The following is a 54,407-nucleotide window of genomic DNA, read 5'->3' on the forward strand; positions in this document are numbered from 1 at the left end:
TTAGATTCCAGAAATTGAACAAGTAAACAAGTAGGAATTTTTTTTTTTTCTCTTTGAATTTGATTGTGGATTTTTCATGCGGTGAATTTGAATTTGGTGAAGACCATAGAGTATTGACCATTGACTCTTGTCTTTGGTACTCAGAGGTGTTAGAGTGATTTGCACAAGAAACATGGCTCTATTGTGAAGTTGTGGCTGGGACCGACGCAGCTTTAGTGCCGATAAAGGATCCAACTCTTATCAAAGAGATGCTACTAAAGGCTGCAGATAAGTGGAGGGTATTCCATTTGGCCATTGGAAGGTCAAGTCTCTTTGCTTCTTCTTTGGACGAGGTATCAGCTCCTTTTCTCACGTCCTCTGCTACTTGGCTATTTCTATTGCTTTGCTTTTGTTAAAGAAAGAAATGAGATTATTAAATTTTGTAAAATATATTGTATTCCCACCGGGAATGAAGATATCATTTTTGCCCCAAGTCAAGGGAAATGAGATATACATATGTCTTACGCTATAAATCATATAGCTCGTGTTCAAAACCCTAGCAGAGCGCCGCTCTGAGCACCTAAACAGCGGCGAAGCAACGGCGGGCAGAGAAGGCATGGCTTTCAGGATTTTGGCATGGAATTGTCGGGGCATTGTTGGTAGCTACAGACGTAGGGCATTGATTGACATTATTAGACAGGAAAAACCTCGGATCCTATTCTTATCGGAGACCCTCTGTGATGCTAAGCAGATGGAGACTTTGCGAGTTAAAGTCGGTTTTGATAACTGTCTCTGCTCAAAGGAGGATGATTCACGTGGAGTCGCCATGTTATGGATGAATGATGTTCCTTTGCATGTCCGTAACTATTCGACGAGGCATGTGGATGTATCGATTGGTGCTAGGGGGTCGGCGGAGGAGTGGAGGCTGACGGGCATCTATGGATATGCACAGACTGGGGATCGAAGAGAGACATGGGCATTGATGAGACGACTGGCCAGTCAGTCATCCCTACCATGGCTGATCTGCGGGGATTTTAATGAGATCCTTGAACGATCGGAGAAAACTGGAGGAGGAGAACGAAGACCGCTCCAGATGCAAGCTTTTAGGGAGTGTGTGATGGACTGCTCTCTGATCGATATGGGCTATAGAGGTAGTCCGTATACGTGGTCCGATTATCAGACCAAGGAGAGGCTCGATCGTAGCTTTTGGACGGATGAACTACGACGTATGTTCAGTCACTCTACCACTACGCATTTGCATCCCAGTTCTTCAGATCATAGTCCGTTATTAGTTGAGGTGTGTGTCTCTCCTAACCTGCAAGCTGGCCGGAAGAAACGTTTCTTCCGGTTTGAACAGTTCTGGGCACAACATGCGGCATGTGAGGAGATCGTGAAGACTGGTTGGCAGGGAGATATAGTGGGCGATCCTATGCACAGGGTTTGTCAAAAAATACGAAATACCAGTACGACGTTGTATAATTGGCAACGTGATACTTTTCAGTTTCGCCAGACGGAGATGAGGGCAGTTAGGGCACGTTTGAATGAATTGTTGGAGGCACCATTTGACTCGGCCCTGAATCAAGAAAAACATGATCTGAATGTTCGCCTACAGGAGTTATTGACTCAAGAAGAAACTTATTGGAGTCAACGCTCCAAAGAGATGTGGTTGAAGTCGGGTGACAGCAACACCGCATACTTCCACCGTAGGGCCTCAAATCGAAGGCAGCGTAACTTGATTAAAGGTTTATTCGATGATGATGGAAGGTGGGTAACAGAGGCTGATCAAATTGAGCAGGTTGTTTGTAGTTTCTATCGTAACATGTTCTCAACAGAAGGTGTCAATGAAGTAGCTATGAATTTGATATTAGATACGGTGAGGCCAAAAGTAACACCGGAAATGAACATGGAATTGTTAGCTGAGTACACTGATGAGGAGATCCGAGCAGCGGCTTTCCATATGCATCCATCGAAGTCGCCTGGCCCTGATGGTATGTCACCATTCTTTTTTCAAAAGTATTGGAGCACTGTGGGCACTGACGTCTGTCATGCGGTACGATCTTTCTTCACCTCTGGCAATCTTACACGTGAGGTGAATTTCACCCACATAACTTTGATTCCAAAGGTACAGGAGCCGAAACTTATGACAGATTTCCGTCCCATAGCATTGTGCAATGTTCTGTATAGGATTTGCTCGAAAGTTATGGCAAACAGATTAAAAGGTATGTTGGGAAAGGTGATTTCTCCATTACAAAGTGCCTTTGTGCCAGGACGATTGATTTCAGATAATACTTTAGTGGCAACGGAAGTGACTCACTTTCTCCATACTGAACGAAGGGGGGCAACAAAGGAGCACTTCTCTTTGAAGCTGGACATTAGTAAGGCTTATGACAGGCTTGAGTGGAGTTTTCTTAGAGGTATCCTTTTAAAGCTGGGATTTGTTGAGGCATGGGTGGTGAGCTGGTAAAGTGGTGAGCTGGAGAGCTAAGTTACTAAATGGTGCAGGAAAGGAAATCTTAATAAAGGCGGTGGGGCAATCAGTCCCGATGTATGTGATGAATTGTTATAAGTTGCCTTTAGGTCTGTGCGACGATCTACATCAGTTATGTGCCGGTTTCTGGTGGGGCGATTTGGAAGAAAAGAACAAAATCCATTGGAGGTCATGGGACCGTCTGTGTATGTCTAAACAAGATGGTGGTATGGGGTTTAAAAACCTTCACTGGTTTAACATGGCTATGCTTGCGAAACAAAGTTGGAGATTACTCCAACATCCAGACTCTCTGATAGCGCAGCTGTACAAGGCTATCTATTTTTATAATTGTGATTTGGAGCAAGCTGAGGTAGGGAGCTCACCTTCCTTTTCTTGGCGTAGTATATGGGAAGCAAGGCAAGTCCTATTTCGAGGACTTCGGTGGCAGATCGGGGATGGAACTAAAGTGGAGATTTGGAAGCATAATTGGATTCCTGATGTGTATCCTCGCTGCCCTTCATCTCCACCTTCACATGATGCGCCCAGATTTGTAGCAGAGCTTATTGATCCTATTACTCGGATGTGGGATATAGACATGTTGCAGCGACATTTTAGTCCAGCGGATGTGGAGTTAATACTCACCATACCACTCAGCCAGGTTCCAAGAGATGATACACAGGTCTGGCATTTTAATAAGAAAGGTTTTTTTTACAACTAACAGTGCTTATTATGTTGCGAAAGATTTAGCTTTGGGTTTGGTTCTTGCACCTAAACCCCCTATAGATCCTTTGAGGGTAGTTTGGAAGACAATTTGGAGTGCAAACGTGCCTGGTAAAGTGGCTCTACATGCCTGGAGATTGTTCAGCAATATTCTGCCTACTCGGGTGAGTCTTAGCGCAAAAGGATATACAGGTCCATTGGACTGCAGCTTATGTGTGCATAATTACGAGGACAGTAGACATTTATTTATGGACTGCCCTCATGCTACTGAGATCTGGACTCAGGCTGGTGTGCGTTGGTCGGGCGGGAATGTTGATTCTATCCAAGCGTGGGTTATGGCTTTAATACCTACTCTTTCCAAAGAAGAATTGAATAAGGTGCTGATGTTGTTGTGGGGTATATGGAAGAATAGAAATGCTCAAGTTTGGGAACAGAAAGGTAAGCATGCTTCTGACACATTGTTGTTGACGTTGGGATGGTATGAAGAGTACAAGAAGTATCATGTGGTTTCAAGAAGACAGAGGCCCCCACCTTCACATTGGATTGTTCCAGCTCCAGGCCAGTACAAAATGAATTGTGATGGAGCTTATCAAGCATCTTCCAGACGTGGTGGAGGAGGCTATGTCATGCGTGACAGTGCAGGCAGCTTTATAGCGGGACAGACGAAGCCATATGGCTTGCTTACATCACCTTTTCATGCTGAATTGCTAGCTCTTAGGGACGGTATATTGCTAGCTCGATCGCTGCATCACGAAGAGGTGGTGTTTGAGAGTGATTGCTCACTGCTAGTCCAAGCTATCCACTCTCCTTCGCAGGATCTAACCACTATGAATATACTAATTGAGGAAGTTAGACAACTGCTGCAAGATCACCGGGGATACAGTGTCCTGCATGTCCGGCGCGAAGCTAATATAGTTGCACATACCTTAGCGACCCATGCGCTAAGGTCTAGAGAAAGTCAAGTGTGGTTTGTACTAGCTCCCGAATTGATAAGGGATGCCATTCGAAACGATGTAATCGTTATCTGATTTAATGAAATTAATTTTCAAAAAAAAAAAAAAAAAAAAAAAAAATATATAGCTCGTGTTCATTAATAGATATTGGAGCAACAGTCTGTGCATGCAGACCTAACACTCTACCATCTGAAAAATGAACATCAATAAAACACCCCATTAATGTCATAGATAAAAAAGAAAAGACATAAGAATTGAACATAAAGCTAAAAAGTGACAATATAGTAAAATGGTGTTAAATACAAATACCAATTACACAAAAGAACTTTTTTATTGATGTAGCCAGAATTTTCTTACAAAGATGTAGATAGAGAAGAAAAGTGTTTCTAACTACAAGGGAAGATACGCAGGTGAAGGGATTGATGATCCTCTTCTTACAAAGTGATTCCTACATATACAATTGAAAACTAACTCTAATTTACATAAAGTAACTCTAGTGAACTAACTATAGTTACAAAATTGACGTAATTAGGGTTACAATCTATCAAGTCACTAGCCATGGTTAGGTTAGTGTGACATCTAAATCTATCGATATCTATAAACTTTTACAGCCTTTAAAGCGACTGGACTTTTTATCTGTTGTCGTTTTTGCATGTAGTGCCGTGTGGGTCTATTACGCTTCCATGACGTTTTCTAAATTGCGATTACCCACTTCATCTAATCCCAAACTCTGATTTGAATTGGAATTAACTTCTTGGCATAGCAAATATGTCATTTCTTCAATGTCTTGTGCCATCATAACTAGGATATCTAGTTGAGTAACATCTGTGGCCATGGTAGCGAACAATTCTTCTGCCTGCTTCTGTTGTTTAAGAGTATGTTGGTAACTGCTTGTCATGTGTGTGATGAAAACTCTCCAGCCATCTATTAGTTTAGCTTTAAACTGGAAATAAGGCTGGGTTGGCCTTTGTTTTGAAATTCATATTTATTGAAAAATTCATAATCAAGAACAGGTAATGCAAGGCCTGTTTCTAGAGCATTTGGAATCCCTGAATGTCAAAGACAAAGGCATCCCAAAACTCAGCTTCATCATAATCCATGATGTCTGGAATCTTGTAGCCATTGAATGGGGAATAGCTAACCAACATGTTTTCCAAAGTTTAAATTCTATTGAGATAAAAGATTTTCCTCTATTAAAACAATGGTGTATCATGTAGCAAAAAGCTACAAACTGTCTTAATAAGTACTTAACATTCAGCATTGTAAGTTTAATTGGCTGGAGAGAAATAGACAAGTTCTTCCAACTATACCAAATATGGTTGTTGACAAAAACATAGGATATCAAGTTAACCAGGTTATGGTTCCTAATGAAGAAGGCAACAGGTTAATCAACACCCTCAACATGGAGCAATACGAAATCAAATGTGGAGTTCAATTAAAACAAGTAGCAGAAGAGGTCAGACAAAGCAACTTGCTGAAGCTGACAAATGGATGGAGAGTTTTCGACACACACATAGCAAGCAGCTACCAACCTACTACTGAATAACAGAAGCAAGCAAAAGAAAATTTAATTCTAACTCCAATTAGAGTTTGGGATTAGATGAAGTGAGTTATCACAATTTAGAAAATGATGGAAGCGTAGTGAACTCACAAAGCACTATCAGCGGAAACGACAACAAATAAAAAGTCTACAGTCCCTTCGAAGGCTGTAGAAGTTTGTAGATAGAATTAGATGTTATTTTAATCTAACCATGGTTGGTGACTTGATAGATTGTAACCCTAGTTAGGTCGATTTTGTAACCATAGTTAATTAGTGTTACTTTATGTAAATTAGAGTTAGTTTTCAATTGCATATACTGGATTTACTTTGTAAGAGGAGGATCATCGATCCCTTCACTTGCGCAGCTTCCCTAAACACTTCCATTCTCTGTCTACACTTTTATAAGAAATTTCCAGCTACATCTATATAAAAGTTCATTTGTGTAATTAGTATTAGAGCAATATATATATATATATATATATATATATATGGGAAATTCTAGTGTAGTGGTGGGTATCTCATACCCACATTTACAAAAGTGAGAACAAATTTTGTTGTCAAAGTTGTAATTTTAGTTCTAATAATGGTAATTACACCTCTTACGACATTTTACAAGTTTTTGAACAAATTCGTTGTCAATGTTGTAATCTTAGTTCTAATAATGGTAATTACACCTCTTACGACATTTTTACAAGCTTTTGAACAAATTCGTTGTCAATGTTGTAATTTTTGTTTAACTATATGTAAATAGTGTAAATGAATATGGTAACTTTTGTTCTCAATGTTGTAATTTTGGTTCAAATACTTGTAAATTTTTGTTCAAATAGTTGTAAATGAGGGTATCTCATACCCACCATTACACTAGCTTGTCTCATATATATATATAAACATTCTAAAGGTTCTGTTCTAAAATATTTTGCCATTTATATTTCATAGATAGTACATAAAATCAGTTCTCTCTGGTGCTTAAAACAGATTCCTGATAAGCTCGACAACCACCACTTGGTTTAAATGGCTATAGACGGATATAAACTTTGAGAGAGTATGAATTTTACTATGAAATATCAATGTCATAACTTTGTATGACAAAGTTTAAACACTAGAAGATGGACAAAGAAATATTATATTGAAGAGATAAGTAATAAAACTTAATTTACATAATAAGAATACTTACTAGATGGATATGTACAAGGAGTAAACTTGATACTTGAGTTTCCTCAAGCCTTCAAGCTTTAATGAATATGTACAGGCTCTTCTCAAGCTCTGATACTAGTTATACAGGAACTTTTTATTGCTATTGCTGGAAATTTCTTACAAAGATATAGACAAAGGGAAGGAAGGCGTTGTTTAAGTACAAAGAAGCTGGTGAAGTGAAGGGATCGATGATCCTCTTCTTACAACAACGAGTCCTATATATACAATTGAAGACTAACTTTAGTTTACATAAAGTAGCTCTAGTTAACTAATTATGGTTACAAAAATTACCTAACTAGGGTTACATTTGATCAATCACTAACCATGGTTAGGTTAACGTGACATATCCTATACAAACTTCAATTTCCTTCGAAGGGACTGTAGACTTTTAATCTTCTGTCGTCTTCTGAGGTAGTGCTGTGTGGGTCCACTATGCATCCATAGCATTTTTTAGATTTTGGTCGACCACAGCATCTGATCCCAAACTCTGGTTTGAATTGAAATTAACTTCTTCCTGGCATAGTAAATATGACATTTCTTCAATATCTTGTGCAAAAAGAATATCTTCATTCCCGGTTGGAATGTAATAGATTTCAAAAAAATTTATTATCTCATTATTTATTTTCGTTTCTTTCTTTTTCTTTTTCATAATTTGTTCCCGGCATTATCGGGATTTTCATTTGTTTTAGTGCAATTGCTTCTTCTTTTTCTTTTTCTTTTTCCTTTTCTAAGTCACTATTCATGACTATGGGGAGTTTAGTTTCTTGTAAACCTAACTTTTGTGAAAATTCTAGTTCCCACTTTTGACTTTAAGCTCTCTTATCTCTAAAGTAAAGGTTTTTTTTTTCCAGATGATTGGAATTCTATAGCAGCTGGTTTGCTACTACTAGTACTTTTTCCTACAAAGTTATTAAATAACCATTGTTTTGGTACTTCTAAGTCTTTCCAATGTAATAGTGTTGGTTGTATTTCGGTGTCGAATGGTCTTGGTTTAAACAATTCGACTATATTTTTATCTAATTATTTTAAAGATGTTTGTGGGAGCCTAGTTAGCTCATGTATTGTTCTCCATTGGATTGCTCAACCCTGGGAATTGTGATCCATACTTAAATTTTGGACTAAATACTGTTTAGTCCTTGAACTTTTGACCATAAAACACTTCAGTCCCTGATCTTCTAATTTCACACGTTTAGTCCCTATACTTCAAAATTTCAGACCAATAGGTCCTTATCGTCAAAAACCTCCGTTAAGTCGCCGCGAAATGCCTATTATGCCCTCAGTTCCTTTTTTTTTTTTAATAAATTTATTCCTTTCTCTTTTTTTATATTCTTTTTCTTTATTTTATTCTTTTTTTTCTTTTTCTTTCTTTTTATCTCTTCTCCTCCACCCCCCACGACCTCCTCTGCAACCTCCCCTACACCACCCTCCCCCATGGCCACCGGCATCAGCAATTCAACCCATGTCTGCTTCTGTAAGAGACTTCGCCAGTGCGACCTAAACCCGACACGGCGGCGGCGCGCAACAGCAAGGATGAGTGGGCATGCTTCAGTCGATTCCTAGCGGGGGTCTGGAGGCCGTGACCGGATTGGGGGGCGGAAGTTGAGGCGGACTTTGCTTGGAGGACTAGGAGACCATGCTGTCCGAAACGGCGTCACCTGCCATCTTCAATGTGAGCATTTTCATGCTCTAGAGCCAAACCAAGAAATTTCCTACTCACCCTCCTCACTACCGCCTCCAAATCCATGCCCCAATCCCCACCGCCATCACCAACGCCACTGCACCGCTGCCCAAAACCCAGCTCCCCAAAAACAAGATCAAATCCTGTCCCTCCGTCGCCGTAATTGTCACCGACCCACCCTTCACCACAATTGTCTATCATCAAAGCCACGAAAGATCGAATTGAATTCAACTCTGGCAACCAGTTTCGGCCCTTCTTTTGCTCTGTTCCAGAGCAACTCTTGCCATGGCTTATCTCTTCTTCTCTATCTCTCCTCCTGAAACATAGAGCATCATTACCCAAAGAAACCAACTCGACTCACCAATCGAGAGATTGTTTGAGGCTTTGAGTCACCCGACTCCACCAAATCGACTCACCCCAATTCAGCCTCATCCCTGAAATGAATTGGGCTTTCACTGCTTTGGCTTAATTTTGAGGGAAATTTGGAGATTGGGGATTGAAATTTCTTAGCCGTGTTGGGTTGGAAGATGGAGAAGGGAAGCTGCTTTTCCCTTTTCTGAGAACCAGGAGAGAGAGAGAGAGAGAGAGAGAGAGAGAGAGAGAGAGAGAGAGAGAGAGAGAGAGAGAGAGAGAGATCTGAGGAAAGAGGAATCGAATACATGAAGAAACAAACAGAAAGAAAGAAAGGGAGAAAAAAAATTCATTTTTCAAAAAAATAAAATAATTAATTAATTAAAAAAAAGAACTGAGGGCATAATAGACATTTCGCTACGACTTAACGGAGGTTTTAGACGGCAATGACCTTTGGTCCGAAATTTTGAAGTACAGGGACTAAATGTGTGAAATTAGATGGTCAGGGACTGAAGTGTTTTATGGTTAAAAGCTCAAGGACTAAACAGTATTTAGTCCTTAAATTTTTAAGTTAAATTGTTATGGATAGAATGTAATTTGGTTTGATGTTAAACCAAACTATTCTATTTACAAGGTTAGATTGGATTCCTCCAATCATTGACTGAAGTGGATTATTCAGTCTTTTATCAAAAACTACAGCAAGTATTGGTGTATCCAAATCTTGCCTTGTCACGCCCCGAATTTTGAATAATAAATTCAAATCCGAAACATGAATAATTACAATTACAAAATCCAAATCTCGAAACTTCGAGTTCATTATTACAATTCACTCTCACAAGCAATATTGTAAAGCTCAAATGAGCATAACACACCTCACAACGTACAATTGCTGTAAAACTCTAACAATTGCTCTAACCGCACGATCACCGTCCTGGTTCTCCTGTCCTGTAGGATTACCCGCTACACAATTTGAATAGTGTACCGGGAGTTGCAACAACACAAAACCCGGTAAGCTTTTGACAGCTAGTATGAGTAAATAAGAAAGAACTGTTGATTTATTAAATTACAAGACCACCACAAACCCACGTTACTTTCTCACTCTCATATATATATATATAGACACTTATGAGTTACTCTCAATTTCCCCCATAAGGTCACTCAATATTTGGCAGACAGACTAGAGCTCTAACTGATCGTTTCCACCTACCCGGCGCGAGAGCGTGGTTCACGATTTAATACTATTCAGTTCCACCTACCCGGCGCGAGAGCGTGGTTCGCTGATAGTATGCCATGGTCACCCCGTGACCTATTGATCTCCACAGATCACAACAATTTATTGTTCCTCAACAATAAAACTCAACATCTCTCTCAATATATTGTTTCACAACAATAAACTCAATACCCCTCACAATATATTGTTTCTCAACAATAAACTCAATACCCCTCACAATATATTGTTTCACAACAATAAACTCAATACCCCTCACAATATATTGTTTCTCAACAATAAACTCAATACCCCTCACAATATATTGTTTCTCAACAATAAACTCAACACAACTCCAACAATACATATTATTTCACGTAATAATATATATACAGACATTCACACAGGAATGTCTAATACACCAACAATAGTTCATATGATTGCAAAATAAAGCAATTAAATATATTGGGTTCGTAATATGAACCACGTGAGGTTTACTCACCTCCAATTCCAGCTGCGTCTTCTAAAAGCCACATATCCATCTGAATCGTCCACCAACTCGATTCGTCAATCACCTAATCAGATACGATCTTAACTTAGCAATCATTCATGAATCACACATATACGGAAATCCAACGGTCGGATTCTAATTTAATGATGATCCAACGGTCAGATCGAATTTATATGATGATCCAACGGTCGGATCGAATTTATATGATGATCCAACGGTCGGATCCCCACGGATCGCCCTTAGGATCATCCTCCAAAATTATCACGAAGATCCAACGGTCAGATCTTCTTGAATCACTCTAACAAACATCTCCTCAAAATTATACGAAAATCCGACGGTTAGATTCTCACGAATCGCTTACCGAATCACTATTTCACAATTATACGAAGATCCAACGGTCGGATCTTCGCCCATGACCACACAAAGTCATCGGGACAGTCATACGATCAACATATCTAAATTTGAAGTAAAACCGATGGTCAGATCTTCGCAGATCGTAAACTTAAGATAAAACGTAAAAACGTTAAATAGTAACGTAAAAACGTAAATCCATCAACTTTTTCTAACCTAACCTTGTAATATATCAAAACGCTCGTATGGATGCGTAGAACATAGCCTAGATAATAAAAATTCAAAATATGGTCGAATGCGCTGCCACAAGCGGTGGTCAGTGGGCGGTCAGCGCGGCGGTCAACGCCGGTCAACCACCTCAGATGGCAAAGTGACCAACTACAAACTGGTTCAAAATGAAAGGGTGATCGACTTCCATACCTGGAGCTAAGTCTGGTTTGGCCTAGATCGTCCTAGATCAAGCTTGGAAGTCGGATTAATCCTGTGCGTCCGATCAGATTTCAGATTAAATCAGGGACGTCGAAAAAGTCAAACCATGATCTAGCGTTCTATACACAAAATCGTGATGAAAGGCTTACATGGGGATGATCAGGGGGAAGAGGAGATCACGAAAATGGGAACGATCGGCCCATGCAACGCCGGAATCGGGGATTTCCGGCCGGGTCGGGTTTGCATGGCTGGGGTGTCTTCGATCTCCATCTGGGGGCAGCGGCGGGGCAAGGCGGTGGCAGGGAGCGGCTGGACGGCTCGAGGCGACCTCGGGGAGGGCCGGGTCGTGGCCGGAGGACGAGCGACGGCGCCGCTGGCGTCGGGTCGGGTCGGCGGGTCGGCAAGGGTGGGAGGGTTTTGCGCGAGAGAGAGAGAGAGAGGGGGGGACTATTCCGCAAAAATCAGATTTTTTTCGTCCTTAATGAAAAAAATCAGATATTTTTCCTATTTATAGAAAATTCCCAATTTTCAAATATTCATAACTTAATCATACGAACTCCGAATATTACGTTCCACATATGCACGAGATCGTATCAACGAGCTCTACAACTTTCATGAAGGAAGTTTTCCGAAATTCCATACGTATAAAAAGTCAATTTTTGAGACGCTCCTAAATACGTACGATTTCGAAATAAAATCGTTCAAACTAATTCCACCACTTCTCCAAGCCTCGTACTCGCTCCCACTATCGTGAAATCATTTCTAAAAAACAACGGAATTTAATTTGGATTTTTCGGGGTATTACATTCTACCCTCCTTAAAGAAATTTCGTCCCGAAATTTGAGCGTAAGTCAATTCCTCTCGATTAAGGTTGACCTAACCATAGAATCTCCATCTTTTCCAAATCTGTAGAAATCTACAAAGCCACAGCCCCTTGTATAAAAATACATTCCTATGGCCACTAAATCCTTTCATCACAATGTAAATTCACAAAACAACTGCTCAACAACACTCCACATCACATACACAAAATCGTCACATGGATCATCTCATAGATCCTCACATAGATCATCACATAGATCTTCACTTAGATCATCACTCTGTACTGGCATACAAGCACAGTAAACATTCCCACAAAGCATTTCGCTACTCAATTAGCATCACGGTAAATCTCTATAGTAAAACTTAAGCATGCACTATTCTACACAACAATAGAGATGCATCACTCAAAACAATTCATCCCCAAAAGCACGCCAATAAAATATCGTGAAATCATTTCTAAAAAACAACGGAATTTAATTTGGATTTTTCGGGGTATTACATGCCTAAATAATGCAGTTATAGTGATCTGGATTAGACCAATATGAACATATCTAAATATTTTTTTCCTCCATCTTTCTATTCTCTTTTTATCAAACAACGAGATTTCCATCGTTCCTTCTTCAGTACATTGAGCTGTGGTGTTTCCATTGAATTGCTCAAATATTCTATGAGAAAATATTTGAAATCTATAATTTTTATAAATGACTTCTTTATTTATATAATATTTAACTTTTTCTAAATTTTGTAGCTGTTCATTAGAAAACCTTATTTCTTCCAATAACATCTTTTAATTTTATATTCTGAAGTTCTTCCTCAGAACTATCTTTAATATGCTCTTTTAGCATAAAGATGCATTCTTCTTCATCTGAGCTATCACTTTCTGTTTCTAGCTCATAGAGAATGTCTTCATCGTCAGAAATTTCTTCACCTAACAGTATTTCTAGGTTGTTTTCTACAACTATTTTTACCATCTTTTAGATATTTTCCCCTTTTTTTAAGACATTCTGGAGCATAGTGTCTTTCTTCATCGCAAATGTAACGTCTGCATTTTTTATGCTTTGGGTTATGTAATGACAGCTCAATGTCATTTATAAAATTATAGATTTCAAATATTTTCTCATAGAATATATGAGCAATTGAGTGGAAACATCACAACTCAATGTACTGAACAAGGAACAATGGAAATCCCGTTGTTTGATAAAAAGAGAATAGAAAAATGGAGGAAAAAAATAATTGCCTAAAAATTTCGAGGATTTAGCAATCCAATGGAGAATAATACATGGACTAAATAGGCTCCCTCAAACATCTTTAAAAGAATTAGATAAAAATATAGTCAAATTGTTTGAACCAAGACCATTCGACACCGAAATACAACCAACACTATTACATTGGAAAGACTTAGAAGTACCAAAAGAATGGTTATGTAATAACTTTGTAGGAGAAAGTCCTAGTAGTAGCAAACCAGCTACTATAGAATTTCAATCATCTGAAAAAAAAACCTTTACTATAGATATAAGAGAGCTCAAAGTCAAAAGTGGGAACTAGAATTTCCACAAAAGTTAGGTTTACAAGAAACTGAACCCCCTATAGTCATGAATAGTGACTTAGAAAAGGAAAAAGAAGAAGAAGAAGCAATTGCAGTAAAACAAGTGCAAATCCTGATTATGCCAGGAACAAATTATGAAAAGGAAAAAGAAAGAAATGAAAATAAATAATGAGATAATAATTTTTTTTGAAATGTATTACATTCAAACCGGGAATGAAGATATTCTTTTTTACCCTAGCCAAGGCAAAAAGAGATATACCTATGTCTCAGGAGAATTTAAGTTTGCTGACTATAAACCATATATTCTTTGTTCGTTAATAGCAGAAACAGTTGGAATAGCAGAAACAGTCTGTGCATGCCGACCTAATGCTCTACCACCAGAAAAATGGACATTAATGAAACGCCCCATTAATGTCACAAGTATAAAAGGAAAAGATATAAAGATTTAACATAACGATAAAAAACTAGCACTATGGTTAAATGGTGTTAAATACATCATACTAAAAATTATAGCTTTTCCCGAAATGAATGGTGATTAACTATTAGGCAATAACTTTACTTTTGTCTATTAAACCTATTCTTATAAACATAAAGTACGTAGCCCTTAATGTCAACAATGGAATTAATGATGGAATTCACAAAATTCCATTCCTACCACAACATAAGTATAAGTTGTCATAAAGGTTTCGTGCCAAGCCAGCGTGGAGACCAAGACCAAGAAATAACTGAACTCAAACTCACTAAAACAGACCTTACCAAAAAAGAATTTGATAAGTCAAATCTTCAAGTACTCGGTGAAAAACACTGGGTGTATAAAATCTTAGAAGAAAATTTTAGTGAAGATCCCTTAAAACTTTAGTAAAAAAAAGTCCAAGGTACTGTGCTCTTAAACTTAGAAATTCTGAAGTAATAATAAGGGGCAAACCAATGATCTATACTAGGCAAGATATCAATGAATTTGATATTCAAATAAAAGAATTAAAAGAAAAGCATCTCATTGAAGAAACTATGAGTCCACACTCTAGTCCTGCATTTATGGTAAGGAACCATGCCGAAATTAAAAAAGGAAAAGCGCGTATGGTAATCAACTATAAGCGTTTAAATGAACATCTAGAATTCAATGGATATTTTATCTCGCGAAAAATGTCTTACTCAATCAAACTAAGAGGTCAGGAGTAAGGCTTTGGTCTCATATATAAGAGGTCAGGAGTTCGAGCCCCATCAAGGGTGGGAATGGGGTGGGGTTTTTTTTAAAAAAAAAAAGAAAAAAAAAAATCAAACTAAAAGTGCTAAAATCTTTAGTAAATTTGATTTTAAATCAGGATTTTGGCAACTAAAACTAGCAGAGGAGTGGAATGTTATGCCTTTTGGGTTCAACATAGCCTCTCAAGTATTTCGAAGATGGATGGACAGTACCTTTAAAGACCTTAAAGAATTCTGTGTTGTCTATATAGATGATGTCTTAATTTTCTCTAAAAACAGAGAAGATCATAAGAAACATCTTCAATTCTCTGTAGTAAATTCCAAAAACATGGGATTATACCATCACCCAAGAAAATAGACATAGAACAATAATCTATAGATTTTTTTGGAATAGCTTTAAACCATTCAGGAATAAAGCTCCAAGAACATATAGTCTCTAAAGTAAGAGACTTTCCTGAGGAATTAACTGATAAAAAACAGTTGCAGAGTTTGTTAGGAATTTTAAACTATGGAAGAAACTTTATTAAAGGTTTATCTCGAAAAGAGATCCCTTTAGTGGAAAAATTAGAGAAAAATAAGGAATTCTGTTTGACAGAAAAAGACAAAAGAATATTATAACAAATTAAACAGGATTTAAACCAAATCCCTGAAGTTTGTTTCCCAAAATCTGGAGATAAATTAATCTTCGAAACAGATGCTTCTGATGATTGTTGGTGATGTGTATTAAAAGCAATCCCTGCAGAAAAATGGGAAGAAAAGAATCTTCCCATGAATGAAAATTCAATAAGGGTTAGGAAACTATTCCCAAAAAACTTCAAAAAGAAGAATTAATATGTAGATATAATTCTAGTAAATTCAAACCAAATGAGAGTGCGGCGGCAGACCTTGCCAGACCGACGGATCTAGTGCGGCGAGCTCACGTCGTCGCGGGTATCGGAGGATCGACTTGGGTTGTCGCCGGTTCACATTTGATAGAGCGCTCGAAGGGGTTTGACATCGATCTGTTGCAGTGGTCGTCTCCAAGCTGCTGGCGGCGTTGCATCCACTGTCGGTGCAGCGAGGACGCGGTCTTGATTCCGATTGGTGTGCTGGTGATTGGTTTTGTTCTTAACTTCGATCGATTTTGGACTTGGATTGAGGTGTTGATCTGCGCTTACAAAGGCAGCAGATTTACTTGCAAGTTTTCAACGCTTGATAAACTGCTGGCAAGGTTGGCCGCCGGACAATTTGGTGATGGTGATGGCGATGGCGCGGCCTAGGGCTTCTGCCTAGTTTACTCGGGTTTGGGCTGGGGTCTTTAGGCCTTGGCTCAAATCCGGGTTGTTGGGCCCTATTTTATGGGCTTGTAAGGAGGGTGCCTTGCCACCCCTCACTTGTCACTTAGTGATGAGGGTGGGCCTGGTCTAAGTGGTGGGCCTTCTTGGGCATTTGGGTCATTGTATGGTCCAAGACCAATCGTTTCGGATCATAACTTCTACAGGAGTTGGTAATTATCTGAAATAAGATTGGCGTTCAAGCGGCTTATAGATAAGGAGTTGCTCCTATTTGTTGGCTAGGAAGTGGCTTTCTATTGGTACCATAATTGCGTGATTGGTTAATAGGAGGTTAGAATATGATTTTGCCCTAGAAGACGTTGGAGTTTCTTTGTCTATAAGTTCACTAGTTATAGCAAGCTTATTATCGACTTGTAATGAGTTTGCTTAGCTTAGATTAGGGTTTCCAGATTTTCTTGCCGGCTATCTTTTTGTAAGTGTAGCTAGACTCTAGCCATTGGCTGAATGCAGGCAATGGATTCTAATGATATCAATTTATATTCAAAAAAAAATATTCAAACCAAATGAGATTAAATATATAATCTTTGAAAAAGAACTTCTAGCAATAAAACTTGCTTTAAAAAGATTTCATATTTATTTAGCTCCTGAAAATTTCATTGTTAGAACTAATAATCAGGCAGTTCGTGATTTTCTTATAAATAAAAGAAATATTCTAGAAGGAAGAAGATTAAAATGGTATAATTATATTGCAATGTATACTTTTGAGGTAGAATATCTCAAGAGTTCTAATAATTTTCTTGCTGATCACTATTTGAGCAGGTATGGATAAAGGCAAGAAAATAGTAGATCCATCTAACACATGATGGGTAATTATTGTTAAAAAGGCATCATCTCAAAGTTCTTCCAGTTCTTCTTTACAAAGTTCAACCCAGCCTCAACAAAGGCCATTTCAGCCTTATTTTTCAGACTAAAGCTAAACCATCTTATGTCTGTTATGTTGTATTTGAAGGATTCCAAACAAGTATCTTTCATACTAGGGCAGAATGCTGTGCTTCGATAAACAGATATCATGGAGCACTTTTGAAGGGTTTTAGTATTGTTGATATTGCTGCATCAGAATACCAAAAGTATGTTGCAGCAAAGGTAAGATGTCAAGTGCAAAAAACACAAGACATCTCAATCCGAGGTAAAAGATTTTTATAATCCAGGCCTTCCTGGAGAAATTTATAATTCAGTAAACGGAGTATGGGAAGTCCATATTTTCAGAATAAAAAAAGATTTCAGAGTGTAGCTAACCCAGCTGTCAACCCAAGTCTCAGATCTGGTAGCACAATTAGGGCACGTTTACTTACTTGGAATGGAATGGAATGATTACGGAATAAAAATACCCCTGTGTTTACTAACACATAAAGGAATCGGAATGATTCCAGGTAAAAGAATTCTTGTGTTTACTAACACATGAAGGAATGGGAATTGGTGTAGGTCCCACCTATTTATCAGGAATCGATTCCTGAATACTCAGGAATTCGATTACGAAGGGGGGAGATGGGTTTAGGAATCATTCCTCCGGAATCAATACCGATTCCTTTCTTCTCTCATTCCACTTGTCTTCGATTCATGATTATTTTCCATTCCAAGTAAGTAAACGTGCCATTAGATGCTGGGAAAGTTAAAAATTACAAATTTAAACATGTTAGTCTCCAAGTATTAAAACAAATAAATTGGAGCGAAGAGTTTACACTAGAGAAAATAACCAGTTTTCTCCAGTTGTCTGAATTGTTGGATGATATTATTGATCCAACTTTTGAACAAATTAAAATTATCTGTCTTTTTGAAAAAGCAAAAAGTCATTTACCTGGACATATCTTTTCAGATATTTATAGCAAAATTCATGATCATGAGCAGGTAATTCAAGACCTATTTATGGAATATTCAGAATCATTGAATGTTAAAGATTTTGGCATTCCAAAACATAGTTTCATCATAAACCATGATGACTGGGAACTCTCAGCTATTGAATGGGGAATAGTTAACCAAATTATTTTCCAAAATTTAAATTCTGATGAAATAAAATTTTTTTCTTAGTTTATTAAAACCATGGGTTGTCACGTAGCAAAAAGCTATAGACTCTCCAAATACTTAACATTCAGCATTGTAAGCTGAATTGGCTAGAGAGAGAGAGAGAGAGAGAGAGAGAGAGAGAGAGAGAGAGAGAGAGAGAGAGAGAGAGAGAGAGAGAGAGAGAGAGAGAGAAGTTCTTCCAACCATACCAAATATGGTTGCTGACGGAGACGGAGGACCATCAAGTTAATCAAGCTATGGTTCCAAATGAAGTCAATAGGGTAATCAGCACCCTAAATTTAGAACAATACACAATCAAGTGTGGAATCCAACTAAAACAAGTTGCAGAAGAAGTCAGACAAAGTAATCTGCTTAAGCTGACAGATGGGAGAAGAATTTTTGCCACACATATGACAAGCAGTTATAAGCCGACTCCTGAACAGCAGAAGGAGGCAGAATATCTGTTGGCTACACTAGCCACATATGTCACTTAACTGGGCATCCCAGTCATGACGACACATGAGATTGAAGAATTAGCATATTTACAGTGCCCAGAAGAAGCTAATTCCAGCTTAAATTAGAGATTAGGATTAGATGGCGTGAGTTATCGATCACAATCTAGAAAATGCTATGGAAGCATAGTGGGCCCACACAACAATACTGGCAGAAAAGACAATGGATAAAAAGTCTACAATCGATTCGAAGGCGGTAGAGTTCATAGATATTTGTAGACAGTTATCGAAATTTGTAGATTGTATTATGTGTCACTTTAACCTAACCATAGTTGGTGACTTGATAAATTGTATCCCTAATTAGGATATTTTTTATAACCATAGTTAGTTAACCAGAGTTACTTTTTGTAAACTAGAGTTAGTTTTCAAATGTATATATAGACTCACTTTGTAAGAAATGGATCATTGATCCCTTCACATTCAAAGCCTCCCTTGTAGTTAGTCTCCTTTGTAAAAAATTTCCAGTTCATTATATGGGGTGGTGGTCTCGCAGGAGGCTTCGCGCCGGCTTAGCCCCAATCTGGGAACCGGGGCCCACCGGAAGGACGCGTATCGCTGTAGAAGGGACGAGCTGACATGTGCACACCTAAATGCAGACCGATCGAGCTTCGAAAACATTTGATTAGAAATTTGAAAGCTTCCTGCCTTATTCGGCAGAGGTTCCAGCTTTGAACCTGGGTCTATAAAGGCTTGAGCCTTATGGATCTATATGGCTACACGAGGCCAAACTTGATTCCGTTGTGAGCTAGGAGTTTAGAGAAAGCACAGCCTAAAGCACTGCCGCCACTTGGGGTCTCCCTCCCGGGCAGCCAGCAACATGTCCTCCAATTCTTAAGATCCATGGCTTTACGCAATCGATCGAATCATATAGATATCCCTTCAACACAACATAGTTCTCTTCTTACGGACTTCAGGATCCTCTTGTCACTTCTTCCATCTCAGACTGGACCTAAAATATGACAGATTTAGATCAACCTTCACACTTAACAAATTCAATACCTTCAACGTCGCAGATGCCTAATGAAGGTTGCATTCTCATCATCAGAAAACTGTTGTATGTCTTTTTTCAGCACTGGAGGGCTGGGATCAGACAACGGGCGAGCGGTCCTGGTAATCTTACTAATCTGTACTTGACATTGCCACCACTCTTCCAATTCACAATACGAGACAAATCTTTTGATTGTAGTGGATTCTTCCCAAACTTACTGGGGCACAAAAAGTAATTTCGTGATCTGGGCGAGAGTTTAGCAAAACCAACGTTTATTGTGGGCTTGGCAATGAGGAAGAGGTTTGGGCTTTTGGAGATGGAAATGGATTAAGCCCCAACTTATCTAAGTCGCACTTATTATTCTCTAAAAATTTCTCTAACTTTTTCTAGTGAAAAACAAAATTTTGATTTGGTTAACCGTATTCTGAAACTCGGAAAAAAAATGATGCGCACTCCGTCATTGACGAGACTGCTGAGCGTAACACTATCACGCCAATACGGTTTGGATCGCAGGGATGAGATGGCGTGGTGAGGGTATCTTCTTCGCTCAGCATTGCTAGCTTTCTATAAGTTAGGCGAATGTGAGTTGGATACCTAAAGAGATCCAACGTTCGATCGCCTAGAGTTCGCTCCAAAAAATATAGCCATCCCTACCCCCCGATCAACCGCAACCCCCGCAAGACTCGGAAACCCAGTCGCCACTACGTTGGAAATTATCATAGTAATCATGAGTATTTTTACTACAGTTATGCTTACCAAAAATGGCCCATTTGGAGCTCTCGATTCCATGGCGTGGTTTCCGTTCTTAGCAACGATGGCCTGCCAGGTCCTCCCTCCACGGCGGTGTTTGGTAGTAATAAATTCTCTTTCTTTCTTCCCTCTATTGCATGAGAAGTTACAGAGATGACAATTCTGACTGCCACCGTGTTCTCTTCAGGAATCAGGTTTTCAAACCCTCAGTTTTATCTTATGGTCAATGTGTTGACGAGCGATCCTTCCTGGGCTAGTTCTGCAGGGAAAGTTGAAATCCTCTGCCCGAATTTGCTTCTAGTGTCTTTGAGTAGAGGACCCAATAGCAGAAAGGGGAAACTTTTATTAATATAACTGGATTTGATTTTTTTTATTTTTTACAGGAGAGTATTCACTACAAGGGAAGTTAGGAATGTGAAGGGATCGATGATCCACTTCTTACAAAATGAGTCCTATATATACACTTAAGAATTAACTCTAGTTTACAAAAAGTAACTCTAATTAACAAAAATAACCTAACTAAGGTTATAATTTATGAAGTCAATAACCATAGTTAGGTTAAAGTGACACCTATACAATATCTACAAACCCCTACCGGCTTCAAAGCGACTGTAGCCTTTTTATCTTGTTGTCGTTTCTGTCGGTAGTGTTGTGTGGGCCCACTATGCTTCCATAGCGTTGTCCAGATTGTGATAGCCCACGTCATCTAATCCTAAACTCTGTTTTGAGCAAGAATTGGGTTCTTCTGGGCACTGCAAATATGCTAATTCTTTAATTTCATGTGCCGTTATTACTAGGATGTCCAGTTGAGTGACATCTGTGGCCATGGTAGCCAACAGGTCTTCTGCCTTCTTTTGTTGTTCAAGGGTTGGCTGATAACTGCTTGCCATATATGTGGCAAAAATTCTTCTCCCATCTATCAGCTTAAGTAGATTTCTTTATCCGACTTCCTTTGCGACTTGCTTCAGTTGATCTCCACACCTGATTGTGTATTGTTCTAAATATAGGGTGATGATTACCCTATTGACTTCTTCATTTGGGACCATAGCTTGATTAACTTGATGGTCCTCCGTCTCTATCAACAACCATATCTAGTATAGTTGGAAGAACTTTTCTTTTTATCTCCATCCGATAGTACTTACAATGCTGAAGGTTAAATACTTGGAGAGTTTGTAGCTTTTTGCTACATGATACACCATTGTTTTGATAAATTGAGGAAAAAAAATTAATTTCATCAAAATTTAAATTTTGGAAAATAATTTGGTTAACTATTCTCCATTCAATGGCTGCGAGTTCCCAGTCATCATGATTTATGATAAAACTGAGCTTTGGGATGCCAAAATCTTTAATATTCAGTGATTTTGTATATTCCATAAACAGGTCTTGAATTACTTGCTCATGATCATGAATTTTGCTATAAATATCTGCAAAAATATGTCCAGGAAGATGACTTTTTGCTTTTTCAAAAAGATAGATCCTTTGATTTGTTCAAATGTTGGATAAATAATATCATCCAAAAGTTTAGACAACTGGAGAAAACTGGTTATTTTCTCTAGTGTAAACTCTTCGCTCCAATTTATTTGTTTTAATACTTGGAGACTGGCATGTTTGAACTTGTAATTTTTAACTTTCTCAGCATCTAGTTGTGCTATTAAATATGAGACTTGAGTTGACAGCTGGGTTAGCTGCACTCTGAAATCTTTCTTGATTCCTGAAATATGGGTTTTCCATACTCCATTTACTGAATTATAAATTTCTCCAGGGAGGCCTGGATTATAAAAATCTTTCACCTCTGATTGAGATGATTGGGCTGAAATGTCTTGTGTTTTTTGCAGTTGACATTTTACCTTTGCTGCAACATACTTTTGAAATTCTAATGCAGCAATATCAACATTACTAAAACCTTTCCATAGTGCTCCATGATATCTTTTTATCAAAGCACATCATTCTGCTCAAGAGTGAAAGATGCCTGTTTGGAATCCTTCAAAGACAACATAGCAGACATAAGCTAGTTTAGCTTTATTATGAAAATAAGGCTAAAATTGTCTTTGTTGAGGCTGGTTTGGCCTTTGTAAAGAGGAACTAGAAGAACTTTGAAATTGTTCCTTTTTAGCAATAGTTACTCACCCTGTATTGGATGGATCTACTATTTCCTTACCTTTATCCATACCAGCTCAAATAATCAACAAGAAAATTATCAGAACTCTTGAGATGTTCTACCTCAAAAGTATACATTGCAATATAATTATACCATTTAAATCTTCTTCCTTCTAAAAATTTATTAATAAGAAAATCACGAACTGCCTAGTTATCAGTTCTGATAATGAAATTTTCTGGAGCTAAATAAATATGAAATTTTTTTAAAGCAAGTTTTATTGCTAAGAACTCATTTTCAAAGATTATGTACTTAATCTCATTAGGTTTGAATTTGCCAGAATTATATCCACATCTTAATTCTTCTTTTTGAAGTTTTTTTAGAATAGGTTGTTTCCTAACCCTTATTGAATTTTCATTCATGGGAGGATTCTTTTCTTCCCATTTTTCTGCAGGGATTGCTTTTAATACACATCCCCAACAGTTATCTGAAGCATCTATTTCTAAGATTAGTTTATCTCCAGATTTTGAGAAATAAAATTTAGGGATTTTGTTTAAATCCTGTTTAGTTTGTTGTAATATTCTTTTGTCCTTTTCTGTCCAACAGAACTCCTTATTCTTCTTTAATTTTTCTATTAAAGGGATCTCATTTTAAGATAAACCTTTAATAAAACTTCTTCCATAATTTAAAATTCCTAATAAACTCTGTAACTGTTTTTTATTAGTTAATTCTTCAGAATAGTCTATAAAGTTAGAGATTATATGCTCTTGAAGCTTTATTCCTGAATGGTTTAGAGTTATTCCAATAAAATCTATAGATTCTTGTTCTATATCTATTTTCTTGGGTGATAGTATAATCCCATATTTTTGGAATTTACTATAGAGAATTTGAAGATGTTTCTTATGATTTTATCTGGTTTTAGAGAAAATTAAGGTATCATCTATATAGACAACACAGAAATCTTTAAGGTCTTTAAAGATACTGTCCATCCATCTTTGAAATACCTGAGGGGCTATGTTTAACCCAAAAGGCATAACATTCCAGTGGTAGTGTCCACATGGAGTACTCAAGGCAGTCAATGGTTTTGACTCCTCTGTTAGTTTTAGTTGCCAAAATCCTGATTTACAATCAAATTTACTAAAGATTTTAGCACCTTTAGTTTGATTGATTAAAACATCTTTTTGAGGGATGAAGTATCCATCTAATTCTAATTGTTCATTTAAATGTTTATAGTTGATTACCATACGCGCTTTTCCTCTTTTAATTTCTGCATGGTTTCTTGCCATAAATGCAGGAGTAGAGTGTGGACTCATAGTTTCTTCTATGAGATGCTTTTTTTTTAATACTTTTATTTGAATATCAAATTCATTGATATCCTATCTAGTATAGATCATTGGTTTGACCCTTATTATTACTTCAGGATTTCTAAGTTTAAGAGTACAATACCTTGGACTTTTTGACCAAAGTTTTAATGGATCTTCACTAAAATTTTCTTCCAAGATTTTATATACCCAGTGTGTTTTGCTGAGTACTTGAAGTTTTGTTTTACCAAACTCTTTTTTGGTAAGGTCTGGTTTGGTGAGTTCGAGTTCTGTTATTTCTTCGTCTTGGTGACCACGTTGGCTTGGCGCGAAACTTTGATGACACTTATATTTATGTTGTGGTAGGAATGAAATTTTGTGAATTCTTTCATTAATTTCATTGTTGACATTAAAGGCTATGTAAGGTCAATAAGAATAGGATAGTAGGCAAAGGTAAAGTTATTGCCTAATATAACATATATATATATATATATATATATATATATATATATATATATATATATATATATATATATATGTTATTATATTATTTCAAACAGAGATTAGATTCTTAGGACACAATATCAAACAAGGAACTATAGTCCCAATGTCTAGAGCAATAGAGTTTGCTGATATATTTCTTGATGAAATTAAAGACAAAACTCAATTACAAAGATTCTTAGGATGTCTCAATTATATCTCTGACTTCTATGAAAAACTAACAGTTTTGTGCAAGCCTCTCTATCAAAGATTAAAGAAAACCCCTCCAGCATGGACAGATGCCCATACTCAAATACTTAGAGAAGTCAAAGCCTATGTCAAAACTCTACCATGTCTAGGGCTACCATACCCAGAATCCTTTAAGATAGTCGAGACAGATGCGTCTGACATCGGATATGGTGGAATATTAAAACAAAAATTAGCAGATGATCAACCTGAGCAATTAGTCAGATTTACCTCAGGATTGTGGAACCGAGCAAAACAAAATTACAGTATTATCAAAAAAGAAATTTTAGCTATAGTGCTATGTATCACAAAGTTTCAAGATGATCTTCTAAACAAAAGATTTTTACTTCGTATTGATTGCAAAGCAGCAAAATCAGTCTTAGAAAAAGATGTTCAAAACCTTGCCTCCAAACAGATTTTTGCAAGATGGCAAGCAATACTTTCAGTCTTTGATTTTGACATTGCATTCATCAAAGGAGAGAGCAATTCCCTTCCAGATTTCCTCACAAGAGAATTTTTACAGGGAAGATGAGTGAAAAAACCCAACCAACATCAAAAGAATCCTATGCAATGACTCCCGCAAAGCCACAGCAAAGCAGACTGGTTTCCAGTCCAAATACTATTAATGTTGCAGGACAATTAGTTCATGTCAGGAACTGTTTCACTCCCTTAGCAGAGCAATCTCAAACTTTTGCTCAAAAATTTATTCAGCCAAAATCTCCTGCTTTACCATCTTCAAGTCAAACAAAGTTTTCAAACCAGCAAAAACCTTTTAAAAGCCTGTATTTTATCAAACCTGAAACTAAAACCATTCTTGTTATTGATCCAGAAATCTATGATACTGAGCCTTATCAAATTCTCAGAAAAACAACTTACCCCCATTATTTTGTTACCAATGATCCAAACAAAGGCCAAAGATTTTATGAGTTTATCTTGGTTGATACAAACTCAATTACAATAACCCATAACCAAGACAAAGAAAGTGGCCAAATTTCTCATTCAAAAATCCAAATTTGTCAAATCTTAACATTCGATGATTGAAATCAACATCCAATGACTCCTAAAAGGTTTTCTCAAGATTTTATTCCCCAACATTATACTTACTGGGATTATGTGGATGCCTGGACAAATGTTTTTTTATCTTCAAAATAAAAGCAGGCAACATTCCTGGTTTATTTTCTTTTGCAAGAATTTCCGTCCAAAATTTCCTTCGTGGTTCAAATCCTGGTGGCAGTTCTTCGGTGCAACTGAAATTATTTTGCCTCCACAAATGAAAAGTTTGTTCAATTTTTTTCAAGAAAATTGTGACATCTCTGTCATCAAACCCTTTGATGCAATTTTTACTTTTTATGCCTTCCAAAATATTGCATGGATCCTCTCGTGGGATATAATTGTATCTCCACCAAATCAAGACCAAGCAATGACTCTAACCAGAAGATTCAAACAAAAGTGGTGGGATGGCTTCACAGTTGAGAAATTCTCGGAAGAGTCCCTCCTCCAATGGTTCAAAAATCATCCCCAATATTGGAAACAAGGATCAGTAATTCAAAGTCAAGAGCAAAGCCAATTCCTGTTGCAAAAGTCCAAGATTCAAAGTCAGCTAGCAGGCATCTCTTCTCCTCACGAGTATGCCCTAAAGCTCAAACAAGTGTTATCTCAAATATCTCAAAGTGACAATGGAAATGATGACAATGACATCACGGATGAGGTCCAATCTCATTTCGCAAATCATGACCCTTATGCTTTTGTGCTCGGCGATTTTTAGTCGAACAGTTGTCCCTCAAATAGTAAGATTCTATCAAAAGATCTCCAATCGGACAAAAACCAAATCAGATCTCCATCAATCAGACAAAATCCAATTTTTACAGGTGTCCTAACCCTAATAAATGGGACATGTGTGAATAGTGCAACCTTTCCCAAAGTTCACCTTTTGTTGACACGTTCCTTGCTAGGGACATTCAGAAGCCAAGATTTCAAACCAAGACTTTCTTTTCAACATGCATAAAGAAAGTGATGGTGACCGATGGTGACCTTACAAAGATGACTACACCAAGATGCATGAATTCATGCAAGAGAAAATCACGTCCAAGTCTTCAAAGCCTGACAGGTTCGGCAGAATCTTATCTTGACGTATCTCCTCAAGTCCATCAGAAATCAAATTACTTTCCAGCTGTATTATTGTAACAGTATTGTAAAACGGCTATAAAAGCCCATCAAATGTAACAATGTAGGCAGAGTTTGGAAGAACTGAAAAGAGTTTTGTCTTAGAGTTTCTTTGAGGTTTTAGAGAGTTCAAAAGAGTTGAAAAAGAGAGTTAGTCTGAGAGTTGCATAGTAACCTGCATACTTGCTCTCATCAAGATCTTGTATTCAAATACTTTCATCAATCAAAGTTGTTCTTCAAGTTTCAACACTAATAAACTCTAAAACCTAGCAGTTGAAGAACAACTTTGATTAATGAAAGTATTTGAATACAAGATCTTGATGAGAGCAAGTATGCAGGTTACTATGCAACTCTCAGACTAACTCTCTTTTTCAACTCTTTTGAACTCTCTAAAACCTCAAAGAAACTCTAAAACAAAACTATTTTCAGTTCATCCGAACTATGTCTACATTGTTACCTTTGATGGGCTTTTATAGCCGTTTTACAATACTATTACAATAATATAGCTGGAAAGTAATTTGATTTCTAATGGACTTGAGGAGATTCGTCAAGATAAGATTCTGCTGAACCTGTCAGGCTTTGAAGACTTGGTCGTGATTTTCTCTTGCATGAATTCATGCATCTTGGTGTAGTCATCTTTGTAAGGTCACCATCGGTCACAATCACTTGCTTTATGCATGTTGAAAAGAAAGTCTTGGTTTGAAATCTTTGCTTCTGAATGTCCCTAGCAAGGAACGTGTCAACAAAAGGTGAACTTTGGGAAAAGTTGCACTATTCACACATGTCCCATTTATTAGGGTTAGGACACCTGTAAAAATTGGATTTTGTCTGATTTGTAATACCCCGAAAAATCCAAATTAAATTCTGTGGATTTTTAGAAATGATTTCACGATAGTAGGAGCGAGTACGAAGCTTGGAAAAGTTGTGGAATTAGTTCGAACGATTTTATTTTCGAAAACGAACGTTTTTAGGGGGTCAACAAAGTTGACTTTTTATACGTTCAAAATTTGGGAAAACTTCCTTCATGAAAGTTGTAGAGCTCGTCGATACGAGTTCGTGGACATGTGGAACGCATTATTTGGAGTTCGTATGAATAAGTTATGAATATTTGAAAATTGAGAATTTTCTATAAATACAAAAAATCAGATTTCTCAATAAGGAAACCCGAAAATTTCCAGATTTTTCTCCTCCTCGCTGCCTTGGCTTCACGGCGTCGCCACGACTTCATCCGGCCACCTATGGCCATGAAATTGATATCAATCTCTTCGCCTTGAAACCAGCTTTCCATTCATATATGTCTTGCATCCTATCATTCACCATAGACAACGAATCGAAGCAAAGAAGGTCAGACCATTTTTCATGCATTTCTTCAAATTCCAGCCAACTCCGGCAAAGGTAGGAGGGGAGACCAACTGGGCTTTGTTCGCCTTGCCATGCTCTATAAACTCACCAAGTTTCACATCTCGATTCAACCCGAGGAAGACGAATTTCAGATTTGAGCGATTTTGGGCGATTTCGGCCTCTTTCTTCTTGAGGTAATTTTCGACCACTTCCGGTCATTTTTAGACTTCATGCTAGTTAGGAAAGTGGTTGGGCTTGATGAGATGAAGAGGAGCAGCCCGGCCCCGACACCATTGGCGGTGGTCGGCGGCGGCTCTGCCACTAACTCCGGCGGCCCTTTCCGGCCAACTCCGGGGGTCAAAAATATAGTTTCTGTGCATTTTTAGATTCTATATTTCAATACGATCATTTCGATATATTATACGCAATTTTCGGATATCGTATGATTTAGTTATGAATTTTACGATTTCGAACGATTTCGATTGTTCGATTAATGATCTGTGAAGATCGGACCGTCTGATGGACTTGTAGTTTTGATATGTTGATCGTATGACTGTCCCAATGACCTTGTGTGGTCATGGGCGAAGATCCGACCGTTGGATCTTCGTATAATTGCAAAACAGTGATTCGGGAGGCGATTCGTGAGAATCCGTCCGTCGGATTTTTATATAAGTTAGAATCCGACCGTTGGATTGTCGTTTAAGTATGTTTTGGAATTGTTAGCTAAATTCAAGTCACATTTGATTAGGTGATTGGCGGATTGATTTGGCGGACGATTCGTAAAATCGTTGTTGAGCTGTTTAGAAGACGCAACGGGAATTAGAGGTGAGTAAACCTCACGTGGTTCATATTACGAACCCAATATATTTAATTGCTTTATTTTGCAATCATATGAACTATTGTTGGTGTATTAGACATTCCTGTGTGAATGTCTGTATATATATTATTACGTGAAATAATATGTATTGTTGGAGTTGTGTTGAGTTATTGTTGAGAAACAATATATTGTGAGAGGTGTTGAGTTTTATTGTTGAGGAACAATAAATTGTTGTGATCTGTGGAGATCACTAGGTCACGAGGTGACCATGGCATCTATTAGTGAATCACGCTCTCGTACCGGGCTGGTGGTTATTAATAGTATTAAATCGTAATCACGTCTGTGGCCGGACGAGTGGTTACGTTCAGTTAGAGCTCTAGTCTGTCTGCCAAATGTGGAGTGACCTTATGAGTGAAATTGAGAGTAACTCATAAGTGTCTATATATATGTGGTAACCTTATGAGGGAAATTGAGAGTAACTCATAAGGGTCTATATATATATAATGAGTCTGTCTGCCAATTGTTGAGTAGTGATGTGAGGGTAATGTTGAGGTTACTTGAGACTGTGAGGGGTCTTATGTGAGAAGTGTTGAGGATACTTGAGTCTTTTAAGAATGAGTTCTTAAAAGAGAGCCTCAAGAGTATCCTTCCTTTTATGGTGATCGTGTTGAGTTATAATAATTGTAAGGAAATAAATCAACAATTCTTTCTTGTTTACTCATACTGGCTGTAAAAAGCTTACCGGGTTTTGTGTTGTTGCAACTCCCGGTACACTATTCAAATTGTGTAGCGGGTAATCCTACAGGACGGGAGAACCAGGACGGTGATCGTGCGGTTAGAGCAATTGTTAGAGTTTTACAGCAATTGTAAGTTGTGAGGTGTGTTATGCTCATTTAGAGCTTTACAATATTGCTTGTGAGAGTGAATTGTAATAATGAACTCGAGGTTTCGAGATTTGGAGTTTGTGTACCTTGTGGTGAGATTATATTGAGAAAAAAATTCAGAACGTTTATTTAATTAAGTGGTTTAATTCATGTTTCGGATTTGAATTTATTATTTAAAATTCGGGGCGTGACAGTTTGGTATCAGAGCGTAAGGTGCATATTTGGTGATGTGTCAATACCTTCCGAGTGATGGCCCGTCTGCAGCGGATCCCCATCGTGTGCTCTTTGGTATTGGCTAAGTCATTGGGTATGCGTGAGTGTTGGGAGTTGTTTAGGCCGCTAGGTCGTTTAGGGAACGTGAATACATTCCCTATAGTATTGACTTGGTTAATATGAATTTGTATTTGACTTATACTGTGTTTTAAGTGTTATACAAGTATTAGCCAAGCATACTATACTCCTTAGGTGATGGATATTCGAAGGGGTTGTACTTAGAACCTTACAGTTGTCTTGTAGGTTCGTATGAGAATAAGTTCAGTGGCCGCGAGTTACAATCCTTGAGGAATAGGAACCTCTTGATTCAACTCTGTTAAGTCAACGAGGATTGTTTTATGGAAATGAGGTTCTTTTGATTGTTGAAGTGTTTGGTTGAAGGCATGGTCTGGACCTATGCTCGTCTGTAATGTGGATACGAGTATTAATCGATGGTAATTTTGCCTTTTTAAGTTGGATATACTAATGTTCTTGAATAGATTCTTGACTCATGTGGAGTTGTGAGTAGTGTTGCGGTTAGGGAAGGAATTATTGCGGTTACTTCTTCCTTGTGCTTGTAAGTTGTTAAGCAGGGTTTAAGGTGCGAGACAAGAATTTTATTTTGTGCTCGATGGTTAGAGAGGAGAGACCATTGTTTTGGGTTGTCGTTGAGTACTATAATTCCTTCAGAATCAAGATTGTTGGTAGAATTGGAATTAGTAGTAGTTTTGGTGATTCTGAATTTGAATTGAGTTCGCGAGATGTGTCTTATATACGTGGTTGATGTTGCTTGCATCATTTTGGAACGATACGTTACGATTCACAAGGAAAACTGGATTTGAAATTTATTCATTTGAACACCATGGGTTGATGACCTGACCGTGACTTGTGAATATAGTTTTGTTCAAGTGAATGAAATTGAATTTTGTGGCCTTTGTGTGGTGAACTAGTTTTCTTAAGTTTTGGATCGTAGTATGGAGATGGGCTGCAGTGAATTTGAAGTTGTTGTGTGTTTTAAGTTTAAGTAGGCGGGACACTTAAAGTTTTGCAATGGAGTTGATTTTGGTGTAATTAATTGGGAGAGTTAGAATCAGTTCTTGTGAATGATGTTGGATGAGAGTGTGTGCCTTTGGTGATTGATTTTAGGTGTTATAGTTAAACGCAATTTCGGATATTGATTTTAGTGATTTTGTTAGGTATCCATAGTGGTTCAAGTGAATTACTATGTGATATGGAGTTTGATTTGATTTCTGAATCGCTAAATGTTAGGGATTGAATTGTGGTGAGTTTTTGTTGAAGCAATTGATAGATGGAATTATCGAGATTCTATAAGAGTTGTAAGAGTAACTCTAAAAACGTGGGTTTTTCCTAGCTAACTCAGGATGTGTTTAGCTTTATAAATCCCTAATCCTATCGATGAAATTGTTGTGTTTGGTTTGACTCAGAGGATACTAGCTAGACCTCGATGCGACTTAATTGATTGTTGGATTTTTTTTGAGTGATTGTTTTTATTGCATCATTATGAAAGATGTGTGCAGTAGAGTTGTTTATGGTTTTGAAAATAGTATTGGGTGACCAAGGTTCGATCCTTGGTGTTGTTGTTGGTTAAACAAACAGGAAAGAAAACATGCACACCATCTTATTGAGTTTATATTACAAAAAAAAAAAAAAAAAAAAAGAAAAAAAAGAAAAAGGAAAACGAGGACTATGCTGTACTAAGCCTAGTCAGCAGCTCCGGATGGGTTGAGGCTGAGCTCAAGAGAAACTGGAGATCCACGGTTGTAACCGCCTGAGCCACCGAAATAGTAATCATGTGCACTACCTTCCTCGGAAGTAGTCTTCAGGTTACCAAAGACGTCCTCGCCGTGCACGGGGAACAGAGGAAGAGTTTGAACCTCCTGGTGATCTCCTCCTCGTTGTTGCAGGGATGTTTGTCCTCCTGTTGTGCCAAAAGAGTTGGACTGGTATTAGTGTTGAAGTGTGAGGAAGAATATGAAACAAAATTTAAATCAAGAAATCCTTCATTACCAGTAGAATAGGTGGAACCAAAGTTGAGATCAATGGATCTACCATCATCAGTAGAACTAGTGGACCCAAAATTGATGTCAATGGATCCACCAGCTGGCCCAAAATTGATGTCGATGGATCCACTAGCACCAGTAGAACCAGTGGACCCAAAATTGAGATCAATGGATCTACCAGTACCAAGAGAACTAGTTCCCATGGGCACTGGAGCAGCCTGATTACACCTATTCATCTGCTTCTCTCGAGCCCTGACGTTCTGGAACCAAAAGTAAATGTTCTTACCCTCAACATACCCATACTGGTTCAGCTGGAGACAGATCTCGTGAATCTGCTCTGTAGTTGGGCACTTAAATCCCTTGACATAGTAAAGATCCTTGAGGATTCTTATTTGTTCTGGAGTAGGAATCCACCTGGTACGGCTTCGCCAGAAATCCATGTTGGCACTACTTCCAGCTGCTTGGGTGTTTCCTCCCTCCTCTGTTGGTTGCTGTTGTTGTGGTTCCATTTGTTGCGGGGTTTGGAGCTCCATTAGTTGCAGAGTTCGTGGCTCTTGGGTCATGGGGTGAGAGGATGTGGAAATCGAGGAATACATGGTTTAGTGTTTGAGGGAGATTTTGTTAGAAGGATTGGAGTTGTTGAACTGGTGATTGGAGATCTGAGATTCTCAGAGGAAAGATGAGATCGAATCTTCAAATGGAAGAAAAGATCTGAGAAAGAAGGATTGAAGATTTGGAGGAAAAGATTGAAGATCTGAAAGTTCAGAGGAAAGATGGGATTGAATCAACTAGATGGGAGAGAAGATCAGAAGAGAAGGATTGAAATTGATGAAGAAAGGATTTGAGAAGAGAAAGGCTGAAGAGTTGAGAGAGAAAGGCTTGAGCTCGGAAGAAAATTTCTTTTCTTTTGGAGTGAACAGTTTTTCCCCAGAATGCACCTATTTATAGAACAAGGTGAGCAGATCTCCACCGTTGGATGAACGATCTCAGAATTTGAATCCACGCGTTGGATTAAAGTCATCCGAAAACCCGGAAAAGTTGTTGGCGCGTGGAGAGCGTGTAAGGGGACAGGCCGAACCTCGAGATGCTGTGGCAGACAGCTTTAGCCGAAAGCAGATTTGACTGCCGTAAATCACGGAAGGGATAAGCCGTGACACAAGTGGGCCGTACTTGGGCCTGTCTCGGATCAAGGCATCACTGTAGCTGTGGGTGGAGGCCTGATGGGCCGAGTTTCAGAAACAGTTTTGGATATGATGGGCCGAGTTTCTGAAACAGTTTTGGATACGTTGGGCTGGGTTTCTGCAACAGTCTTGGATGTTTTGGGCCGAATTGTTGAAACAGTTGAAACAGTTGGTTTAAATAAAAGGATTGGTATGGATAATAACGTGAGCAGCCGTGCTCGAGTGGTTGAGTGTACAGTTCGTGTACAAGAGGTCTGAGGTTCGAACCTCGCCTCTCGTTTATTTTTATTATGTTCGTTTATGACATAATAAGTATAAAATTTGTACACATTATATTAAGCACAGCTTGTGCTCCAGTGGTTGGGGGACAAAGGTTTCGTGCGGCAGGTTGAGGTTTCGAACCTTGCCTTCCCCGTTATTTTATTTATGTCACTTATGACATAATAAATATAACACGTGAGCATATATTAATGAAGGCAGCTCTTGCTTCAGTGGTTGGGAGCAAAACCTTCGTGTTCGAGGTCGGGAGTTCGAACCTTACCTCTTACAAATATTTTTGGATCTCGTATATGCTTGATATACGGACGTATATACGATATGTACGGTATGCATACGTATATACGGTCTGTACGGTATGCATACGTATATACAGTTGTACGGTATGCATACGTATATACGGTCTGTATGGTATGTATACGTATATACGGTATGTACAATTTCATACCGTAGCCGAGCTGGAAGTTGGTGGGCCGATTGGTAGGCCCAAATAGTAAGCCCAAATAGTAAGCCCAATTGTTCGGCCCGATTGGTAGGCCCAAATGGTAGGCCCAAATGTTAAGCCCAATCGTTCGGCCCGAATAGTAGGCCCAAATGTTAAACCCAAAGTGGTTTGGGCCGGTTCGAAATGTGGATGGTCCGATTTCTTCAGGCCCAATTGGCCAGCCCTAGTGCTTAGCCCAAGGATTGAGCAAGCCCAAGTCATCATCATTGGGTGACATAATTTATTGGCGTACTTTTGGGGATGATTTGTTTTGAGTGATGCATCTCTATGGTTGTGAAGAGTGGTGCATGCTTAAGTTTTACTATGGAGATTTACCGTGATGCTAATTGAGTAGCGAAACACTTTGTGGGAGTGATTACTGTGCTTGTATGCCAGTACAGAGTGATGATCTATGTGAAGATCTATGTGATGATCTATGTGAAGATCTATGTGAGGATCTATGAGATGATCCATGTGACGATTTTGTGTATGTGATGTGGAGTGTTGTTGAACAGTTGTTTTGTGAATTTACATTGTGATGAAGGGATTTAGTGGCCATAGGAATGTATTTTTATACAAAGGATTGTGGCTTTGTAGATTACTACAGATTTGGAAAAGATGGAGATTCTATGATTAGGTCAACCTTAATCGAGAGGAATTGACTTACGCTTAAATTTCGGGACGAAATTTCTTTAAGGAGGGTAGATTGTAATACCCCGAAAAATCCAAATTAAATTCTGTGGATTTTTAGAAATGATTTCACGATAGTAGGAGCGAGTACGAAGCTTGGAAAAGTTGTGGAATTAGTTCGAACGATTTTATTTTCGAAAACGAACGTTTTTAGGGGGTCAACAAAGTTGACTTTTTATACGTTCAAAATTTGGGAAAACTTCCTTCATGAAAGTTGTAGAGCTCGTCGATACGAGTTCGTGGACATGTGGAACGCATTATTTGGAGTTCGTATGAATAAGTTATGAATATTTGAAAATTGAGAATTTTCTATAAATACAAAAAATCAGATTTCTCAATAAGGAAACCCGAAAATTTCCAGATTTTTCTCCTCCTCGCTGCCTTGGCTTCACGGCGTCGCCACGACTTCATCCGGCCACCTATGGCCATGAAATTGATATCAATCTCTTCGCCTTGAAACCAGCTTTCCATTCATATATGTCTTGCATCCTATCATTCACCATAGACAACGAATCGAAGCAAAGAAGGTCAGACCATTTTTCATGCATTTCTTCAAATTCCAGCCAACTCCGGCAAAGGTAGGAGGGGAGACCAACTGGGCTTTGTTCGCCTTGCCATGCTCTATAAACTCACCAAGTTTCACATCTCGATTCAACCCGAGGAAGACGAATTTCAGATTTGAGCGATTTTGGGCGATTTCGGCCTCTTTCTTCTTGAGGTAATTTTCGACCACTTCCGGTCATTTTTAGACTTCATGCTAGTTAGGAAAGTGGTTGGGCTTGATGAGATGAAGAGGAGCAGCCCGGCCCCGACACCATTGGCGGTGGTCGGCGGCGGCTCTGCCACTAACTCCGGCGGCCCTTTCCGGCCAACTCCGGGGGTCAAAAATATAGTTTCTGTGCATTTTTAGATTCTATATTTCAATACGATCATTTCGATATATTATACGCAATTTTCGGATATCGTATGATTTAGTTATGAATTTTACGATTTCGAACGATTTCGATTGTTCGATTAATGATCTGTGAAGATCGGACCGTCTGATGGACTTGTAGTTTTGATATGTTGATCGTATGACTGTCCCAATGACCTTGTGTGGTCATGGGCGAAGATCCGACCGTTGGATCTTCGTATAATTGCAAAACAGTGATTCGGGAGGCGATTCGTGAGAATCCGTCCGTCGGATTTTTATATAAGTTAGAATCCGACCGTTGGATTGTCGTTTAAGTATGTTTTGGAATTGTTAGCTAAATTCAAGTCACATTTGATTAGGTGATTGGCGGATTGATTTGGCGGACGATTCGTAAAATCGTTGTTGAGCTGTTTAGAAGACGCAACGGGAATTAGAGGTGAGTAAACCTCACGTGGTTCATATTACGAACCCAATATATTTAATTGCTTTATTTTGCAATCATATGAACTATTGTTGGTGTATTAGACATTCCTGTGTGAATGTCTGTATATATATTATTACGTGAAATAATATGTATTGTTGGAGTTGTGTTGAGTTATTGTTGAGAAACAATATATTGTGAGAGGTGTTGAGTTTTATTGTTGAGGAACAATAAATTGTTGTGATCTGTGGAGATCACTAGGTCACGAGGTGACCATGGCATCTATTAGTGAATCACGCTCTCGTACCGGGCTGGTGGTTATTAATAGTATTAAATCGTAATCACGTCTGTGGCCGGACGAGTGGTTACGTTCAGTTAGAGCTCTAGTCTGTCTGCCAAATGTGGAGTGACCTTATGAGTGAAATTGAGAGTAACTCATAAGTGTCTATATATATGTGGTAACCTTATGAGGGAAATTGAGAGTAACTCATAAGGGTCTATATATATATAATGAGTCTGTCTGCCAATTGTTGAGTAGTGATGTGAGGGTAATGTTGAGGTTACTTGAGACTGTGAGGGGTCTTATGTGAGAAGTGTTGAGGATACTTGAGTCTTTTAAGAATGAGTTCTTAAAAGAGAGCCTCAAGAGTATCCTTCCTTTTATGGTGATCGTGTTGAGTTATAATAATTGTAAGGAAATAAATCAACAATTCTTTCTTGTTTACTCATACTGGCTGTAAAAAGCTTACCGGGTTTTGTGTTGTTGCAACTCCCGGTACACTATTCAAATTGTGTAGCGGGTAATCCTACAGGACGGGAGAACCAGGACGGTGATCGTGCGGTTAGAGCAATTGTTAGAGTTTTACAGCAATTGTAAGTTGTGAGGTGTGTTATGCTCATTTAGAGCTTTACAATATTGCTTGTGAGAGTGAATTGTAATAATGAACTCGAGGTTTCGAGATTTGGAGTTTGTGTACCTTGTGGTGAGATTATATTGAGAAAAAAATTCAGAACGTTTATTTAATTAAGTGGTTTAATTCATGTTTCGGATTTGAATTTATTATTTAAAATTCGGGGCGTGACATGATTGATGGAGATCTGATTTGGTTTTTGTCCGATTGGAGATCTTTTGATAGAATCTTACTATTTGAGGGATAACTGTTAGACTAAAAATCGCCGAGCACAAAAGCATCAGGGTCATGATTTGCGAAATGAGACTAGACCTCATCCGTGATGTCATTGTCATCATCTCCATTGTCACTTTGAGATATTTGAGATAACACTTCTTTGAGCTTTAGGGCATACTCGTGAGGTGAAGAGATGCCTGCTAGCTGACTTTGAATCTTGGACTTTTGCAACAGGAATTGGCTTTGCTCTTGACTTTGAATTACTGATCCTTGTTTCCAATATTGGGGATGATTTTTGAACCATTGGAGGAGGGACTCTTCCGAGAATTTCTCAACTGTGAAGCCATCCCACCACTTTTGTTTGAATCTTCTGGTTAGAGTCATTGCTTGGTCTTGATTTGGTGGAGATACAATTATATCCCACGAGAGGATCCATGCAATATTTTGGAAGGCATAAAAAGTAAAAATTGCATCAAAGGGTTTGATGACAGAGATTTCACAATTTTCTTGAAAAATTTTGAACAAACTTTTCATTTGTGGAGGCAAAATGATTTCGGTTGCACCGAAGAACTGCCACCAGGATTTGAACCACGAAGGAAATTTTGGACGGAAATTCTTGCAAAAGAAAATAAACCAGGAATGTTGCCTGCTTTTATTTTGAAGATAAAAAAACATTTGTCCATGCCTCCACATAATCCCAGTAAGTATAATGTTGGGGAATAAAATCTTGAGAAAACCTTTTGGGAGTCATTGGATGTTGATTCCAATCATCGAATGTTAAGATTTGACAAATTTGGATTTTTGAATGAGAAAATTGGCCACTTTCTTTGTCTTGGTTATGGGTTATTGTAATTGAGTTTGTATCAACCAAGATAAATTCATAAAATCTTTGGCCTTTGTTTGGATCATTGGTAACAAAATAATGGGGGTAAGTTGTTTTTCTGAGAATTTGATAAGGCTCAGTATCATAGATTTCTGAATTAATAACAAGAATGGTTTTGGTTTCAGGTTTGATAAAATACGGGCTTTTAAAAGGTTTTTGCTGGTTTGAAAACTTTGTTTGACTTGAAGATGGTAAAGCAGGAGATTTTGGCTGAATAAATTTTTGAGCAAAAGTTTGAGATTGCTCCGCTAAGGGAGTGAAACAGTTCCTGATAGGAACTAATTGTCCTGCAACATTAATAGTATTTGGACTGGAAATTAGTCTGCTTTGCTGTGGATTTGCGGGAGTCATTGCATAGGATTCTTTTGATGTTGGTTGGGTTTTTTCACTCATCTTCCCTGTAAAAATTCTCTTGTGTGGAAATCTGGAAGGGAATTGCTCTCTCCTTTGATGAATGCAATGTCAAAATCAAAGACTGAAAGTATTGCTTGCCATCTTGCAAAAATCTCTTTGGAGGCAAGGTTTTGAACATCTTTTTCTAAGACTGATTTTGCTGCTTTGCAATCAATGCGAAGTAAAAATCTTTTGTTTAAAAGATCATCTTGAAACTTTGTGATACATAGCACTACAGCTAAAATTTCTTTTTTGATAATACTGTAATTTTGTTGTGCTCGGTTCCACAATCCTGAGGTAAATCTGACTAATTGCTCAGGTTGATCATCTGCTAATTTTTGTTTTAATATTCCACCATATCCGATGTCGGACGCATCTGTCTCGACTATCTTAAAGGATTCTGGGTCTAGTAGCCCTAGACATGGTAGGGTTTTGACATAGGCTTTGACTTCTCTAACTATTTGAGTATGGGCATTTGTCCATACTGGAGGGGTTTTCTTTAATCTTTGATAGAGAGGCTTGCACACAACTGTTAGTTTTTCATAGAAGTCAGAGATATAATTGAGACATCCTAAGAATCTTTGTAATTGAGTTTTGTCTTTAATTTCATCAGGAAATTTATCAGCAAACTCTATTGCTCTAGAAATTGGGACTATAGTTCCTTGTTTGATATTGTGTCCTAAGAATCTAATCTCTGTTTGAAATAATTTGATTTTTGGTGCAGATAACACTAGTCCATTTGTTTTAATGATTTGAAAGAATTTGTAGAGATGTTTCCAATGCTGATCAATATTTTCTGAAAAGATTAAAACATCATCTATATAAACAATTGAAAATTTTGAATAAGGATTAAAAATGTCGTTCATCATATTTTGAAATTCTGAAGGGGCATTTTTGAGTGCAAAGGGCATAACATTCCATTCATAATGTCCGAAGGGAACATTAAAGGCTGTTTTGTATTTGTCTTTTTCGGTAATCTGGATTTGCCAAAAACCAGATTTCATATTTAATTTTGAGAAAACATTTGCTTGAACTAATCTTTTTAGTAAATCTCTTTTGTTTGGAATTGGGTATCTAATCCACTGAAGGACTTTGTTTAAGGGTTTGTAATTAATTACAAGTCTTGGAGCTCCTCTTTCTAGTTCAGAAGCCTTCTGAACATAAAAAGCTGAACAACTCCACGGAGATTGGCTAGGTCTTATCAACCTTTTGTCTAAGAGGTCTTGAATTTCCTTCTTGCAATATTAGTTTTCCTATTCCAAAAAGCATTTGGGATGTTTGAGCTTACTTCTTCTTCTAATTTTTCTTTAAATTCTTTAATTCTATTTTGTAAATAAGGTTGTTGAAGTTGATGTTCAATTCTTTTAATTTGTATGTCTTGTTTAAGATAATTTATGTGATTTTCTTTGTTTTGAATCAAATTGACTTTTTTGGTAATTGCAACATTTCTAATTAAGTTTAAGTTTCTAGTTTTTGGTCTTTCGGTAAAAGGAAAATGAATTGTTTGACCTAAGATTGTTGTTTCTAGGCCTTCATCAGTTGTTAAAAATGGATGGATTAAACTGATAAAAGGGGTTCCTAGAATTAATTCAGTGTCTAGGTTATCGACAACTGTGAGAAATGTTTGTATGCAGATATTATCCACAAATACATGAACTTTTGGTAATTTGTATCGTATTTTTAATTTTGATCCACCTGCTCCAATTAGTTTTTTTTTTTGATTTTTCGCAATATTTGGTGGGGATTATACAGTTCATAGCTGCTCCTGTATCAATCAAGGCAACTATTTGGATAGTATAGGAGTCTGAAATTGCAAGAGTTATTAATGTCTTCCATTTTTGATAGGTTACACGAGTTATAAATCCAATAAATTGTTCATTAATCACATTTTCTTGAATATTTTGATCATTTTGGCTGTTTTCTCCTTTTTCTTCCATGTTGGGTGGACCTTTTTCTTTATTTGTTGGTTTACTCTTGAGTTCAGTAATTTCTGTTTTTAAAAGAATTATTTCTTTCTTAACTTTGTTTATTTCTTGCTGTAAATTTGAAATTGTTACTTCAGATTTTTGTCTTTTATTGAATCTTTGAAAAATATCTTTTATGTTATAAAGGTCATTTGACTGATTTTCTTTTCCTATATCTTCTTTAATTAATCTTTGAAGATAGTAAGAAATTGAGCTTGAAGTTCTGTGTCTTCTATTTTTGCAGCTATTTCTAAAAACTCTTTTTTTTGTTTTTCGGGAAATCATTTGAATTTTTAATTTGTTTTTGCAATTACAAATTTTTATACCTTCTTTTGAGATTTTACATTCTGTTTCTTCTTCATCAGAACTTGAAATTTCTGAGAAGTCAATTTCATCTATTTGTAAAGTTTCTTCTGAATCAGAGTTGTCATAATCTAAGCTATCTGATTCCAAATCAAGCATAATTTTGAGAAGTTTATTTTTTATTTCTTCATCAAGGTTTAAAGCGTTAATTTTTTGTTTAACACGACAATCTTTTTTGTAATGTCCTGCTTTGCCACATTTGTAGCAAATAGGAAGTTTTGAGTTTTAACCTATGTCTTTCGTAACAAATTTTTTTTTGTATTTTTTATAAGGTTTAGAGTTTGTATATGGTTTAGATGTGACTTTTCTGTCTGGGTTTGATATATGTTTTTTATAATATTTTGAATATTTTTTATGATGCTTTGGTTTTTTCCTAGAAGGAGATTTGAGAGATTGGTTGTGATGACCTGAATTTTTCATTATTTAATTTTCGTAATTAATAATGGACCAGTTGTTCGAATAATTGTTATTGTGCTTTATTCGTAGTTTGTATGTGAAGTGGAATGGTTTTCGTACGTATAATTATTCGAATTTCACAGTTTAGGGGGTCGTGTGAAGTTTGACTTTTTATATGTTGGGATTCTCGGAAAACATCCTTCCCAAGAGTTGTAGAACGCGTCGATACGAGTTCGTGGACATGCAGAACGCGTCAATCGGAGTACGTATGAGAAAGTTATGGATTTTGGAAAAGTTTCCGTTTTAGTATAAATAGGGAAAATCCGAAATTATTTTCATAATTCCATTTTCCTTTCCCGGAAAGCTTTCTTCTCTCTCTCTTCTCTCTCGGCTGCACCTTCAGTATCGAAGTTTTTCGACTGACCCGACCCGGAACCGGCCGACCCGACCCGGCTTTTCCGGTGATCTGCGGCGACCTCCGGCCCTGAAACCTGAACAGATCGATTCGCCTCTCTCGTGCGGTCGTCTCTGTGGCAGTCTCTAGCGGCGATTCTCGGCGGAGGAAGTGCAGCAAGGCGGCGACTTTTTGGAGAAATCAAACCTGATCGGTTCTCCGATCTCCGACGTCGGCAAGGCTTCAAACAAGGCTTGGGGAGCTCGCAGCAGCCTCCTGGATCGATCTGAGGTGGTTGTTTGGATTGATTCACGTGAAACTTGGTTCAACTCGGATTGAACAGTAACCCACGGCTTGCGAGGTAGTTTTCGATGCTTTACGCTTCGATTTTGACTTCGTGCTAGTTATGAAAATTGATAAGCATGGTGTGATGAACATCTTTGATGTTGGAAGTTTTCTAAAATATTTAGTTTATGCCGGCGGCGGTGTGCCACCACCTGTGGAGGGGTTCTGGCAGCGTTCCGGCCATGTAAGGGACTATTTCTGGCATTATATATCTTCTACTCGTCGATACGAGCGTTTCGATATATAATACGCAATTTTTGGAGTTCGTATGAATTTGTTATGATTTTTACAGTTTCATACTGGTTGATTTATTCAATCCGTGAGAATCCGAGCATCCGATCGACTTGTGGTTTGGACATATCGATCGTGGAAGTATTCCGGAGACGTTGGGAGGTCTCGGAAGTGGTTTCCCCTCAAGCGTTACTTTGAGATTTTAGTTCGATTTGGGGATTCGAACTTTAATAAATTGTGATTCGTTGACTGAATCAAGGCTGTACTTCCTTAGGTAGTTGACGAAGTATTTTTGGACGGTTATTTTGTGGATTGGCTTCTTTGTTCTATATTGAAGACGCAGCGGGAGTTTCGAGGTGAGTAATCTCACAAGGTTCATTTATGAACGGAATTACCTTTATCGTTTTCAGAGTAATTGATTTAACTGCAAACTATAGTTGGTATTGGTAGGCATTCCTGAGCAGATGAGTGCGTATATATATATTTACGTGAAATATATATGTTTTGGTGGTTTGTGAATTTATGAAAACAATATGCATGAATGATGCTTTTTATTATTTTGGGTTGTGGCTTTTCGGAAAACAAATGATTGTGGAATTGTTGATTCGATTTGTTTTGAAAAGCATTGAGATTTGTGTATGAAAACAATATGCATGATTATGCTCATTTATTGTTTTGTGTTATGGCTTTTCGTTAAACAATGATTATGGAAATGTTGATTTCGATTGTTTTGAAAAACGTTGAGATCTGTGTAACATTTTGAGTCCTGTGTGACTTCTTTAATGTTTTATTCCAAGGGACTGAAAAGTTTGAGGAATGAAGGTCTATGACCTTGGGCAGAATATCAGGTAATCACGTCTTTGGCCGGACGAGTGGTTATGAATTCAGTTAGAGCTCTAGTCTGTCTGCCATATAGGTGATTCATAGGGTAACGGGAATTGGTTATATCTAACTCATGAGATTACGTGTTTTTAGGGAACAATGTGTGAATTGCTTTCCTTATTAACGGTTTTTAAGGTGACAAGGTGCAAGTTGTTTTCCTTATTAACGATTTGATAGAATTCAAGGTATGAGTTGTTTTCTATGGCACGGTTATGGTACGATTGATAGGTACGATTTGATAGAAATCAAGTGTGAGTTATTTTCTATGGTACGATTGATAGAAATCAAGGAGTGAGTTGCTTTCTATGTTTCGTTTTAAAAGAAACCAAGATGTAAGTTGCTTTCTTTTATTTCGATTTGAAAGGAAATTAAAGTGTGAGTTATTCTCCTTTATTTTGTGTTTTAAGGAATCAAAATGTGAGTTGTTTTCCTTATTTCGGGTGTGAGTTATGTTGATTTTTTTTTAGTTACTCATACGGGCTTGCAAAATGTTACCGGGTTTGTTGTATGGCAACCCGGTGCACCATTCAAACGGTGTAGGGGTTAATCCTGCAGGTTAGGATAATCATGGTTGAAGCTGAGGTTGTGCCTTGCAGCTTAACGGTAGGAAGCCAATTTTGTGACTTTACCGTTATTTGGACTTCCGTTGTGTAGTTAGCTCTGAGGAGCATCTACGTTTTATTTTGTTGTTGACAATTTATTTCGTAAGCGTATGTAATATATGACTCTGTGGGCGGGTCGATATTGACATAGTGTGGTTCAGGGCATCAATATGTATGTTGTTTAAAGGGAAAAAGTTTCCAGGTATTTGATATTGATGACTGAATGATCACGCATGTATAATTATGGGATTGTATATCAATTTTTAATTGTGTTAAAAATCAGGGGCGTGACAGTTTGGTATCAGAGCGTAAGGTGCATATTTGGTGACAATCAGTACTCCTCGAGTGATGGCCCGTCTGCAGCGGATCCCCGTCGTATACTCTTCGGTATTGATATAGTCATTGGGTATGCAATGAGCGTTGGAATGTGTGTCTTCAGGGTAGTGTTGGCTCAGTGAACAAGTGTAGGAGCTTAAAGTAGCTTCTAGGAGTTATAATCTTTTGAGGAATGAGGGCCTTTAGATTTAACTCTTGTTTACGTAGGGGATAGAATTGTATCTTCTGACGTAGTGTGTGGTTGATTTAGTCATAACGTTGACTTATACTTGTGGTTGGGAGTTGTCCAAGTATTAATCATAGGTTGTTATGCTCCTTAGGTGATGGATTCACAAGGAGGCCGAGCTAGGGGTCGAGGTAGACCCAGAGGCAGGGGTAGAGCCCGAGGTAGGAGCAGGATTCCTCCTCCTATTCAAGAGATATTCGAGAATGAGGTCGAGGCATCGAATGTTGAGCTACCTGTTCCACCTGTTGTGGAGGTTGTGAATGTTGTAGATCCTACTCGTTTGTCGAAGTTGGCAAAGGAGATTTCGAGGCTGGGAGGAGTCCGATTTCAGGGAGGTACGGATCACATGTTGGCAGATCAATAGATTGAGAACATGAAGACCTACTTCGAGATGGTCGTCTGCGACGACATTGAGAAGAGAAAGATTGCCACATTTATGCTCCAGGGCAATGCACGGGTGTGGTGGAATGGCACGCAGAGAGTGATGGATGTGTCCACCATGACCTGGGATGGTTTTGTGGAACTGTTCCGGAAGAAGTACTTTCCGCCTTCAGTGAGGGAGTAGTTGGAAAGGGAATTAGTCTTGTTAGTCCAGGGGACTATGAGTGTGAGGGATTATGAGGCGTAGTTCTCGAGGCTTTATAGGTTTGTGAGACAGATGGATGCGGAGAGCCTGGCTATGAAGTTTCAGTGGGGACTGAATGCTTCGATCCGGCACGATGTCGCTGTTCTGGAATTGAAGACTGTGGAACTTATTTTCGCTAAGGCTATGACCATTGAGCAGGAAAACCTGACTTTCCAGGAACAGGAATCGACCGAGAGGGATTTCCAAAGGAAGGGAAAGGCAACTGCGGGGAGCAGTAAGGCATCTGGGAATCGAGGTGGATTCTGGAAGCGGAAGAGGACTAATCAGCAGGCGCCAGCTAGGGCTGCACCTGTTGGGCAGGGAGCACCCCTGAGATGCTACAACTGCAAGGAGATTGGCCATACTGTTAAGGCTTGCACAAAACAGAAGAACTTGGCGTGTTTTACTTGTGGCCAGACGGGGCATTTCTTCAGGGATTGTACCCAGCAGCAGGATAGGGGACAAGGGAACCAGCAGAGGCAACTGCCTCAGGGGTAGGCTAGGGTGTTTGCTATTGATCAGCAGAATACCGGAGTGGAAGGTACCTTATCCTTATTTGATTTCTTTGCCAAGGTGTTGTTTGATACAGAAGCGTCCTACTCTTTCATATCTAGTTCTGTGGTTGATATGTTAGGTTTGTCTCCTAGGCCTCTTGCTAGACCCTTGTGTGTTACTTCCCCACTTGGTGTTTCCCTTGAGTTGTGTATGTTTTGTGATGCATGCCTGATTGTGATTGGTGGTAGGGAGTTTACCGCGACTTTGATTGTGTTAGCAGATCATACGTATGATGTTATTTTGGGTGTTGATTGGTTGAGGCCAAATCATGCCATGATTGATTGTTTTGAAATGATAGTGTCATTTCATATGCCTGGACAACCAGTGTTTCGTTATCGGTGTCTTAGGTTAGATACTGCTTTGAGGGCAGGATTCTTAGCTCATGTGGAATCGGTGAGTTGTGCTGCGATTATGGCAGAGATTGCTGTGGTTTCCGAGTACAGTGATGTATTTCAGGAGATACCAGGGTTACCTCCAAGGAGGGTAGTGGATTTTGCTATCGATGTGATACCAGGTACTGCACCTGTATCCATGGCACCTTTTCAGATGGCACCAACTGTATTTAAAGAGTTGAAGGATCAAATTGACGGTTTACTTGAACAAGGGTTCATTAGACCTAGCACTTCTCCTTGGGGTGCACCTGTGGTGTTTGCGAGGAAGAAGGATGGTTCACTACGGTTGTGTGTGGATTATTGGCAGTTGAACAAGGTGAAGATCAAGAATAGGTACCCTTTACCTAGGATTGATGACTTGTTTGATCAGCTTAAGGAAGCTACCTTATTCTCGAAGATCGATTTGAGATCTGGATATCACCAGTTGAGGGTGAAGGATGAGGATATTCTTAAAACTGCTTTTAGGACCAGGTATGGACACTTTGAGTTTGTTGTCATGCCTTTTGGTCTAACCAATGCACCTGTTGCCTTTATGGACTTGATGAACCGTATGTTCAGTCCGTACTTGGATAAGTTTGTGGTAGTGTTCGTAGATGATATTTTGATTTATTCCAAGTCGTTAGAGGATCATGATAAGCATCTGCGGACTGTGCTACAGATTTTGAGAGAAAAGAAGTTGTTTGCGAAATTCGAGAAGTGCGAATTTTGGCAAAGGGAGGTCATGTAATTTCGAAGGATGGAGTCTCGGTGGATCCTTCTAAGGTGGAAGCAGTGATGAACTGGGGTCAACCCACTACAGTGACTGAGGTACGTAGTTTTCTGGGTTTGGCGGGCTACTATCGGAGATTCATCGAAGGGTTTGCTAGTATAGCTTCGGCTTTGATCAAGTTGACCAGGAAGGAGGTCCAGTTTGTGTGGACTGAGGAGTGTGATCGAGCGGGCATTCAATGAGTTAAAGAGAAGATTGACCACAGCCCCAGTGTTGACTATTCCCACTAGTGGTGGTGGTTTAGTCATCTATAGTGATGCGTCTCATCAGGGACTGGGATGTGTGTTGATGCAGCACGGCAGCGTTGTCGCTTATGGCTCTAGACAGTTGAAGGTGCATGAGCGTAATTACCCCACTCATGATTTGGAGTTGGCTGCGGTTGTTTTTGCCTTGAAAATTTGGAGGCATTACTTGTATGGGGAGAAGTTCAAACTCTTTTTGGATCATAAGAGTTTGAAGTATCTATTCTCTCAGAATGAGTTGAACATGAGACAGAGAAGGTGGATGGAGCTCATGAAGGACTATGATTTCACCTTGGAGTATCATCCCGGAAAGGCCAATGTTGTGGCGGATGCTTTGAGTAGGAAGCCCAGAGGTATAGTTGCTTCTGTTATGGTTCAGGAGTGGCGTATGTTGGAGACTGCATATGAGTTTGACCTTGTACAAGCAAAAGTTGAGAATGGGAGTTTCCTTGGAAGTATCACGGTACAGCCTAGCCTGATTTCCAGGATCATTCAGGGTCAAACAGAGGATGAGTTCTCACGTGCGAAGTTGGCGGAGTTAGCTGCAGATTCGTCCACTGGCGTTCCATCAGAGTGGACGGTGGGAACGGATGGTGGTTTGCGGATGAACCATAGGTTGTATCTTCCTGATCGTGTTGACCTCAAGGGAGAGATTCTTCTTGAGGGACATCGATTGAGGTATACTGTGCATCCTGGAAGCACCAAGATGTATCAAGATTTGCAAAGGCAATTTTGGTGGAATAGAATGAAAAGGGATGTGGCAGAGTATGTTTCCAAGTGTCTTACTTGCCAATGTGTGAAGGCTGAGCATCAGAGACCTGCAGGTATGTTGAAGCCATTACCTATTCTCGTGTGGAAATGGGAGCAGATCTCGATGGATTTTGTTACTGGACTGCCTAGGTCCAAATGGAATCAAGATGCAGTGTGGGTGATCGTGGACCGTTTGACGAAGTTAGCGCACTTTCTTCCGGTGTCAATGACGTATTCGGTTGACACGTTGTGCGAGCTTTATATCGAGGTAATTGTGAAACTTCATGGCGTGCCTGTGTCGATTGTTTCTGATCGTGATGCTCGTTTCACTTCAAATTTTTGGAGTGGTTTCCAAAAGGCCATGGGAACTGACTTAGACATGAGTACGGCATTTCACCCTCAGACTGATGGGCAGACTGAGCGAGTGAACCAAGTGATGGAGGATATGTTGAGAGCCTGTGTGTTGGACTTCAAGGGAAATTGGGAGGATCATCTACCGTTGATTGAATTCTCCTACAACAACAGTTATCACTCCAGTATTGGCATGACACCATATGAGACCCTATATGGTAAGCCATGTAGATCTCCTATCTGCTGGGCAGAAGCAGGAGATAAGGTATTATTGGGTCATGAGATTGTGTAGGAGACCACGTACCGACAAGATTTCGATTATGGCAGGTTGAGTTTAAAGAGGGTGATCATGTGTTCTTGAAGGTCTCACCCATGAAGGGTGTGGTGAGATTTGGCAAGAAATGGAAGTTATCACCAAGGTTTGTCGGACCTTTTGAAATTCTGTAAAAGGTAGGAGATTTGGCTTATAGGCTTGCTTTACCTCCTAGTATGTCTGGTGTGCATAATGTGTTCCATATGTCTATGTTGAGGAAGTATGTCTAGGATGAGTCACATGTGATCGATTATGGCACAATTGAGGTGCATGCGGATACGACCTTTGTTGTTGAACCTGTTCGTATTTTGGATAGGTCAACAAAGCAACTTCGAAGGAAGGAAGTTGACTTGGTCAAGGTATTGTGGAGTCACCATGACGAGGGTGATGCTTCTTGGGAGCTGGAGTCGGAGATGAGAGCGAAGTATCCACAGTTGTTTGCTGATCAGCAAGTGTGAATTTCGGGACGAAATTCCTTTAAGGAGGGTAGACTGTGATGACCTGGATTTTCGTTATTTAATTTTGGTAATTAATAATGGACCAGTTGTTCGAATAATTGTTATTGTGCTTTATTCGTAGGTTTTATGTGAAGTGGAATGGTTTTCGTACGTATAATTATTCGAATTTCACAGTTTAGGGGGTCGTGTGAAGTTTGACATTTTATATGTTGGGATTCTCGGAAAACTTCCTTCATGAGAGTTGTAGAGAGCGTCGATACGAGTTCGTGGACATGCGGAACGCGTCAATCGGAGTTCGTATGAGAAAGTTATGGCTTTTGGAAGAAGTTTCCATTTTAGTATAAATAGGGAAAATCCGAAATTATTTTCATAATTCCATTTTCCTTTTCCAGAAAGCTTTCTTCTCTCTCTCTTCTCTCTCGGCTGCACCTTCACTATCGAAGTTTTTCGACTGACCCGACCTGGAACCGGCCGACCAGACCAGGCTTTTCCGGTGATCTCCGGCGACCTCCGGCCCTGAAACCTGCATAGATCGATTCGCCGCTCTCGTGAGGTCGTCTCTGTGGCAGCCTCTAGCGGCGACTTTATGGAGAAATTGAACCCGATCGGTTCTCCGATCTCCAACGTCGGCAAGGCTTCAAACCAAGCTTGGGGAGCTCGCAGAAGCCTCCTAGATCGATCTGTGGTGGTTGTTTGGATCGATTCACGTGAAACTTTGTTCAACTCAGATTGAACAGTAATCCACGGCTTGCGAGGAGTTTTTGACCCTTTACGCTTCGATTTTGACTTCGTGCTAGTTATGAAAATGGATAAGCATGCTGTGATGAACATCTTTGATGTTGGAAGTTTTGTAAAATATTGAGTTTTGGCCGGTGGCGGTGTGCCACGGCCTATGGTAGCGTTCTGGCGGCGTTCCGGCCATATAAGGGATGTTTCTGGTATTATATATCTTCTACTCGTCGATACGAGCGCTTCAATATATAATACGCAATATTTGGAGTTCGTATGAATTTGTTATGATTTTTACGGTTTCATACCGGTTGATTTATTCGATCCGTGAGGATCCGAGCATCCGATTGACTTGTGGTTTTGACATATCGATTGTGGAAGTATTCCGGAGACTTTGGGAGGTCTCGGAAGTGGTTTCCCCTCAATTGAAGTTACTTTGAGATTTTAGTTCGATTTGGGGATTCGAACTTTAATAAATTGTGATTCGTTGACTGAATCAAGGCTGTACTTCCTTAGGTAGTTGACGAAGTATTTTTGGACGGGTATTTTGTGGATTGGCTGCTTTGTTCTATATTGAAGACGCAGCGGGAGTTTCGAGGTGAGTAATCTCACAAGGTTCATTTATGAACGGAATTACCTTTATCGTTTTCAGAGTTATTGATTTAACTGCAAACTATAGTTGGTATTGGTAGGCATTCCTGAGCAGATGAGTACGTATATATATATTTACGTGAAATATATATGTTTTGGTGGTTTGTGAATTTATGAAAACAATATGCATGAATGATGCTTTTTATTGTTTTGGGTTGTGGCTTTTCGGAAAACAAATGATTGTGGAATTGTTGATTCGATTTGTTTTGAAAAGCATTGAGATTTGTGTATGAAAACAATATGCATGATTATGCTCATTTATTGTTTTGTGTTATGGCTTTTCGGAAAACAATGATTATGGAAATGTTGATTTCGATTGTTTTGAAAAGCGTTGAGATTTGTGTAACATTTTGAGTCCTGTGCGACTTCTTTAATGTTTTATTCCAAGGGACTGAAAAGTTCGAGGAATGAAGGTCTATGACCTTGGGCAGAATATCAGGTAATCACGTCTTTGGCCGGACGAGTGGTTACGAATTCAGTTAGAGCTCTAGTCTGTCTGCCATATAGGTGATTCATAGGGTAACGGGAATTGGTTATATCTAACTCATGAGATTACGTGTTTTTAGGGAACAATGTGTGAATTGCTTTCCTTATTAACGGTTTTTAAGGTGACAAGGTGTAAGTTGTTTTCCTTATTAACGATTTGATAGAATTCAAGGTGTGAGTTGTTTTCTATGGTACGGTTATGGTACGATTTGATAGAAATCAAGTGTGAGTTTTTTTCTATGGTACGATTGATAGAAACCAAGGAGTGAGTTACTTTCTATGTTTCGTTTTAAAAGAAACCAAGATTTAAGTTGCTTTCTTTTATTTTGATTTGAAAGGAAATTAAAGTGTGAGTTATTCTCCTTTATTTCATGTAGCTATTTGGCCGGAATTTACCTTGAAAGTTCAAGAAATAGGAGAAACCCTAAAATCCTAATCTGATCGATTCTCCTTCATCTGCAAATTGGTTCAAGATACTTCGGGAGAAATGATCAGCATCTCATGGGCTTCAAAACCCCTCAAGAAATGGCACCGAAGGTGGCCGGAAACTGAAGAATCGAGATAGCTCTGAAATCGCTCCTCCACCACGGTTTCTGCCTTGCTGCGTCGTCCCGGTGGTGAATCGCCATGTACCACGACCACAGAACGAATTAGAAGGAAGAGCCAGTTCGAATAGGAATGGTGGTGCGGCCAATGGTGGCCGGACGGAAGAGAACTAGCCGAAAAATGAAAAAGGGCTCGGGTCGCAGCTGGGAGAGAGAGAAAAGTCAGGGGTTTCCGAAAAGGGAAAATTTCAAGAACAGTACATGAGGTATCACCCGTTCTCAATTTTGGAGAGTCAACTTTTGCTAAAATGAAAATGGTACATGACTTTCAAATCTCGATCTAAATTTGGTACATGCCGTCACCATTTCCCTTAGCCTTATGTAATTATTCATTTGTTAAAGGGTAATATAGTATTTTTACAGTTTCCTCTCTCTCTCTCTCTCTCTCTCTCTCCCTCCCACTCTCTCTCTCTCTCTCTCTCTCTCTCTCTCTCTCTCTCTCTCTCTCTCTCTCTCTCTCTCCCTCCCAGACCCAACCCCTTTCTCTTCCTCCATGGCCGCGACCACCGCATCCCTCCACCTTCCAAATCCACACCCACCAAACCCCACTCCCCATCTTATCAAACCCATAATTCAAATAACTCATTTTGCATTATCATTCCTTCTTAATCTCCCAAACCCAACTCCTTATCACTACCAAATTCATGTATTAATTCAATTATGAAAACATGATCACCCATCAGTAAGTTGACAATTAGTACCAAATTCATGTATTAATTCAATTAAGAAACATGAGCTCACATCAATGAGAAGAGAATCTGTCCATAAAGGACGATCATGAGAACCCAGAAAAAGAAGAAGAAAAGGTTGGACCTTTCATGGATTTCATATATAAAGGAGAAGCAGAATATATACAGTACTCTCAAGCTGTTAAACAACCACTTACACCACACTGTTACAATAAACAACACCCCAACCTCCATATGCCATAAAATCAAGGAGAAAAAGAAACAAAAGAAAAAAAGAATGAACAAAATTATTTTCTACACCACCAGCTACAACATCAACAAAGAGTTGCTCAATTGGATGAATTGAGTTGTCAGGAACTCTCAGATTGAGAATCTGAGCAGTACCTGCTCAGGGGTTCAGCTGGAATTTGAGATCCATCTTCTAGATCAAGTTCCGGCGAGTCAAGCCCAAAGCCACCATGGAGTACAAAATGACGTCGTCCAATGCGGAGGAGAGCGGAACTGAGAATGTAGAGGATTATCCCATGGTGTTGTTGAAGAAGGTGGTTTCGATGGGGGTGGTTCAGCATTGGGGATGGGGGTGGTGGGTCATGGAGAGGAGAGGAAGAGACAGATGGGTATTGGGGGTTTGGGAAAGGAAGTGGTGAAAGGGAGGAGGAAATGGTGTGACGAGAAATAATATGTTTGTTTTAGCTAAATAATAATAATAATAATAATAATAATAATAATAAAAAGGGCTTGGTTAATGAAGCATATGCGGCTTTCTATCATTTTGGCTGATTTGCCCCTAAAAATTTGACGGAAAGTACACTCACCAACACAGAATCTGTAACGGCATGTACCTAAATTGGGTAGAAATTTGAACTTGATCTGCCGTTTTCATTTGATTCACCAAAAGTTAGAACGAGCGATACTTCATGCACTGTTCTTGAAATTTTCCCTTCCGAAAATGGAAACCTAGGTTTTACTGAAAATTTTCTGATTTTTTTTCTATTTATCCAAAATTGGAAACTTTTTTCGTTGGCCATAACTTCTTTATATGAACTCCGATTTTCGCGTTCCGCATGTCCACAAACTTCTATCGATGCACTCTACGATTTACTTGAAGGAAATTTTTACAGAATCATAATGTATAAAAAGTCAACCCTTAAATCGAAGTTCCGAGCAAGGACTTAAATATCGAAATTATCGCCGAAAATATCGGTGATAATTTCGTTTTTTTTCACACAGCGATATTTTAATTACCTACCAATTGAATTTCATAAGATTTTATCGAAATTTTCAGAAATCTCGCCAATATCAACGAAAACCCAATAATTTCAAGAAAATCTCGCCAATTTCTCAAAAATCCCGAAAATATTGTGAACCTTTGTAGCGATATTAGCATTTTTTCAGCAAATAAACTAGCCAAAATGTTAGATGGAAGCAGCCTCCTATAGGTATGATCAAACTAAATGTGGATGCAGCTTTTTGCAATGTGGGTGGGAGTGTAGGTGTTGGGGGTGTGTTTCGAGACTTTGCAGGCTCTTGTTTGGGAGGTTTTCGCCACACATTCCCTGCAGTTTCTTCCGCTCGGCATGCAGAACTGGTAGCGCTGTTGGTGGGCGTCCAGCTAGCTATCACTCATCAATTTTTCCCTCTGATAGTGGAAACTGATTGTCAAGACTTGGTACAAGCTATGACGCATGATTCCCTTGATCATTCGGAGCTGGGCTACCTCTTAAGTGACCTTCGAGAGGCCCTGCAGCTAGCATCCTTTGCGCAGGTTCACCATGTGCGCCGAGCAGCAAACATAGTGGCTCATACTTTAGCACAAGAGGCTAAAAATGGACAGTTTTTTATGCAGTTCTTTACTGTACCTCCTCCAAATGTGGTGGAGCTTATATCCATTGATTGTAATGACTTGTAAGTCAATGAAATCTATTTCATTTCCCTCAAAAAAAAAAAAAAAAAAAAAACTAGCCAAAATTTCAAGGCTGGGTTTCGAACCTCTGCCAGCTCCAAACAAATTGAAAGCCTTTGCCAATCCAACCAAATTGACTCTTTAGCATACATGCAGCTTGGATTATATTTAAACCATCAGCTCTTTCTTTCTATGCTTTACTACCCAGTTAGTTTCTTACTTAGCTAAGCCCCTGTCACACTCATACTCCATATTTCCAAAACGAAATTAAATTAGTTAAAGCTTCTAACAATTAACAAAACCCAAGTTTCTTGGTCAAATTTTGACAAAAAATATGGTTTTTATATTAGCCAAACAATAATTTCTCTTTGTAAAAATAAATGAAAATGTGTGATTAAACCTATCTTTCATTCTAATTAGATTGGTTTTACATTAAGATGTTTCGGTAAATAGATGTAATAAAAGACAAATTATTATCAACTATATTTAACTTTTACACATAAACTAGGATGTGTAAAAGACTAGCTATAGGTGTAATTTCATGTTTCAAATTGTGTTCCAATCCATATAACATCAAAAGTTGAGATGTATTAAGTTAAATGTCAAAAATCTTTATTTTGTCAGCGCATATGAATTTATCTTATTT

General features: G+C 38.6%; 1 protein-coding gene and 2 long non-coding RNA genes across 3 annotated transcripts; all 3 read left to right on the forward strand.

The window, feature by feature from the left end:
• The first annotated feature begins 27,766 nt into the window (after window positions 1–27,766).
• Window positions 27,767–31,556, forward strand: LOC133717876 (uncharacterized). The gene is made up of 3 exons (XR_009849998.1): window positions 27,767–28,356; window positions 28,911–28,987; window positions 29,770–31,556. It is a non-coding gene; the product is annotated as an uncharacterized LOC133717876 (long non-coding RNA).
• Window positions 31,557–34,908: 3,352 nt separating this feature from the next.
• On the forward strand, window positions 34,909–37,139 carry LOC133718064 (uncharacterized). The gene is made up of 3 exons (XR_009850084.1): window positions 34,909–35,485; window positions 36,040–36,116; window positions 36,899–37,139. It is a non-coding gene; the product is annotated as an uncharacterized LOC133718064 (long non-coding RNA).
• A 16,160-nt stretch (window positions 37,140–53,299) lies between these two features.
• On the forward strand, window positions 53,300–53,767 carry LOC133716234 (uncharacterized). Its single transcript, XM_062142952.1, has one exon. It carries the CDS (start codon window positions 53,300–53,302, stop codon window positions 53,765–53,767), a length of 468 nt encoding a protein of 155 aa, XP_061998936.1.
• The last annotated feature ends 640 nt before the right edge of the window (window positions 53,768–54,407 follow it).

Source organism: Rosa rugosa, chromosome 6, assembly GCF_958449725.1.
Source record: "Rosa rugosa chromosome 6, drRosRugo1.1, whole genome shotgun sequence".
In the NCBI taxonomy this organism is placed as follows: Eukaryota; Viridiplantae; Streptophyta; class Magnoliopsida; order Rosales; family Rosaceae; genus Rosa; species Rosa rugosa.

Coding starts and splice junctions, on each gene's coding strand:
- LOC133716234 (XM_062142952.1), top strand. CDS start 53,300: ATGATCAAACTAAATGTGGATGCAGCTTTTTGCAATGTGGGTGGGAGT.